Here is a 62,717-nt window from a genome sequence, read left to right as displayed (position 1 = left end):
ACAATTCCCAAGGCATTAGATATCCCATGGAACACAGTGAAGACCGTCATCATCAGGTGGAGAAAATATGGCGCATTAGTGACGTCGCCAACAGGGACATCGCCAACAGGGACGCCGCCAACAGGGACGCCGCCAACAGGGACGCCGCCAACAGGGACGCCGCCAACAGGGACGTCGCCAACAGGGACGTCGCCAACAGGGACGTCGCCAACAGGGACGTCGCCAACAGGGACGCCGCCAACAGGGACACCGCCAACAGGGACACCGCCAACAGGGACACCGCCAACAGGGACACCGCCAAGAACTGGCCGTCCCTCCAAAATGGATGAAAAGACGAGAAGAGTACTGGTCTGGTAGGCGGCCAAGAGGCCTACAGCAACATGAGAGGAGCTGCAGGAATATCGGGCAAGTCCTGGCTGCGTGGTCCATGTGACACCAATCTCCGTGTTCTTCATATGTCTGGTCTATGGGGTGGAGTGGAAGACGGAAGACTTTTCTTACGAAGACACACATCCAAGCCCGGCTACATTCTGCAGAAACCCATCTGAAGTCTCCCAGAAGCATGAGGGAGATGTGTTCTGGTCCGATGGACCCAAGGTTGGACCTTTTGTCCATAATTTCAAAAGATATGTCTGGTGCAAAAACAACACTGCACATCACCAGAAGAACCCCATACCCACCGTGAAGCATGGTGGGGGCAGCATCATGCTTTGGGGCTGTTTTTCTTCAGCTGGAACTGGGGCCTCAGTCAAGATGGAGGGAATTATGAACAGGTCCAAATACAAGTCAATATCGGCACAAAACCTTCAGGCTTCACGAAGAGGAACTTCACCTTCCAGCATGACCACCACCCAAAGCATCCATCCAAACCCACAAAGAAACGGCTTCACCAGAAGAAGATGGAAGATTCTGGAATGGCCCAGCCAGAGCCCCGACCTGAACCCGATGGACAATCTGTGGGGTGATCTGAAGAGGGCTGTGCGCAGGAGATGACACGCAATCTGACAGATTTGGAGGGCTCTTGCAAGGAAGAGCGGGCAAATCTTGCCAGGTCATGATCTCTCATGCTGCTAGACTCCTCCCCAAAAAGAATGAGTGCTGGAATCACATCAAAAGGGGCTTCAACAAAGGATGAGTGTAAGGGTGTGAACACTTATGCAACCAGATTATTTTATTTTTACTTTCTTCCACCTAAAAGATTTCAGTTTGTTGTTCTCCTGAGTTGTACAGTTTATGGGTCACACTAGAGGAGGAAAAAGTTCTGAAATGATCTATCTTTGTCTCATTATTATACATCACAGAAACCGGACATTTTATCAGGGGTGTGAAGACTTTTTATACCCACTGTATATATCTGGTCATTATTGTGCCTCCGCACCTGTGGATTACAGATCACTTGTGCACCCGGCTGCAAAACCTTTGCTCACTTATGTATGACCTGCCTACCTTAGGGACACAAGGACTGTTTCTGGCTCTGCATGGAGTATGTACAGTGAAGGAAATGTGTATTCGCTCCCCCTGATGCTGAATGTTCGCCCCTCACACAGAAATGATCGGTCTAACAATGGAATGTTCGCCCCTCACACAGAAATGATCGGTCTAACAATGGAATGTTCCCCCCCTCACACAGAAATGATCGGTCTAACAATGGAATGTCCCCCCCCCCACACACAGAAATGATCGGTCTAACAATGGAATGTTCGCCCCTCACACAGAAATGATCGGTCTAACAATGGAATGTCCCCCCCCCCACACACAGAAATGATCGGTCTAACAATGGAATGTTCGCCCCTCACACAGAAATGATCGGTCTAACAATGGAATGTTCGCCCCCCACACAGAAATGATCGGTCTAACAATGGAATGTTCGCCCCTCACACAGAAATGATCGGTCTAACAATGGAATGTCCCCCCCACACAGAAATGATCGGTCTAACAATGGAATGTTCGCCCCTCACACAGAAATGATCGGTCTAACAATGGAATGTTCGGTGTAACACTGAGAGACAGAATACAACAACAAATTCAGCAGAAATGCGTCTAACAAATGATGACGGATCTGCATGTTCATGAGGGAAAGAAGGATTTGATCCCCTTCCCTTCCTGGAGACACAAAAATGGAAGGGAAACGGGACTGTGTGTGTGACGGGAGTCACTTTGGGTGGGGGGCCCATGGAACGCGGCTCACTTTGGGTGGGGGGCCCATGGAACGCGGCTCACTTTGGGTGGGGGGCCCATGGAACGCGGCTCACTTTGGGTGGGGGGCCCATGGAACGCGGCTCACTTTGGGTGGGGGGCCCATGGAACGCGGCTCACTTTGGGTGGGGGGCCCATGGAACGCGGCTCACTTTGGGTGGGGGGCCCATGGAACGCGGCTCACTTTGGGTGGGGGGCCCATGGAACGCGGCTCACTTTGGGTGGGGGGCCCATGGAACGCGGCTCACTTTGGGTGGGGGGCCCATGGAACGCGGCTCACTTTGGGTGGGGGGCCCATGGAACACGGCTCACTTTGGGTGGGGGGCCCATGGAACACGGCTCACTTTGGGTGGGGGACCCATGGAACACGGCTCACTTTGGGTGGGGGGCCCATGGAACACAGCTCACTTTGGAGAGGTGGGGAGACCCTGTCTCAGCTCCCCATATCCCTCTTATGTGCAAGTCACCCTGTGCCTGTTAGGGGGTACAGGGTGATCTGTCCTGATATTTGGGGGGGGGGGGGGGTTGTTCATTGTTTAATGCCATGTGGCTGCATCCCATTGTTCTATTGTGTGTCTTGCTTGGGAGCAAACTATTATGGGATGTGTTTGTGTATTGGCTTGGTGGGGGGTGTCTCCAGCAGCCCTCCCTCCTGATGGGACTCTCTGTTGGTGTATCTCTTACTAAATGTAGATTGTCCCGCCCTGTGTCATTATGCAGGGAGGGGGGATTGCCCCGCCCTGTGTCATTATGCAGGGAGGGGGGATTGCCCCGCCCTGTGTCATTATGCAGCTCGGACGGGGAAGCGGTAATGGACGTGCCCGAGCGCAGTCTGGGGTCGGTTCCGTTACAGTGTACTTACCGTAAAGTCCTTTTCTTGGGGTTATTAGGGAGACGGGATGAGATATTCGGAGACAACCAGATTATCCTTCCCTTATACAAGAGAACCGGGCACTAGGAAAACAAAAAAGTGGCAGTCAGGCAAGATAACTCCTCCCACTCCCAGCATACCCCAGTTTTATGATAAAGCAACAGGAGACTGGCTAATAATCAAGAGGGGAGGGGCCTGTGCCCCATAATGAACTCCATAGTTGGCCATACTTCTCTTCTGGACCTCAGGAGTGCACTTCCTTGTGCTGTCCTGTGACCCAGAATCAGCTGACAGCAGGCTAAAGTCCGCTGACATCACAGAACCACATTGGGCTCTGGAAGGAAGGATGATGACAATAATGTCGGGATCCACCCAGATGCCTGACTGGCAGCAGGATCAGCCTCTCAGAGCACCAATGTGAACCTGAATCAGCCGTTGCCCGCCCCCCTCCACAGCCTGACAGTCACAGCTCTCTGCTCAGAGCAGACAGAGAACTGAGCGATCAGTGGTCATGTGATCGCTCACTTCTCAGGCTTAGTGTTGGTGACAACCCCAGCAGGGAGGGGATTTGTGATTACTATTCCCACACGTCTCCTTTACAACCGTCTTGTTAATCCTTCATTAGGGACAGAGGATCAGATCCTTAGAGACAACGAAGACATCCAAAAGTAGTTCACCCCAGGGGCGGACTGACCATTCCAGCACTCGGGCACTGCCCCAGGGCCCGGGGTCAGTAGGGGGCCCATGAGATGCCCCTGGTCCCTTTTTTATAGTCTTTTTTGAGTGTGGGCAAGGACACAGGGGCCCCATGATCCCCTATTGCCCGGGGGCCCCATGAGTTGTCAGTCCGCCCCTGAGTTCAGCCAATGGGAGGTGAGGAGCAAACAAAATACAAACAGGCCCAAAGGGAATGTAACCGACCAGAAATACTGCCAGAGGGCGGCACGGGCGAGCAAAATCACATACAGTATATATACACACACACGTGATTCTGCATCTCCGGGTAGGGGGTGCGCGTGCCCTACCCCCGCCACCATTTGTGGCTGTCAATCACAGGGTCCCGGATGGTGAATATTCCCCGGTGCTATCCAATGATCTCCGACGGGGAGGGGAGCGTTTTGTTTACTAAGAGTCTTCCTCCCTGTCAGCTCGGGCGCACTGCACAGCACAGCCATCCAGATCAGTGTGAGTACAGTGAAGCACAGACCCCACTCCCCAGTAACAGACCCCGCCCACTAGTAAAACACTCCCAGCACACAGTTAACCCTTTGATCGCCCCTCATGTTAACTCCTTCCTGCCCAGTGCCATTAGTACAGTGTTGGTGCTTTTATTTCTAGCACCGATCACTGTATTGGTGTCACTGGGGATGTCAGTGACACCAAGTCAGTCCCCCCCCCCCCCCCCCAGTGTCAGAATGCCCTCTGCAGTCCCGCTATAAGTCGCTGATCGCCGTCATGACTAGTAATATAAAAAAATTTCCCCGTTATCTATCCCGCCATTTGTAAATGCTACAACCTTCACATAAACTATTCATTTACACGTATCGGGAATATTATTTTTAGCAGAATACATTTTGGCCGAAATTTAAGAATTTGATTTTTTTTTTTTTTACTGTAATAGGAAAAAGTCAAAAATATTGTTCTTTATTCAAAATCATCGGTCTTTTTTGTTCATAGCGCAAAAAAAAAACAAAAAAAAAAAAAAACGCAGAGGTGATCAAATACCACCGAAAGAAAGCTCCATTTTTGGGGAAAAAAAAGAACGTAAATGTAATTTGGGTGCAGCGTTGCATGACTGCGCAATTGTCAGTTAAAGTAATGCAGCGCCGTATTGTAAAAAAATTACCTGGTCAGAAAAGGGGTGGGGGGGAACCTCTGGAGGGGGAGGGGTTAATTAGCACAGCGTTAGTAGGCTTTAGGTATTTCCTGTCCCTGCTAGCTTAGTCAAAAACCCCAGATTTCAGGGCTGATACCGTATAAAGGGGAGATTCTTCGGAGTCGATACATAATGGGGGGGGGGCGGTGCCGATGTAATACCACCCCCCACTGCAGAATATCATCCCTGGGAGAAATACGACTTGACATAAAATTCATTATAGTGACTTGTTTGTAGCACTGATCTCTGTATTGGTGTCACTGGAGAGGTCAGTGACACCAAGTCAGTCCCCCCCCCCCCTCAGTGTCAGAATGTCCTCTGCAGTCCCGCCATAAGTCGCTGATCGCCGCCATTACTAACAAAAAAAAAATAAAATCCCCGTATCTATCCCGCCATTTGCAGACGCTATCACTTTCACGTAAACGATTCATTTACACGCATCGGGAATATTACTTTAAGCAGAATACATTTTGGCCGAAATTTACGACGAAATATGATTTTTTTTTTACTGGACATGTTTAACTTCTTGCCGACCGCGCATAGCCGAATGACGGCTTCACCGCGGCCGGCCAGTTCTGAGTGGACGTCATATGACGGGGGCGCGCACCCGGCGATCTCCGTGATCGCTGTGTCCTAAGGACACAGCTGATCACGTGATGTGGTGAAAGGCCGATCCCACCGGCCTTTTACCACGTGATCAGCGGTGTCCAATGACACGCTGATCACAGGGAAATGCAAGTGCCGGTTCTCGGCTGCACTTTCCTCACGCTGTCAGATCGTGAGGAAAGTACTGCCGAGAACCGGCAGTTGTCAGAGCGGGGATCGGCACCGATCATCAGGGCACTGATAATCAGTGCCCTGATGATCGGTGCCCAGCAGTGACACCCTCAAGTTCCGCCCACCTGTGCCCAGCAGTGTGCCCACTAGCTCCGCCCACCTGTGCCCAGCAGTGTGCCCACTAGCTCCGCCCACCTGTGCCCAGCAGTGCGCCCACTAGCCCCGCCCACCCGTGCCCAGCAGTGCCCCCACCTGTGCCCAGCAGTGCCCCCACCTGTGCCACTCTGCAGTGCCACCTACCTGTGCCCAGAAGTGCCACCTACATGTGCCCAGCAGTGCCACCCACCTGTGCCCACCCACCTGTGCCCACCAGTGCCACCCAGCAGTGCAGCCCAGCAGTGCTGCCAGTCAGTGCCCAGGGGTTGTGCCAGTCAGTGCCCAGAAGTGATGCCAGTCAGTGCCGTCTATCAGTACCCATCATCAGTGTCACCTATCAGTGCTGCATATCAGTGCCGCCTATCAGTGCCACCTCATTAGTACTGCCCTATCAGTGCCCATCAGTGCCGCCTATCAGTGCCCATCAGTGCCGCCTCATCAACGCAAATCAGTGAAGGAGAAAAAATACCTGTTTGAAAAATTTTATAAAAGAAACAAATAAATTTTTTTTTTTTTTTCAAATTTTTTGCACTTTTTTTAATTTATAGCGCAAAAAGTAAAGCGCCCAGCGGGGATTAAATACCACCAAAAGAAAGCTCTATTTGTGAGAAAAAAATGATCAAAATTTCATATGGGTACAATGTTGCATGACCGCGCAATTGTCAAAGTGCGACAGCGCTGAAAGCTGAAAATTGGCCTGGTAAGGAAGGGGGTAGAAGTGCCCGGGGGGCAGGAAGGGGGTAGAAGTGCCTGGGGGGCGAGGGGTTAATAGGAAAAAGTCAAAAATATTGTTTTTCCAAAATCATCGTTTTTTTTTTTGTTTATAGCACACAAAAAAAAATGCAGAGGGGATCAAATACCACCGAAAGAAAGCTCAATATGTGGGGAAAAAGGACGTAATTTAGTTTGGGTGCAGCGTTGCACGACTGCGCAATTGTCAGTTAACCTCCCTGGCGGTCTGATTCTTTCCGATTTTTTGTGCTGAAAGCGGTACATTTTTTTGCATGGAAATATGTCGTTTTTTATTGTCGGCTGTAATTTTTAGGAATAACTCCCTGAAATCTGTCCCACAAGAGTCTAGTAAACATCCCGGGGAGGAGAAAATCTGAAACACGAAATCATAAATTATAATTTAATAAATAATCATAAAAAATAATAATATAATAATAATAATATAATAATAAATTTCATTCAATAATATAATCACCAAAAACACTGAAATGTGAAATATAGCGCCAAGTTGGCCCATCGCTGAGCTCAGTCGCAGAATCGTTTTCAGTGTCTGATGAGGAATTTCCCCCACCAATCATTATCACTCAATTCTGCAAGTGGTTCTGATTTACTATCGCTGTTCTCTAGCCGGTCTAAAACCGCGTCTGACCTAAAGGGACGCTTTTTGGACGCCGTGGACGTTTCTCAGTTTCCAGGCAGAAAGGGCGGTAAAAGTGCAGGGCAGGGCGCCGGACAAAGCACTCGGGACAACATGTATGTGAAATGGTTTGATACAGGAAATGACAGCAAAAATGACATTTTTAAAAAATTTCAAATTTCCAGCCAATTCCGGCGCCCCATACGTCCCGACGTCGCAGGGACTGGAACACGGAACACGGATGCCGGCATCGGCCGGAGGAGATGGACGGGGACGCTGCAGGGGGGACATCGTGGGAGAAGGACAAGGTAAGCGCTGCAGGGACCCCCTGAGCAGCACCGCATGGTAAGCCCGAGTGTAGCTGGGGGGGGGGGGGGGGGGTTACCGCTCTTGGTACGGACATTTTACCCCGAGCTACACTCAGGAATACCACCAGGGGGGGGTTAAGTAAAACAAAAACTGGGCTGGTCAGGAGGGGATCCTCTGGAGGGGGAGGGGGGTATACATATATATACTAAACTCTCTGTTTGGTTATCAGCCAAGTAATGGACATCCAGAAGTTTCAGTTTCGGTGCAACACTAGCATTAAGGTAAAAATACCCCACTTACTGCCCCCCCCCTCCAAAATACTTCCCCGAATTCTCTCCCAATCCAGCCCTGTGCCCATCTGCTCGCTCAATGACCCCTCCCCTCACATATGCAATGACCCCTCCCCTCACATACAACTCCTCCATACACAATGACCCCCCCGATACATGCAATGACCCCCTCCCCTCACATACGACTCCTCCATACATAATGACCCCCCCCCCCCCCGGTACATGCAATGACCCCCTCCCCTCACATACGACTCCTCCATACACAATGACCCCCCCCCCCCCGATACATGCAATGACCCCCTCCCCTCACACATGACTCCTCCATACACCATGACCCCCTCCCCTCACATATGACCCCCCCCCCGATACATGCAATGACCCCCTCCCCTCACATATGACTCCTCCATACACCATGACCCCCCCCGATACATGCAATGACCCCCTCCCCTCACACATGACTCCTCCATACACCATGACCCCCTCCCCTCACATATGACCCCCCCCCGATACATGCAATGACCCCCTCCCCTCACACATGACTCCTCCATACACAATGACCCCCCCCCCCGATACATGCAATGACTCCTCCATACACCATGACCCCCCCCCCCGATACATGCAATGACTCCTCCCCTCACACATGACTCCTCCATACACCATGACCCCCCCCCCCCCCCCCGATACATGCAATGACTCCTCCCCTCACACATGACTCCTCCATACACCATGACCCCCTCCCCTCACATATGACCCCCCCCCCGATACATGCAATGACTCCTCCCCTCACACATGACTCCTCCATACACCATGACCCCCTCCCCTCACATATGACCCCCCCCCCGATACATGCAATGACTCCTCCCCTCACATATGACTCCTCCATACACAATAACTCCCCCGATACATACAATAACCCCCTCCCCTCACACATGACTCCTCCATACACAATGACCCCCTCCCCTCACATATGACTCCTCCATACACAATAACCCCCCCCCCGATACATACAATGACCCCCTCCCCTCACATATGACTCCTCCATACACAATAACCCCCCCCCCCCCGATACATACAATGACCCCCTCCCCTCACATATGACTCCTCCATACACAATGACCCCCCCCCCGATACATACAATGACCCCCTCCCCTCACATATGACTCCTCCATACACCATGACCCCCCCCCCCCCGATACATGCAATGACCCCCTCCCCTCACACATGACTCCTCCATACACAATGACCCCCCTCCCCTCACATATGACTCCTCCATACACAATGACCCCCCCCCTCACATATGACTCCTCCATACACAATGACCCCCCCCCTCACATATGGACTCCTCCATACACAATGACCCCCTCCCCTCACATATGACTCCTCCATACACCATGACCCCCCCCGATACATACAATGACCCCCTCCCCTCACATATGACTCCTCCATACACCATGACTCCTCCCCTCACATGACTCCTCCATACACAATGACCCCCCCATACATGCAATGACTCCTCCCCTCACATATGACCCCCCCATACATGCAATGACTCCTCCCCTCACATACGACTCCTCCATACACAATGACTCCTCCCCATACATGCAATGACCACTCCCCTATGACTCCTCCCCCACATACAGAAATGCTGATGATTATGGCGGATATGGGTGTCGCCAGCCGTGTGCTCATCGCTCTCCAATATAAAGGAGACAATACAGATCAATACAAGAGGGAGAGGAGGGCCTGATCCTGGGAGCTTACAATCTGATAGATGACTCCTCCCCCATCACCATAGTAACATGTCCTCACTCCTCTCCCTGGCCCAGAGCCGTACAGGAAGAAGGGTGTGACGTCCAACGCGGGGCGGAGTTATTTTACACTTCGCTCCACCCCCTACATAGAGACATTCCCACCAAATATCCCTTCAAACATTTTTTGGCGCCAAGCCAACATTTACCATCAAAAACAAGGGCTCCCAGCCCCGCCCACTCAGTGACAAGTGACGTCACAAGCCTGATGTGGGCGGAGCCAATTTAGTGAGTGAGAGGGAGGAGCTTTCTCATTACTATTTGGAGGTTGAGGTAAGTAGACGTGTTTTATGGAGCTCCGCCCGGAGTGATTTTTATTTCATTATTGATAGGCTGTCACTCCCCGTATATACCCCGCCCCCCTAATAAACCATTCTATATACCCCGCCCCCCAATAAACCATTCTATATCTACCCCGCCCCTTCCCGTATACAATGACTCCTCCCCCCATCACCATGGTAACATTACCTCAGTCCTGATCCAGTGCTGTACAGGAGGGGTCCTTTTATAGGTTCCTGCCTGACGGCTGTGGGCGGAGACTGCCGGTAAAGCCGCCTTAGACCTGCGCATGCGCAGTTGTCTAAGCGGATACCGACTTTCCTGGGTTACTCATGTTTCTGACACACCGAATACTTTACAAACCAGACAGGAATATGAGAGTCCAGACCATCGGAGGCGGGGTAATTTTACACTTCGCTCCTCCCCCTACATAGAGACATTCCCGCCAAATATCCCTTCAAACAATTTTTGGCGCCAAGCCAACATTTACCATCAAAAACAAAGGGCTCCAAGCCCCGCCCACTCAGTGACGTCACAAGCCTGATGTGGGCGGAGCCAATTTAGTGAGTGAGAGGGAGGAGCTTTCTCATTACGATTTGGAGGTTGAGGTAAGTAGGCGTGTTTTATGGAGCTCCGCCCGGAGTGATTTTTATTTCATTATTGATAGGCTGTGACTCCCCGTATATACCCCGCCCCCCTAATAAACCATTCTATATACCCCGCCCCCCTAATAAACCATTCTATATACCCCGCCCCCCCAATAAACCATTCTATATCTACCCCGCCCCTTCCCGTATACAATGACTCCTCCCCCCATCACCATGGTAACATTACCTCAGTCCTGATCCAGTGCTGTACAGGAGGGGTCCTTTTATAGGTTCCTGCCTGACGGCTGTGGGCGGAGACTGCCGGTATAGCCGCCTTAGACCTGCGCATGCGCAGTTGTCTAAGCGGATACCGACTTTCCTGGGTTACTCATGTTTCTGACACACCGAATACTTTACAAACCAGACAGGAATATGAGAGTCCAGACCATATATTCCGTGTGACGTACATCGGAGGCGGGGTAATTTTACACTTCGCTCCTCCCCCTACATAGAGACATTCCCGCCAAATATCCCTTCAAACAATTTTTGGCGCCAAGCCAACATTTACCATCAAAAACAAAGGGCTCCAAGCCCCGCCCACTCAGTGACGTCACAAGCCTGATGTGGGCGGAGCCAATTTAGTGAGTGAGAGGGAGGAGCTTTCTCATTACGATTTGGAGGTTGAGGTAAGTAGGCGTGTTTTATGGAGCTCCGCCCGGAGTGATTTTTATTTCATTATTGATAGGCTGTGACTCCCCGTATATACCCCGCCCCCCTAATAAACCATTCTATATACCCCGCCCCCCTAATAAACCATTCTATATACCCAGCCCCCGTAATAAACCATTCTATATACCCCATTCTATATACACCCCGCCCCCACCCTGCATACTCCATTCTATATCCTCCTCCCCCCCATCACCATGGTAACATTACCTCAGTCCGGCCCAGCGCTGTACAGGAGGGGTCCTTTTATAGGTTCCTACCTGATGGCTATGGGCGGAGACTGCCGGTACAGCCACCTTAAACCCGCGCATGCGCAGTTGCCTAAGCGGATACCGATTTTCCTGGGTTACTCATGTTCCCGACACACCGGCTGTGCGCGGGAACACCGAATACCTCCTAGTCCCGGGTCTGGGGCCTTTACAAACCGGACAGGAACGTGGGAAAATGTGAGCTCACACCATATATTACGTGTGATGTACAGCGGGGGGCGGGGTTATTATTTTACACTTCGCTCCTCCCCCTACATAGACATTCCCGCCAAATATCCCTTCAAGCATTTCTTGGCGCCAAGCCAACATTTACCATCAAAAACAAGCACGCTAAGCCACGCCCCCTCAGTGGCCTGTGACGTCACATGGCCTGATGTGGGCGGAGCCAATTTAGTGAGTGAGAGGGAGGAGCTTTCTCATTACTATTTGGAGGTTGAGGTAAGTAGGCGTGTTTTATGGAGCTCCGCCCGGAGTGATTTTTATTTCATTATTGATAGGCTGTCCCTCCCCGTATATACCCCGCCCCCCTAATAAACCATTCTATATACCCCGCCCCCCGAATAAACCATTCTATATACCCCGCCCCCCCGAATAAACCATTCTATATACCCCGCCCCCCCGAATAAACCATTCTATATACCCCGCCCCCCCAAATAAACCATTCTATATACCCCGCCCCCCCCAAATAAACCATTCTATATATCCCGCCCCCCCAAATAAACCATTCTATATATCCCGCCCCCCCCAAATAAACCATTCTATATACCCCGCCCCCCCGAATAAACCATTCTATATACCCCGCCCCCCGAATAAACCATTCTATATACCCCGCCCCCCCAAATAAACCATTCTATATATCCCGCCCCCCCAAATAAACCATTCTATATACCCCGCCCCCCCGAATAAACCATTCTATATACCCCGCCCCCCGAATAAACCATTCTATATACCCCGCCCCCCCAAATAAACCATTCTATATACCCCGCCCCCCGAATAAACCATTCTATATACCCCGCCCCCCCCAAATAAACCATTCTATATACCCCGCCCCCCGAATAAACCATTCTATATACCCCGCCCCCCCAAATAAACCATTCTATATATCCCGCCCCCCCCAAATAAACCATTCTATATACCCCGCCCCCCGAATAAACCATTCTATATATCCCGCCCCCCCAAATAAACCATTCTATATACCCCGCCCCCCGAATAAACCATTCTATATCTACCCCGCCCCCCCGAATAAACCATTCTATATATCCCGCCCCCCCCCAAATAAACCATTCTATATATCCCGCCCCCCCCAAATAAACCATTCTATATATCCCGCCCCCCCAAATAAACCATTCTATATACCCCGCCCCCCCGAATAAACCATTCTATATATCCCGCCCCCCCCAAATAAACCATTCTATATATCCCACCCCCCCAAATAAACCATTCTATATACTCCATTCTATGTACACCCCTCCCCCTATACCCCATTCTATGTACACCCCTCCCCCTATACCCCATTCTATGTATACCCCTCCCCCTATACGCCATTCTGTGTACACCCCTCCCCCTATACCCCATTCTGTGTACACCCCTCCCCCTATACGCCATTCTGTGTACACCCCTCCCCCTATACCCCATTCTGTGTACACCCCTCCCCGTATACCCCATTCTGTGTACACCCCTCCCCCTATACGCCATTCTGTGTACACCCCTCCCCCTATACCCCATTCTGTGTACACCCCTCCCCGTATACCCCATTCTGTGTACACCCCTCCCCGTATACCCCATTCTGTGTACACCCCTCCCCCTATACGCCATTCTGTGTACACCCCTCCCCGTATACCCCATTCTATATACACCCCTCCCCCTATACGCCATTCTATGTACACCCCTCCCCGTATACCCCATTCTATATACACTCCGCCCCGTATACCCCATTCTGTGTACACCCCTCCCCGTATACCCCATTCTATATACACCCGCCCCGTCTCTGTATAAACCATTCTATATACCCCGCCCCCCAATAAACCATTCTATATACCCCGCCCCCCCGAATAAACCATTCTATATACCCCGCCCCCCGAATAAACCATTCTATATACCCCGCCCCCCGAATAAACCATTCTATATCTACCCCGCCCCCCCGAATAAACCATTCTATATCTACCCCGCCCCCCCGAATAAACCATTCTATATACCCCGCCCCCCCGAATAAACCATTCTATATACCCCGCCCCCCGAATAAACCATTCTATATACCCCGCCCCCCGAATAAACCATTCTATATCTACCCCGCCCCCCCGAATAAACCATTCTATATCTACCCCGCCCCCCCGATTAAACCATTCTATATATCCCGCCCCCCCCAAATAAACCATTCTATATATCCCGCCCCCCCAAATAAACCATTCTATATATCCCGCCCCCCCAAATAAACCATTCTATATACTCCATTCTATGTACACCCCTCCCCCTATACGCCATTCTGTGTACACCCCTCCCCGTATACCCCATTCTGTGTACACCCCTCCCCGTATACCCCATTCTGTGTACACCCCTCCCCGTATACGCCATTCTGTGTACACCCCTCCCCCTATACGCCATTCTGTGTACACCCCTCCCCGTATACCCCATTCTATATACACCCCTCCCCCTATACGCCATTCTATGTACACCCCTCCCCCTATACGCCATTCTATGTACACCCCTCCCCGTATACCCCATTCTATATACACCCCGCCCCGTATACCCCATTCTATGTACACCCCTCCCCCTATACGCCATTCTGTGTACACCCCTCCCCATATACGCCATTCTATGTACACCCCTCCCCCTATACGCCATTCTGTGTACACCCCTCCCCGTATACGCCATTCTGTGTACACCCCTCCCCCTATACGCCATTCTATGTACACCCCTCCCCCTATACCCCATTCTATGTACACCCCTCCCCCTATACCCCATTCTATATACACCCCTCCTCGTACACTCCATTCTATATACACTCCGCCCCCACCCTGTATACCCCATTCTATGTACACCCCGCCTCCCCCGAATAAACCATTCTATTTACACCCCTCCCCCACCCCGTATACGCCATTCTATATACACCCCGCCCCGTATACGCCATTCTATATACACCCCGCCCCGTATACGCCATTCTATATACACCCCGCCCCCACCCCGTATACCCCATTCTATATACACTGCCCCCTCCCGGTATACGCCATTCTATATACACCCCTCCCCGTATACGTCATACTACATACCCTGCCCTCTCCCTGTATACGCCTACTACATACCTCGCACCTCCCCGTATACACCATTCTATACACCGTCCCCTCCCCGTATACACCATTCTATACACCGTCCCCTCCCCGTATACACCATTCTATACACCGTCCCCTCCCCGTATACACCATTCTATACACCGTCCCCGTATACACCATTCTATATACCGTCATCTCCCAGGAGATGTGTATACTGGGAGGGGACAGTATATAGAATGGTGTATACCAGAAGAGGATGGTATATAGAATGGTGTATACCGGGAGGGGATGGTATACATGGGGAGGGGCGGTATATAGAATGGTATATACCGGGAGGGGACGGTGTATAGAATGGTGTATACGGGGAGGGGACGGTATATAGAATGGTGTATACCGGGAGGGGACGGTATATAGAATGGTGTATACCGGGAGGGGACGGTATATAGAATGTTGTATACGGGGAGGGGACGGTATATAGAATGGTGTATACGGGGATGGGATGGTATATAGAATGGTATACATGGGGAGGGGACGGTATATAGAATGGTGTATACGGGGAGGGTATATAGAATGGTGTATACGGGGATGGGATGGTATATAGAATGGTATACATGGGGAGGGGACGGTATATAGAATGGTGTATACGGGGAGGGTATATAGAATGGTGTATACGGGGATGGGACGGTATATAGAATGGTGTATACGGGGATGGGACGGTATATAGAATGGTGTATACGGGGTGGGGACGGTATATAGAATGGTATACATGGGGAGGGGCGGTATATAGAATGGTGTATACGGGGAGGGGACGGTGTATAGAATGGTATACATGGGGAGGGGCGGTATATAGAATGGTGTATACGGGGATGGGACGGTATATAGAATGGTGTATACGGGGATGGGACGGTATATAGAATGGTGTATACGGGGATGGGACGGTATATAGAATGGTGTATACGGGGTGGGGACGGTATATAGAATGGTATACATGGGGAGGGGCGGTATATAGAATGGTGTATACGGGGAGGGGACGGTGTATAGAATGGTGTATACGGGGAGGGGACGGTGTATAGAATGGTGTATACGGGGAGGGGACGGTGTATAGAATGGTGTATACGGGGAGGGGACGGTATATAGAATGGTGTATACGGGGATGGGATGGTATATAGAATGGTATACATGGGGAGGGGCGGTATATAGAATGGTGTATACGGGGAGGGTATATAGAATGGTGTATACGGGGAGGGGACGGTATATAGAATGGTGTATACGGGGAGGGGACGGTATATAGAATGGTGTATACGGGGAGGGGACGGTATATAGAATGGTGTATACAGGGAGGGGGCGGTATATAGAATGGTGTATACGGGGAGGGGATGGTATATAGAATGGTATACATGGGGAGGGGCGGTATATAGAATGGTGTATACGGGGAGGGGATCATTACCTGTCCTGTTGGTGGATATCAGTGATTTTTGTTGGGAGGGGACTCCCTGACGCTGTAAATAGCGACGTATTTTATACTGTGTGGCCACACCCCTATAGTTACATCCGGGTATCCTACCCGTCTAATGACACTCCCACCCACGTCAGTCGTAGTTCTTAGTCGATATTTTTGTGTGATATTTTAGGTCGGATCATTCTAACGTTTATTTCCTCTTTTCTGATACAGAGGTGGTTATTATGAGCGATTATTACAATTCTACGGAGATTCGTCGAGAGCAGCGGAGGAAGGAGGAGAGAGGAGAGATTTTACACAAAACAACAAGCGTGAACGCAGAAATGCAAACGAGAAGACCAGAGGAGCACAGCCAGTGCGAGGTATCGGTGGTGGAGGGACGACAGGCCTGGCTAATGGAGCAGGATCGGAAAACGGAGGAGAGGAAGGCTTTTCTTGTGGAAGTTACAGCAAGAAGAGTGAAGATGGACAAGTTCCTCAAGGAGCTCAAGGAGGAGAGGGAGCGAGAGGAGGAGAAGGAGAGAGAGGAGGAGAGGTTAAGTAAGGTCCAGAAAATAGAAAAAGAGTTGGAGGAAGAGCGCATGAAGAGACGGGCCTGGCTAATGGAGCAGGATCGGAAAACGGAGGAGAGGAAGGCTTTTCTTGTGGAAGTTACAGCAAGAAGAGTGAAGATGGACAAGTTCCTCAAGGAGCTCAAGGAGGAGAGGGAGCGAGAGGAGGAGAAGGAGAGAGAGGAGGAGAGGTTAAGTAAGGTCCAGAAAATAGAGGAAGAGCGCATGAAGAGACGGGCATGGCTAATGGAGATGGAGCAAAAAAAGGAGCAGAGCAGAGCTTTTCTAGTGAAAGCAAGAGCAACAAAAGCAGAGATCGATAATTTCATCAAGGAGGAGAGGGAGAGAGAAGACAGGAGGAGAGAAGAGGAGAGGGAGAGAGAAGACAGGAGGAGAGAGGAGGAGAGGGAGGGAGAAGACAGGAGGAGAGAGGAGGAGATGGAGAGAGAAGACAGGAGGAGAGAGGAGGAGAGGGAGAGAGAAGCAGAAATGAAGAAGAAAGAGGAGGAGCAGAAAAGACAGGAGAGACAGGAATATCTCAGCAAAGTTCGGGCAATGAAATTAGAGTTGGAGAGCCAAGGAGTGAAGGGGAGTGAAATTTTAAAGATAATGCTGGCAATGAAAACCGAACGTAAACTAAAACAGGAGAGGAAGAAAGAAGAAGAAATGAAGAAAGAAAAGGAGAGAAGGATGAAGAAGAAGGAATGGTTAAAGAGAGGATATGAATTGAAAGCAGAGAGGGAGAGGCAAAGAGCAGAGGAACAGAAGAAAGAGGAGGAGCGCGAGAGAGCAGAAAGGGAGCATAAAAAAGTGGAGAAAAAGGAGGAGTGCAATGAAGAGCAGAAGACAGAATCTACAAGCAGAGAACAGGCAATGCATGTAGTGCAGGACAGCGAGAGAGTAGAGGAGAAGGAGTGCAATAAAGAGCAAGAGGAGACAGAATCTGCAAGCAGAGAACAGGCAATGAATGCAGAACAGGACAGCCAGAGAGTAGAGGAAAAGGAGTGCAATAAAGAGCAAGAGACAGAATCTGCAAGTAGAGAACAGGCAATGAATGCAGAACAGGACTGTAAAATAGAGGAGGAAAAGGAGATGGAGAGGAAAAGAGAAGAGGAGCAGAAAAGACAGGAGAGACAGGAATATCTCAGCAAAGCTCGGGCAATGAAATTAGAGTTGGAGAGCCAAGGAGTGAAGGGGAGTGAAATTTTAAAAATAATGCTGGCAATGAAAACCGAACGTGAGAATAAACCAAAACAGAAGAAAGAGGAGGAGCGCGAGAGAGCAGAAAGGGAGCATAAAAAAGTGGAGAAAAAGGAGGAGTGCAATGAAGAGCAGAAGACAGAATCTACAAGCAGAGAACAGGCAATGCATGTAGTGCAGGACAGCGAGAGAGTAGAGGAAAAGGAGACGGAGTGCAATAAAGTGCAAGAGGAGACAGAATCTGCAAGCAGAGAACAGGCAATGAATGCAGAACAGGACAGCGAGAGAGTAGAGGAAAAGGAGTGCAATAAAGAGCAAGAGACAGAATCTGCAAGTAGAGAACAGGCAATGAATGCAGAACAGGACAGTAAAATAGAGGAGGAAAAGGAGATGGAGAGGAAAAGAGAAGAGGAGCAGAAAAGACAGGAGAGACAGGAATATCTCAGCAAAGCTCGGGCAATGAAATTAGAGTTGGAGAGCCAAGGAGTGAAGGGGAGTGAAATTTTAAAAATAATGCTGGCAATGAAAACCGAACGTGAGAATAAACTAAAACAGAAGAAAGAGGAGGAGCGCGAGAGAGCAGAAAGGGAGCATAAAAAAGTGGAGAAAAAGGAGGAGTGCAATGAAGAGCAGAAGACAGAATCTACAAGCAGAGAACAGGCAATGCATGTAGTGCAGGACAGCGAGAGAGTAGAGGAGAAGGAGTGCAATAAAGAGCAAGAGGAGACAGAATCTGCAAGCAGAGAACAGGCAATGAATGCAGAACAGGACAGCCAGAGAGTAGAGGAAAAGGAGTGCAATAAAGAGCAAGAGGAGACAGAATCTGCAAGCAGAGAACAGGCAATGAATGCAGAACAGGACAGCGAGAGAGTAGAGGAAAAGGAGTGCAATAAAGAGCAAGAGACAGAATCTGCAAGTAGAGAACAGGCAATGAATGCAGAACAGGACAGTAAAATAGAGGAGGAAAAGGAGATGGAGAGGAAAAGAGAAGAGGAGCAGAAAAGACAGGAGAGACAGGAATATCTCAGCAAAGCTCGGGCAATGAAATTAGAGTTGGAGAGCCAAGGAGTGAAGGGGAGTGAAATTTTAAAAATAATGCTGGCAATGAAAATCGAACGTGAGAATAAACTAAAACAGAAGAAAGAGGAGGAGCGCGAGAGAGCAGAAAGGGAGCATAAAAAAGTGGAGAAAAAGGAGGAGTGCAATGAAGAGCAGAAGACAGAATCTACAAGCAGAGAACAGGCAATGCATGTAGTGCAGGACAGCGAGAGAGTAGAGGAAAAGGAGAAGGAGTGCAATAAAGAGCAAGAGGAGACAGAATCTGCAAGCAGAGAACAGGCAATGAATGCAGAACAGGACAGCCAGAGAGTAGAGGAAAAGGAGTGCAATAAAGAGCAAGAGACAGAATCTGCAAGTAGAGAACAGGCAATGAATGCAGAACAGGACAGTAAAATAGAGGAGGAAAAGGAGATGGAGAGGAAAAGAGAAGAGGAACAGAAAAGACAGGAGAGACAGGAATATCTCAGCAAAGTTCGGGCAATGAAATTAGAGTTGGAGAGCCAAGGAGTGAAGGGGAGTGAAATTTTAAAAATAATGCTGGCAATGAAAACCGAACGTGAAAATAAACTAAAACAGAAGAGGAAGAAAGAAGAAGAAATGAAGAAAGAAAAGGAGAGAAGAATGAAGAAGAGGGAATGGTTTAAAACAGGATATAAAATGAAAGCAGAGAGGGAGAGGCAAAGAGAAGAGGAACAGAAGAAAGAGGAGGAACGTGGGAGAGCAGAAAGGGAGCATAAAAAAGTGGAGGAAAAGGAGGAGTGCAATGAAGAGCAGAAGACAAAATCTACAAGCAGAGAACAGTCAATGAATATAGAGTGGGACAGTGAAAGAGAAGAGGGAAAGGAGAGGGTGATGGAGTGCAAAAAAGAGCAGAAGGATAGGGAATCTGCAAGCAGAGAACAGGCAGTGACTGCAAAGCAGAACAGTGAAAGAGTAGAGGAAAAGGAGAAGGAGTGCGATGAGGAGCAAGAGGTGACATAATCTACAAATTCCACAACTTACTGATACCATCTGCAGTAACAAAGGATCTGGTGCAGGAAAACAACGGAAGTGCCCAGAAGTACCCAACAGAGGTATGTACATAGAGGAAGCGGTGTCTGCAAACCATCTGTAACAATGTAGCAGAGACTGATTGCCACCCGCAGTGCTGTACCTGTGCTGGGTGAGAGGAGAGGATTACAGCACTTTGCCCAGGTAAGTCATTTGTATCTGTCCAGTAATGGTGTTCCGTGTGCCGGGATCCCATTCCAATGCTGAGCGCTGCCTTGCTAGGATGACGCCTACTCATGGCCGCTGGGGTCACGGGTCTGGGAGGGAAGTCCTGAGCATGTGCGTGTGTCTCGGTAACAGAGAACTGAGCTGTCAGTCCAGCAGTTCTCTCCCTTAGGATTTAGTTTACCATTGTTCCCTGTCCTTTCATAGGGTTCATGTGCACAGCAGCATAGCATAGGATAGATTAGAATAGCATAGATTAGGATAGGATAGATTAGAATAGCATAGATTAGGATAGGGTAGATTAGAATAGCATAGATTGGGATAGGATAGCATAGATTAGGATAGGATAGCATAGATTAGGATAGGATATCATAGATTAGGATAGGATAGATTAGAATAGCATAGCATAGATTGGGATAGGATAGAATAGATTAGGATAGCATAGATTGGGATAGGATAGAATATACTATCCTAATCTATGCTATTTTATCCTAATCTAGATTAGGATAGGATAGACTAGATTAGGATAGGATAGCATAGATTGGGATAGAATAGATTAGGATAGGATAGAATATACTATCCTAATCTATGCTATTTTATCCTAATCTAGATTAGGATAGGATAGACTAGATTAGGATAGGATAGCATAGATTGGGATAGAATAGAATATACTATCCTAATCTATGCTATCCTAATCTAGATTAGGATAGGATAGCATAGATTAGGATAGCATAGATTAGGATAGGATAGCATAGATTAGGATAGCATAGATTAGGATAGGATAGAATAGATTAGGATAGAATATACTATCCTAATCTATGCTATTTTATCCTAATTTGGATAGGATAGCATAGACTAGACTAGATTAGGATAGCATAGATTGGGATAGAATATAATATACTATCCTAATCTATGATATCCTAATCTATGCTACTTTATCCTAATCTAGATTAGGATAGGATAGCATAGATTAGGATAGGATAGCATAGATTGGGATAGAATAGATTGGGATAGGATAGCATAGATTGGGATAGGATAGAATAGATTAGGATAGGATAGCATAGATTAGGATAGGATAGCATAGATTGGGATAGAATAGATTGGGATAGGATAGCATAGATTGGGATAGGATAGATTGGGATAGGATAGCATAGATTGGGATAGAATAGATTGGGATAGGATAGCATAGATTGGGATAGGATAGCATAGATTAGGATAGGATAGCATAGATTGGGATAGGATAGCATAGATTGGGATAGAATAGATTGGGATAGGATAGCATAGATTAGGATAGGATAGCATAGATTGGGATAGGATAGCATAGATTAGGATAGGATAGCATAGATTAGGATAGGATAGCATAGATTAGGATAGGAGAGCATAGATTGGGATAGAATAGAATATACTATCCTCATCTATACTATCCTAATCTATGCTCTCCTATCCTAATCTAGACTAGGATAGGATAGAATAGTGTTTTCCACAGCTGTGTGCATGAGCCCTTAACGTGTAACTGAAGTCAATAGCTATAGAATTGTGAGCAGGCAATCTCTTTATTGTAGAAGGGACTTGTTGTGTCTCATCTACAATAAAAGCCAACTTACCTGCCTGTTCACAATCATCGTTAGGCTGGGTTAGGGTTCGGTAGGGGAGCTGAAGGACATCGCATCGCTGGAGTGGAGGTAAGTATCGTCGGAGAATCCGGATGACGTCCTCGGGGGATCTCGCAGACATCGCATCGCTGGAGTGGAGGTAAGTATCGTCGGAGAATCCGGATGACGTCCTCGGGGGATCTCGCAGACATCGCATCGCTGGAGCGATCACGGGAGGTGAGTATTCGGAGGTAAGTATTTGTAGACTTCAGTTACACTATATGACAGGACAATGAACTTTGGTAAACTGAATCCTGAGGGAGAGAACGGCTGGACTGACAGCTCAGTTCTCTGTCACCAAGACACGCCCACATGCGCAGGACTTCCTTCCAGGTCCGTGACCGCACCGGCTACAAGTGGGCGGCATCCTGGCTAGGCAACGCTCAGCACTGGAACGGCGTCCTGGACATGGAGCACCATTACTGGACAGGTATGAATGACTTACCTGGGGAAGTGCTGTAGTCCTCTGCTTCCACCCAGCACAGGTAACAACGCTGTGGGGGGCAGTTAGTCCCTGCTACACTGTTGCAGATGGACCGCAGACACTGTCACCTCGGTGTACCTACCTTTATTGGGTACTTCTGGATACTTTTTCTGATTGGGGGGGTATGGGGTGGTGGGGTGCTGGGAGGAGGGACGCAGTTTCCCATCTTCGCCCTGGGCTTTGGGTAGCCTTGTCCCGGCACTGACTGCACCATATCCTTTTTTCATGCAAATTGTATCACTAAATTGTGGATTTTAAGGTATTTTCTGACATTGCAGATTTTATAATTTTACCATTTACTCTATCTGTATCTTCCATTGGTGGATTAGAGCAGCTCAACTAGGGTGCCCAGGCACTGCCTTGAGGTTTCTTCAGGGGTGCCTTGAGGTTTCTTCAGGGGCGCCTTGAGGTTTCTTCAGGGGCGCCTTGAGGTTTCTTCAGGGGCGCCTTGAGGTTTCTTCAGGGGCGTCTTGAGGTTTCTTCAGGGGCGTCTTGAGGTTTCTTCAGGGGCGCCTTGAGGTTTCTTCAGGGACGTCTTGAGGTTTCTTCAGGGGTGCCTTGAGGTTTCTTCAGGGGCGTCTTGAGGTTTCTTCAGGGACGTCTTGAGGTTTCTTCAGGGGTGCCTTGAGGTTTCTTCAGGGGTGTCTTGAGGTTTCTTCAGGGGCGTCTTGAGGTTTCTTCAGGGGCGTCTTGAGGTTTCTTCAGGGGTGCCTTGGCAAAACATCTAAAAATTGCCCAAAACTTGTATAAAAGGCAGCGGGTGGAACAAGCCGGCCTTTTAGTTACACAAAGCCCCCGGTTTTCATTTTGCACCGTAACGATCTTCTAGCTGCCTGTATCCTGACAACCAATGACATCATCAGGTGATAAAAAGGATGACAGCTGCCTGCACAGCATCCTAGTTTGACCCTCCCCCACCCCTTTCCATCAATGTTGGGGTCACATTATTACATTAGCTTAGTGATGTAGGGATGTGGAAATGTTTTAAAAAAATACTCGGGAGTGCCCCCCTTTACTCAGAGCTCAGCTGGGTTCCCCCCTTTAGTCAGAGCTCAGCGGGGTTCCCCCCTTTAGTCAGAGCTCAGCTGGGTTCCCCCCTTTAGCCAGAGTTCCCCCCTTTAGTCAGAGCTCAGCGGGGTTCCCCCCTTTAGTCAGAGCTCAGCTGGGTTCCCCCCTTTAGCCAGAGTTCCCCCCTTTAGTCAGAGCTCAGCGGGGTTCCCCCCTTTAGTCAGAGCTCAGCTGGGTTCCCCCCTTTAGTCAGAGTTCCCCCCTTTAGTCAGAGCTCAGCGGGGTTCCCCCCTTTAGTCAGAGCTCAGCTGGGTTCCCCCCTTTAGTCAGAGTTCCCCCCTTTAGTCAGAGCTCAGCGGGGTTCCCCCCTTTAGTCAGAGCTCAGCTGGGTTCCCCCCTTTAGTCAGAGCTCAGCTGGGTTCCCCCCTTTAGTCAGAGTTCCCCCCTTTAGTCCGAGCTCAGCTGGTTTCCCCCCTTTAGTCAGAGTTCCCCCCTTTAGTCAGAGCTCAGCGGAGTGACCCCCTTTAGTCAGCTCAGCGGGGTTCCCCCCTTTAATCAGAGCTCAGCGGAGTGCCCCCCTTTAATCAGAGCTCAGCGGAGTGCCCCCCTTTAATCAGAACTCAGCGGAGTGCCCCCCTTTAGTCAGACATCAGCGGAGTGCCCCCCTTTAGTCAGAGCTCAGCGGAGTGCCCCCCTTTAGTCAGAGCTCAGCGGAGTGCCCCCCTTTAGTCAGAGCTCAGCGGGGTTCCCCCCTTTAGTCAGAGCTCAGCGGGGTGCCCCCCTTTAGTCAGAGCTCAGCGGAGTGCTCCCCTTTAATCAGAGCTCAGCGGAGTGCCCCCCTTTAGTCAGAGCTCAGCGGAGTGCCCCCCTTTAGTCAGAGCTCAGCGGAGTGCCCCCCTTTAGTCAGAGCTCAGCGGAGTGCCCCTCCTTTAGTCAGAGCTCAGCGGGGTTCCCCCCTTTAGTCAGAGCTCAGCCTTTGTTCCCCCACAGTGAGCATATATATCTGCTAGCTCATTTTAGTGACACCATGCAGTTCATGGTGTCACTCTGCCCCCCCTGTTAGCAAACATTAGGTGACTGATAAAACACGAAGGAGGAGCTTTCCTGCGATGTCACCTACCTGCCAATGTTTATGAATAGATGAAGAGGCTGCCGGTATTTGGCCGATGTGCAATCATTGAATTTGCCAGCGATGAGCTGGATGCATGAAGCCTTCAGACTGCGTACGTTTGTTTCATTCAAATGAATGGCCACACCTTTATGCGCATGCACGTTTAGGCACGTCTGTGCGCGTAGAAACTGCAGATCTGTGTGGCCCGGGACGCAGAGGCGTCCTACTTCTGCGCAGCTAAATGCAGCGCACATTTTTGAATGTCAATGGGCTCAGTGGTTTTTCTGCCCGTGTGAATGAGCCCTTCATATGGACGTGACTTTTCAGTGGACCGACCCGGAGCGGCATCTGCTCACTCATGTGATGTGGAGGAGCCTGCTTGGTGAGGGTCCCACACAACTGGACATGTAACTCGGCTGAGTTATCATGACCATCTGGACATGCATCTGGCTTTTCAGCGGAGAAGGGTGGACCGACCTGGAGCGGCATCTGCTCACTCATGTGATGCGGAGGAGCCTGCTTGGTGAGGGTCCCACACAACTGGACATGTAACTCGGCTGAGTTATCATGACCATCTGGACATGCATCTGGCTTTTCAGCGGAGAAGGGTGGACCGACCTGGAGCGGCATCTGCTCACTCATGTGATGCGGAGGAGCCTGCTTGGTAAGTGTTCCACACAACTGGACATGTAACTCGGCTGAGTTATCATGACCATCTGGACATGCATCTGGCTTTTCAGCGGAGAAGGGTGGACCGACCTGAAGCGGCATCTGCTCACTCATGTGATGTGGAGGAGCCTGCTTGGTAAGTGTTCCACACAACTGGACATGTAACTCGGCTGAGTTATCATGACCATCTGGACATGCATCTGGCTTTTCAGCGGAGAAGGGTGGACCGACCTGGAGCGGCATCTGCTCACTCATGTGATGTGGAGGAGCCTGCTTGGTAAGTGTTCCACACCGCTGGACATGTACCTTGGATGAGCCAATATATACCCCGGCGTGTGGCTTCAGAGATCTATGTTATGAAAATGGCGGACGGGAACTCCCAGGATTGTTCCTGCAGAGCTCTATGAATGGTCATGGATAATCCATTATCCGTGAATGTGAAGAATCTGTTACCAAATGCTACAGGCTAGCCTTCAATGCCAATGTTCTTCAATGAGCCTTGGCCACCCAAGAGCCTGTTTCTGGTCCTTGGACCACTTTTGGTCGGTCTCGACCACCGCAGACCGAAAGGATCCCACTAGAGCTGCAGTTTTGGAGTCGTCTAGACATTACAATTTGGTCCTTATCAAAGTTGGGTCAAATCCTTAACCTTGCCCATTTTCCAATGTTTCCAACACACCAACTTCATGGACAACACGTTGATGATGATTAAAGTATAAAAACCAAAAAAAGTGATCTATCTAATTATAGGTGATGCTGGGCTCCTAATATAATAATATAGTATGGGCAGCACATTGGCCAAGTGGTTAGCACTTCTGCCTAGCAGGGCTCGGGTTGTTAGTTTGAACCCCAACCAAAGCACTACCTGCCTGGAGATTGCATGTTCTCCATGTGCCTGCGTGGGTTTCCTCCGGGTACTCCGGTTTCCTCCCACACTTCAAAGACATGCTGGTAGGTGAATTGGCCTTAGTATGTGTATTCATGAATGTATTAGATTGTAAGCTCCTTGAGGGCAAAGACTGAATATACAAAATGCGTAAATTGATTGCGCTTCATAAGTACTTCTAATAAATAACATATTCCACATTTTGTAGAGTAGAGTAGGGACTGGCCAGAGAGGGATTACTTTGACGCAGTTGGCCGGCTTAAACATGTATTGCAATACATGTGAACTAAAAATCCCCGTTTTTACGCAGTTTTCTAGAAAGGGTATATAGCAGTATACAGCCAGCGGGTTCTTTCAGGATTTTTAATTTTAGAGTCATTGCTGGAGACTGGAGGACACTTATACAAAACACCAAGAAGACATTTCTGCTACAGGAGGTGACACCAGCTTCTGAGGACCAGGGTGTACTTACCACACACTATACCATCCCATCTACCCCACCGTACACCATCCCATCTACCCCAAATGTACACCATCCCATCTACCCCACTGTACACCATCCCATCTACCCAACCGTACACCATCCCATCTACCCCAAATGTACACCATCCCATCTACCCCACCGTACACCATCCCATCTACCCCACCGTACACCATCCCATCTACCCCAAATGTACACCATCCCATCTACCCCACCGTACACCATCCCATCTACCCCACCGTACACCATCCCATCTACCCCAAATGTACACCATCCCATCTACCCCACCGTACACCAACCCATCTACCCCACCGTACACCATCCCATCTACCCCACCGTACACCATCCCATCTACCCCACCGTACACCATCCCATCTACCCCAAATGTACACCATCCCATCTACCCCACCGTACACCATCCCATCTACCCCAAATGTACACCATCCCATCTACCCCACCGTACACCATCCCATCTACCCCACCGTACACCATCCCATCTACCCCAAATGTACACCATCCCATCTACCCCACCGTACACCATCCCATCTACCCCACTGTACACCATCCCATCTACCCCACCGTACACCATCCCATCTACCCCAAATGTACACCATCCCATCTACCCCACCGTACACCATCCCATCTACCCCACCGTACACCATCCCATCTACCCCACCGTACACCATCCCATCTACCCCAAATGTACACCATCCCATCTACCCCACCGTACACCATCCCATCTACCCCACCGTACACCATCCCATCTACCCCACCGTACACCATCCCATCTACCCCACCGTACACCATCCCATCTACCCCACCGTACACCATCCCATCTACCCCAAATGTACACCATCCCATCTACCCCACCGTACACCATCCCATCTACCCCACCGTACACCATCCCATCTACCCCACCGTACACCATCCCATCTACCCCACCGTACACCATCCCATCTACCCCAAATGTACACCATCCCATCTACCCAACCGTACACCATCCCATCTACCCCACCGTACACCATCCCATCTACCCCACCGTACACCATCCCATCTACTCCACCGTATACCATCCCATCTACCCCACCGTACCCCATCCCATCTACCCCACCGTACACCATCCCATCTACCCCAAATGTACACCATCCCATCTACCCCACCATACACCATCCCATCTACCCCACCGTACACCATCCCATCTACCCCACCGTACACCATCCCATCTACCCCACTGTATACCATTCCATCTACCCCACCGTACACCATCCCATCCACCCCACCACACACCATCCCATCTACCCCACCGTACACCATCCCATCCACCCCACCACACACCATCCCATCTACCCCACAGTACACCATCCCATCTACCCCACCGTACACCATCCCATCTATCCCACAGTACACCAACCCATCTACCCCACAGTACACAATGAATGTACCCCACCGTCCACCATTCCATCTACCCCTTAGTACACCATCCCATCTACCCCAAATGTACACCATCCCATCTACTCCACCACACACCATCCCATCTACCCCACCGTACACCATCCCATCCACCCCACCACACACCATCCCATCCACCCCACCACACAGCATTCCATCTACCCCACAGTACACCATCCCATCTACCCTACCGTACACCATCCCATCCAACCCACAGTATACCATCCCTTCTAACCCACAGTACACCATCCCTTTTAACTCACTGTACACAGTCCCATCAAGCCCACCGTACACCATCCCATCTACCCCACTGTACACCATCCCATCCAACCCACAGTATATCATCCCATCTACCCCACAGTACACCGTTACATCTCCCCCATAGTATACCATCCCATCTACCCCACAGTACACCAGTCAACCCCACAGTACACAGTCAACCTCGACAACCCGGACACATCCTATCTCCTCCACTTAACCTCCTCCTTTGCACTTGCACAGTGCATACAATCCACCACCCACTCCAACGGTAATATCCTTGATCTCATCTTCTCCAACCGCTGCGCTCCCCACAACCTCACTAACACCCCCTTCCCTCTCTCTGACCACAACCTGATCACCTTCTCTATCTCCTTGTCCTCCAACGCCTACCCCTCCAAATGTCACAGTACTACCAGCCGTAACCTCCGCAACCTCAACCCTGCCCCCCTCCACTCTGCAGCTGATCAACTCCACGACAGCATCCTCCCCCTGTCCTGCCCCAACTTGGCTATGACCGCCTACAACAATGCGCTCTCAACAGCCCTTGACTCACTAGCGCCTTTAACCACACGCAACATCAGACCCCGACCGCTCCAGCCCTGGCAGACTGATCGCACCAAAACCCTCAAACGACGCAGTCGTGCCCTGGAGCGACTATGGCGCAAAACCAAATCCCAACAAGCCTTCACCTGCTTCAAATCTGCCTTCCACACCTACACCTCCTCCCTCCATGCAGCCAAACAAGCCTACTTCCTGACCCTCATCAAGGCCCTCTCCTCCAATCCTCGCCGACTCTTCTCCACCTTCAACTCTCTACTCTCGCCACCCCCACCTCCACCCAGCACCTCACCCACTGCCCTTGAGATTGCCAATCACTTCAAAAACAAGATTGACACAATTCGCAAGGACATCGCCGCACCTCACACGCCCTCTCAACCCGTCCCCTCTCACACAGCTACCCCATCATCCCCCCTCCCCCTCGACATAACCCGCAGGGACTTCGTCGCTGCTCAAACTCCCTCCAACCCCCTTCCCCCTCACTCAGATAGCCCCTCATCACCCCTCTCCCACAGCCCCACCACTGCTCTGACCTCCATTTCCACCCCACCCTACATTCCTCATACTGAAGCTCCCCCAACACTCCGCACCTTTGACTTTACTGCCATCGAGGAAGTCTCCAAGATCCTCTCTGATGCCACCTCACCACCTGCCCCCTCGACCCTATCCCCTCACAACTCCTACAACCTCCCTCCCCCTCCATCCAAATCTCCCTCACCCACATCTTTAATCTCTTCCTCTCCTCCAACACTTTCCCCTCCCCTCTGAAACATGCACACATCACCCCCATACTTAAAAAGCCCTCCCTGGACCCCAATGACCCGAACAACCTCAGACCCATCTCCCTGCTCCCATTTACATCTAAACTCCTCGAGCGCCTAGTCTACACTCGCCTAAGCTCTCACCTCAACGACAACAACCTCCTCGATCCCCTACAGTCCGGCTTCCATCCCCTACACTCCACCGAAACCTCCCTATGCTCCACCGAAACCGCCCTACGCTCCACCGAACCCATCCCACACCCCACCGAAACTGCCCTACACTCCACCGAAACTGCCCTACACTCCACCGAAACCGCCTTACTCAAACTCTCCAACGACCTGCTAACCGCCAAAGCTAATGGCCACTATTCAGTGCTCCTACTCCTTGACCTCCCTGCGGCCTTTGACACCGTCCACCACCCCCTCCTCCTCAAAAAACTACACTCCCTCGGCCTCAGAGATTCTGCTCTCTCCTGGCTCTCATCCTACCTGTCACAACGCTCTTTCAGCGTTACCTATAATGCTACCACCTCCCCCTCACTCCCCCTTTCTGTTGGGGTCCCTCAAGGCTCTGTCGGGGTCCCTCAAGGCTCTGTCCTCGGGCCCCTTGTCTTCTCCATCTACACCTCCTCCCTTGGCCAACTCATACACTCTCACGGCTTCAACTACCACCTATATGCCGACGACACACAAATCTATCCCTCAACCCCCCACCTCACCCCCTCGGTCTCCGCCCGAATCACACACCTACTGAGTGACATATCAGACTGGATGTCACTCCACTTCCTTAAACTGAACCTCTCCAAAACCGAGTTTCTTGTCTTCCCCCCCCCCCAGCCCGGACCCCACCCCCCATTGACTTCTCCATCACATCCAACAACGCCACCATCAAACCCACCCCGCAGGCCAGAGTACTTGGTGTCATTCTGGACTCCAACCTATCCTTCCAGCCCCAAGTCCAATCTTTAACAAACTCGTGCAGACTCCGCCTCCACAACATGCAGACTCCACCTCCGCAACATGCAGACCCCGCCTCCGCAACATGCAGACTCCGCCTCCGCAACATGCAGACTCCGCCTCCGCAACATGCAGACTCCGCCTCCGCAACATGCAGACTCCGCCTCCGCAACATCGCCAAAATCCGCACGTTCCTAACTCCAGAAACCACTAAAGAGCTCATCCACTCCCTCATCATATCACGACTCGACTACTGCAACTCCCTCCTCACTGGCCTGCCTCGCCGCTGGCTATCCCCGCTTCAGTCCATCCTGAATACGGCTGCCAGACTCATTCTCCTTTCCAACCGCTCCGTTTCCGCCACCCCCCTCTGCCAATCCCTCCACTGGCCTCCACTCAGTGTCCTCCACCCCCCTCTGCCTATCCCTCCACTGGCTTCCGATTGCGCAATGGATCAAAATCCTAACACTGACGTACAAAGCCGTCCACCATACTGCCCCGAACTACATCACTGACCTAATATCCAAGTACCGCCCAACACGCACACTCCGCTCCTCACAAGACCTCCTTCTCTCTAGTTCCCTGGTCTCCTCCTCCCATGCCCGCCTCCAGGACTTCTCCAGGGTGTCACCCATCCTCTGGAACTCCCTGCCCCAACCCATCAGATTATCACCTACTCTCCTCTCCTTTAGGCGCACCCTGAAAACCCACCTCTTCAGGGAAGCCTACCCCACCCCCTGCTAACCTGACGATCTCCTCCACTCTTCCCACCTCTCCATCCCCCACAGCTATCTCCTCCTGTACCACCATCCCCTCCCTCCTAGATTTTGCATTGTATTGTTATTGTTCTGTCACATGTTCTGTCCCCCTCTGTAATGTACAGCGCTGAGCGAACTATTGGCGCTTTATAAATACTGTATAATAATAATAATATTTTCGATTCTCTAATACAGGGTTTCTCAGCTAGGTTTCCTCCAGAGGTTGCCAGGGGTTCCTTGAGAAATTAGCAATTTTTGCCTCTCAGGTAAGTTCCCAGTGACACCGCTGATCTTTTTAGCAATCTGTAAGGGGGTATTTTTTCCCAATGACCACAAATGTGAGGAGCGTTCTTCCCTCTGACTATACACTAATGTATCATGAATTGTAGATAGTCATTTTTAGCCGGGGTTCCCTGAGGCCGGAAAGTCACGTCAAGGGTTCCTCTGCCTTGAAAAGGTTGAGAAAGGTTGCTCTAATAGCTAGTGGGGGCGAAATTGCAATCTTTTTCATAATGACAAAGGAAAAAAAAAAAACCTGAGAGGAACAGGATGAAAAATGTTTCTTAAATGAATGAAATTCTAACAGTGAATGTGGCTTTCCTTCAGGAAGTTCCAAAATCAAATGTTAAAAACAATGGACTGATAGAATAATTTGTCGCCAGGATCGCCTCAACCGAATGGTTTGCTGTCTCCCTGGTGCCAGGGTTCGGCATGTGGCCAGGGTTCGGCATGTGGCCAGGGTTCGGCATGTGGCCAGGGTTCGGCATGTGGTCAGGGTTCGGCATGTGGCCAGGGTTCTGCATGTAGTCAGGGTTCGGCATGTGGCCAGGGTTCGGCATGTGGTCAGGGTTCGGCATGTGGTGGACCGGGTTGATAAATGACTGGGATGGGCTGGGCATCCAGCCCATCCCAGTCCCTGTGGCCAGGGTTTGGCATGTGGTCAGGGTTCTGCATGTGGCCAGGGTTTGGCATGTGGTCAGGGTTCTACATGTGGCCAGGGTTCTGCATGTGGCCAGGGTTCTGCATGTGGCCAGGGTTCGGCATGTGGCCAGGGTTCGGCATGTGGCCAGGGTTCGGCATGTGGTCAGGGTTCGGCATGTGGCCAGGGTTCGGCATGTGGCCAGGGTTCGGCATGTGGCCAGGGTTCGGCATGTGGTCAGGGTTCGGCATGTGGTGGACCGGGTTGATAAATGACTGGGATGGGCTGGGCATCCAGCCCATCCCAGTCCCTGTGGCCAGGGTTCGGCATGTGGCCAGGGTTCGGCATGTGGTCAGGGTTCGGCATGTGGTCAGGGTTCGGCATGTGGACAGGGTTCGGCATGTGGTCAGGGTTCGGCATGTGGCCAGGGTTCGGCATGTGGCCAGGGTTCGGCATGTGGCCAGGGTTTGGCATGTGGTCAGGGTTTGGCATGTGGTCAGGGTTTGGCATGTGGCCAGGGTTTGGCATGTGGTTAGGGTTCGGCATGTGGTGGACCGGGTTGATAAATGACTGGGATGGGCTGGGCATCCAGCCCATCCCAGTCCCTGTGGCCAGGGTTCGGTATGTGGCCAGGGTTCTGCATGTGGCCAGGGTTCTGCATGTGGCTAGGGTTCGGCATGTGGCCAGGGTTCGGCATGTGGCCAGGGTTCGGCATGTGGCCAGGGTTCGGCATGTGGCCAGGGTTCTGCATGTGGCCAGGGTTCTGCATGTGGTCAGGGTTCGGCATGTGGTCAGGGTTCGGCATGTGGTCAGGGTTCGGCATGTGGCCAGGGTTCGGCATGTGGCCAGGGTTCGGCATGTGGCCAGGGTTCGGCATGTGGTCAGGGTTCGGCATGTGGTCAGGGTTCGGCATGTGGCCAGGGTTCGGCATGTGGTCAGGGTTTGGCATGTGGCCAGGGTTTGGCATGTGGCCAGGGTTTGGCATGTGGCCAGGGTTTGGCATGTGGTCAGGGTTCGGCATGTGGTGGACCGGGTTGATAAATGACTAGGATGGGCTGGGCATCCAGCCCATCCCAGTCCCTGTGGCCAGGGTTCGGTATGTGGCCAGGGTTCGGCATGTGGCCAGGGTTCGGCATGTGGTCAGGGTTCTGCATGTGGCCAGGGTTCTGCATGTGGTCAGGGTTCGGCATGTGGTCAGGGTTCGGCATGTGGTCAGGGTTCGGCATGTGGTCAGGGTTTGGCATGTGGCCAGGGTTTGGCATGTGGTCAGGGTTCGGCATGTGGTGGACCGGGTTGATAAATGACTGGGATGGGCTGGGCATCCAGCCCATCCCAATCACTGTGGCCAGGGTTCGGCATGTGGCCAGGGTTCGGCATGTGGCCAGGGTTCGGCATGTGGTCAGGGTTTGGCATGTGGCCAGGGTTCGGCATGTGGCCAGGGTTCGGCATGTGGTCAGGGTTCGGCATGTGGTCAGGGTTCGGCATGTGGCCAGGGTTCGGCATGTGGCCAGGGTTCGGCATGTGGTGGACCGGGTTGATAAATGACTGGGATGGGCTGGGCATCCAGCCCATCCCAGTCCCTGTGGCCAGGGTTCGGTATGTGGCCAGGGTTCGGCATGTGGCCAGGGTTCTGCATGTGGCCAGGGTTCTGCATGTGGCTAGGGTTCGGCATGTGGTCAGGGTTCGGCATGTGGTCAGGGTTCGGCATGTGGTCAGGGTTTGGCATGTGGCCAGGGTTTGGCATGTGGTCAGGGTTCGGCATGTGGCCAGGGTTCGGCATGTGGCCAGGGTTCGGCATGTGGCCAGGGTTCTGCATGTGGCCAGGGTTCGGCATGTGGCCAGGGTTCGGCATGTGGTCAGGGTTCGGCATGTGGCCAGGGTTCGGCATGTGGCCAGGGTTCGGCATGTGGCCAGGGTTCGGCATGTGGCCAGGGTTCTGCATGTGGCCAGGGTTCGGCATGTGGCCAGGGTTCGGCATGTGGCCAGGGTTCGGCATGTGGTCAGGGTTCGGCATGTGGTCAGGGTTCGGCATGTGGTGGACCGGGTTGATAAATGACTGGGATGGGCTGGGCATCCAGACCATCCCAGTCCCTGTGGCCAGGGTTTGGCATGTGGTCAGGGTTCTGCATGTGGCCAGGGTTTGGCATGTGGTCAGGGTTCTACATGTGGCCATGGTTCTGCATGTGGCCAGGGTTTGGCATGTGGCCAGGGTTCGGCATGTGGCCAGGGTTCGGCATGTGGCCAGGGTTCGGCATGTGGCCAGGTTTCGGCATGTGGCCAGGGTTTGGCATGTGGTCAGGGTTCGGCATGTGGTGGACCGGGTTGATAAATGACTGGGATGGGCTGGGCATCCAGCCCATCCCAGTCCCTGTGGCCAGGGTTCGGCATGTGGCCAGGGTTCGGCATGTGGTCAGGGTTCGGCATGTGGTCAGGGTTCGGCATGTGGTCAGGGTTCGGCATGTGGCCAGGGTTCGGCATGTGGTCAGGGTTCGGCATGTGGCCAGGGTTTGGCATGTGGTCAGGGTTCGGCATGTGGTGGACCGGGTTGATAAATGACTGGGATGGGCTGGGCATCCAGCCCATCCCAGTCCCTGTGGCCAGGGTTCGGTATGTGGCCAGGGTTCGGCATGTGGCCAGGGTTCGGCATGTGGCCAGGGTTCGGCATGTGGTCAGGGTTCTGCATGTGGCCAGGGTTCTGCATGTGGCTAGGGTTCTGCATGTGGTCAGGGTTCGGCATGTGGTCAGGGTTCGGCATGTGGTCAGGGTTTGGCATGTGGTCAGGGTTTGGCATGTGGCCAGGGTTTGGCATGTGGTCAGGGTTCGGCATGTGGTGGACCGGGTTGATAAATGACTGGGATGGGCTGGGCATCCAGCCCATCCCAATCACTGTGGCCAGGGTTCGGCATGTGGTCAGGGTTCGGCATGTGGTCAGGGTTCGGCATGTGGTCAGGGTTCGGCATGTGGTCAGGGTTCGGCATGTGGCCAGGGTTCGGCATGTGGTCAGGGTTCGGCATGTGGTGGACCGGGTTGATAAATGACTGGGATGGGCTGGGCATCCAGCCCATCCCAGTCCCTGTGGCCAGGGTTCGGCATGTGGTCAGGGTTCGGCATGTGGTCAGGGTTCGGCATGTGGCCAGGGTTCGGCATGTGGCCAGGGTTCTGCATGTGGCCAGGGTTCTGCATGTGGCTAGGGTTCGGCATGTGGTCAGGGTTCGGCATGTGGTCAGGGTTCGGCATGTGGCCAGGGTTCGGCATGTGGCCAGGGTTCGGCATGTGGTCAGGGTTCGGCATGTGGCCAGGGTTCGGCATGTGGCCAGGGTTCGGCATGTGGTCAGGGTTTGGCATGTGGCCAGGGTTTGGCATGTGGTCAGGGTTCGGCATGTGGTGGACCGGGTTGATAAATGACTGGGATGGGCTGGGCATGACCCAGCTGTCTTGGTCCATGTTGGAACCAATGACAGAATACATGGAAGGTGGAGGCTCCTTAACCACTTCCTGTCCGGACACTTCTACCCCTTCCAGTCCAGGGCAATTTTTAGCTTTCAGCGCTATCACACTTTGAATGACAATTGCGCGGTCATGCAACACTGTACCCATATGAATTTTTTACCATTTTTTTGAGACAGATAAAGCTTTATTTTGGTGGTATTTATTCACCGCTGGGATTTTTATTTTTTTTACTATGTAAATGAAAAAGTTCAAAAATTTTGAAAAGAAGTGTTTTTTTAAATAAAATTTTGCAAATAAATAATATTTCATCATAAATCTTAGCCAAAATTTATTCCGTTATTTTTTTAGTAAAAAAAAAAAATCCAAATTAGTTTATAACCAAAAATTATAATTTTTAAACATTTTTTTTTTACATTTTATTTTATTTTTTTATATTATTATTTTTTATTTTTATTTTTTTTTTTTACATACTGTCACCCTAGCAGTACACTGTCACCATGGTGACACTGTATTACTTGTGGGGGGTGATGAAGATTTTTTTTTTTTTTTTTTACACTGATTGCTTTTACAGCCATATATGATGTAAAAGCAATCATTTCTCCTTCTCTCTGTCTGCATTCTTGCAGTCATTGAGAAGTACTGTGAGAGCTGTGATTGGTCACAGCTTGTCACATGGTACAAGGCTGTTGTGAATAGCCTTGTACCATGTGACCTCTGTGATCATTCACAGATTTCACACGTAGTAAGCAATGATGTCACAAGTGACATCTTGCTTACTACTTTGCATGTGATCACTGATTGGCCAATCAGTGATCACATGATCGGGACCTCGTACAGAGGTCCCGTCCGACGATCGGTGTTTCACTGTGTCCGGAGGACACAGCGGGCACTGGATCGCGGTGGTGTGCGCTCCCAGGGAGCGCGCACAGCTAGAAAAGGCGGGTGTCGTTTAGGAACGTCAACCCGCCCCTGGAGTGCCACCATCCGAGCGTTTATAAACAGCAGGCGGACGGCAAGAGGTTAAGAGTCAATGTAAAGATCTCGGCTGCAAGTTGAAGGGAAGGACCTCCAAGGAGATATTCTCTGAAATATTACCTGTGCCATGCGCAACTCAGGAGAGACGGGGGGATCAGAGAACTCCATGCATGGCTGAAGGCCTGCTGGAAGAGGGAAGGATTTGGGTTCCAGAGCACTGCGCTGACTTTTCATTGGGGTGCAACTTGTATACTAGAGATGGTCTGCACCTAAATGGAAGGGGGTCTGCTGTGCTGGGGGAGGGGTTTATGGGCAGGCTGGAGGAGTATTTAAACTAGGGGGGGGGGGGAGAATTTGATTATAATGGGGCAGACAGATCAGACCGGGGTCAGTACTTATTGGGGGGTGGAATGGGGAAAGATGGGGGGAGGGCTATGGCAGATGGTAAGAAGGTTCCCATGTTACAAACAACCAGTGGAATTGGTACCATTTGTATGAAAATAAAAAATACACAAAATCCGTGTGAACAAGGTGTCGGTGAATGAACAAGGTGTCGGTGAATGGACAAGGTGTCGGTGAATGGACAAGGTGTCGGTGAATGGACAAGGTGTCGGTGAATGAACAAGGTGTCGGTGAATGGACAAGGTGTCGGTGAATGGACAAGGTGTCGGTGAATGGACAAGGTGTCGGTGAATGAACAAGGTGTCGGTGAATGGACAAGGTGTCGGTGAATGGACAAGGTGTCGGTGAATGGACAAGGTGTCGGTGAATGGACAAGGTGTCGGTGAATGGACAAGGTGTCGGTGAATGGAAGTGTTTGTTCCCCAATGCCAGAAGTCTGCCCAGCACAATAGGTGAGTTGGAAGGTTTGGTGAATGAAGAGAACTAGGAATGAATTGCTGAATGTTGGCTTCATTCTTGCCATGATTGGGCCAATTTTGCAAAAGCCTTGGACACCGTTCCCCACACATGGCTAATGTGTGACGTAAAGTCTATGGGCTGGAAAATCCGAATGTAAATGGATAGAAAACTGGCTAAAAGATCGTATTCAGAGAGTAGTGGGTAATGATTCATACTCTGAATGTTCTAGGGGTGTCAGTGGGGTACCCCAAGGTTCAGTGTTATTAATGGTGTACCCCAAGGTTCAGTGTGATCAGTGGTGTACCCCAAGGTTCAGTGTTATTAGTGGGGTACCCCAAGGTTCAGTGTGATCAGTGGTGTACCCCAAGGTTCAGTGTTACTAGTGGGGGACCCCAAGGTTCAGTGTTATTAGTGGGGTACCCCAGGGTTCAGTGTTATTAGTGGGGTAGCCCAAGGTTCTGTGTTGTTAGTGGGGTACCCCAAGGTTTAGTGTTATTAGTTAGGTACCCCAAGGTTCAGTGTTATTAGTGGGGTACCCCAAGGTTTAGTGTTATTAGTTAGGTACCCCAAGGTTCAGTGTTATTAGTGGGGTACCCCAAGGTTTAGTGTTATTAGTTAGGTACCCCAAGGTTCAGTGTTATTAGTGGGGTACCCCAGGGTTCAGTGTTATTAGTGGGGTACCCCAAGGTTCAGTGTTATTAGTGGGGTACCCCAGGGTTCAGTGTTATTAGTGGTGTACACCAAGGTTCAGTGTTATTAGTGGGGTACCCCAAGGTTCAGTGTTATTAGTGGGGTACCCAAAGGTTCAGTGTTATTTAGTGGGGTACCCCAGGGTTCAGTGTTATTTAGTGGGGTACCCCAGGGTTCAGTGTTATTAGTGGGGTACCCCAAGGTTCAGTGTTATTAGTGGGGTACCCCAAGGTTCAGTATTATTAGTGGGGTACCCCAGGGTTCAGTGTTATTAGTGGGGTACCCCAAGGTTCAGTGTTATTAGTGGGGTACCCCAAGGTTCAGTGTTATTAGTGGGGTACCCCAAGGTTCAGTATTATTAGTGGGGTACCCCAGGGTTCAGTGTTATTAGTGGGGTACCCCAAGGTTCAGTGTTATTAGTGGGGTACCCCAAGGTTCAGTGTCGGGACCCTTACTTTTTAATATATTTATAAACAATATGGGGTGTGAGATTATAAATCCCATTCCAGTCTCTGCAGATGACGCCAAGCTGTGCCGGGGAATAACGTCCTTACAGGATGTCTCCAACTTACAAGCCGACCTCAATGCTCTGTGTGATTGGGGGGCTATGGGGCCAATGAGGGCTAATGGTGATAAATGTAAGGTTCTGCACTTGGGGGCTCAGAATATGCATCATACATACTGGGGGGGGGGATATGATCTCCATGTATAATACATAAGGGGGGGATATGATCACCATGTATAATACATAAGGGGGGGATATGATCTCCATGTATAATACATAAGGGGGGATATGATCTCCATGTATAATACATAAGGGGGGATATGATCTCCATGTATAATACATAAGGGGGGGGATATGCTCTCCATGTATAATACATAAGGGGGATATGATCTCCATGTATAATACATAAGGGAGGATATGATCTCCATGTATAATACATAAGGGGGGATATGATCTCCATGTATAATACATAAGGGGGGGATATGATCTCCATGTATAATACATAAGGGGGGGATATGATCTCCATGTATAATACATAAGGGGGGATATGATCTCCATGTATAATACATAAGGGGGGGGATATGATCACCATGTATAATACATAAGGGGGGATATGATCTCCATGTATAATACATAAGGGGGGATATGATCTCCATGTATAATACATAAGGGGGGATATGATCTCCATGTATAATACATAAGGGGGATATGATCTCCATGTATAATACATAAGGGGGGGATATGATCTCCATGTATAATACATAAGGGGGGGATATGATCTCCATGTATAATACATAAGGGGGGATATGATCTCCGTGTATAATACATAAGGGGGGGATATGATCTCCGTGTATAATACATAAGGGGGGATATGATCACCATGTATAATACATAAGAGGGATGTGATCTCCATGTATAATACATAAGGGGGGATATGATCACCATGTATAATACATAGCGGGGATATGATCTCCATGTATAATACATAAGGGGGGATATGATCACCATGTATAATACATAGGGGGGATATGATCTCCATGTATAATACATAAGGGGGATATGATCACCATGTATAATACATAGCGGGGATATGATCTCCATGTATAATACATAAGGGGGGATATGATCACCATGTATAATACATAGGGGGGATATGATCTCCATGTATAATACATAAGGGGGATATGATCACCATGTATAATACATAAGGGGGGATATGATCTCCATGTACAATACATAAGGGGGGATATGATCTCCATGTATAATACATAAGGGGGATATGATCTCCATGTATAATACATAAGGGGGGGATATGATCTCCATGTATAATACATAAGGGGGATATGATCTCCATGTATAATACATAAGGGGGGATATGATCTCCATGTATAATACATAAGGGGGGATATGATCTCCATGTATAATACATAAGGGGGTTATGATCTCCATGTATAATACATAAGGGGGATATGATCTCCATGTATAATACATAAGGGGGGGATATGATCTCCATGTATAATACATAAGGGGGGATATGATCTCCATGTATAATACATAAGGGGGGATATGATCTCCATGTATAATACATAAGGGGGGGATATGATCTCCATGTATAATACATAAGGGGGATATGATCTCCATGTATAATACATAAGGGGGGTTATGATCTCCATGTATAATACATAAGGGGGATATGATCTCCATGTATAATACATAAGGGGGGGATATGATCTCCATGTATAATACATAAGGGGGGATATGATTCCATGTATAATACATAAGGGGGGATATGATCTCCATGTATAATACATAAGGGGGGGATATGATCTCCATGTATAATACATAAGGGGGATATGATCTCCATGTATAATACATAAGGGGGATATGATCTCCATGTATAATACATAAGGGGGGGATATGATCTCCATGTACAATACATAAGGGGGGGATATGATCTCCATGTATAATACATAAGGGGGGATATGATCTCCATGTATAATACATAAGGGGGGGTTATGATCTCCATGTATAATACATAAGGGGGGATATGATCTCCATGTATAATACATAAGGGGGGATATGATCTCCATGTATAATACATAAGGGGGATATGATCTCCATGTATAATACATAAGGGGGATATGATCTCCATGTATAATACATAAGGGGGGGATATGATCTCCATGTATAATACATAAGGGGGGATATGATCTCCATGTATAATACATAAGGGGGGATATGATCTCCATGTATAATACATAAGGGGGTTATGATCTCCATGTATAATACATAAGGGGGATATGATCTCCATGTATAATACATAAGGGGGGATATGATCTCCATGTATAATACATAAGGGGGGATATGATCTCCATGTATAATACATAAGGGGGATATGATCTCCATGTATAATACATAAGGGGGGGATATGATCTCCATGTATAATACATAAGGGGGGATATGATCTCCATGTATAATACATAAGGGGGGATATGATCTCCATGTATAATACATAAGGGGGGATATGATCTCCATGTATAATACATAAGGGGGATATGATCTCCATGTATAATACATAAGGGGGGATATGATCTCCATGTATAATACATAAGGGGGGGGGGATATGATCTCCATGTATAATACATAAGGGGGGATATGATCTCCATGTATAATACATAAGGGGGGATATGATCACCATGTATAATACATAAGGGGGGGATATGATCTCCATGTATAATACATAAGGGGGGGGGGATATGATCACCATGTATAATACATAAGGGGGGGATATGATCTCCATGTATAATACATAAGGGGGGATATGATCACCATGTATAATACATAAGGGGGGGATATGATCTCCATGTATAATACATAAGGGGGATATGATCTCCATGTATAATACATAAGGGGGGATATGATCTCCATGTATAATACATAAGGGGGATATGATCTCCATGTATAATACATAAGGGGGGGATATGATCTCCATGTATAATACATAAGGGGGGGATATGATCTCCATGTATAATACATAAGGGGGGGATATGATCTCCATGTATAATACATAAGGGGGGATATGATCTCCATGTATAATACATAAGGGGGGGGGATATGATCTCCATGTATAATACATAAGGGGGATATGATCTCCATGTATAATACATAAGGGGGGATATGATCTCCATGTATAATACATAAGGGGGGGATATGATCTCCATGTATAATACATAAGGGGGGATATGATCTCCATGTATAATACATAAGGGGGGGATATGATCTCCATGTATAAATACATCACTGGTTCATATAGTGAACTCGGTGTAGTTATCCCCCTGAGGTCATCACAGAGGACAAGGGGGCGCTCTTTACGTCTGGAGGAAAAGAAATGTAATTTACAAACACGGAAAGGTTTCTTCACAGTAAGAGCTGTGAGAATGTGGAATAGACTCCCTCCAGGGTTGGTTGTGGCCAGCTCAGTGGATTGCTGTAGGAAAGTCCTGGATTCTTTCTTGGATACACAGAATATAACTGGATATAACATTTATAGAGAAAGTTGATCCTGGGAATATCCGATTGCCTCTCGGGGGATCAGGAAGGAATTTTTTTCCCCAGCAGGAGCAAATTGGATCGTACTTTGCTGGGATTGTTTGCCTTCGTCTGGATCAACTGTGGGTGTAGGATTATAAAAAAAAAATTTCTATGGTTGAACTGGATGGGCTTTTGTCTTTTTTTCAGCCAAGCTAACTATGGAACAGATGTCCACACATGCTCTTTAGTTTTACGTTATTCAATTAAAGGTTCCAAGCAAGAACTGGTGTAAACATTGCCTTAGTCTTCTTCCAATAGGAGCCATCCCCTGGATTGCAGGTTTGTGCCCGGGGAATGTGAAGAACCCTGGACACTGGTGCAACAGGCTGGATATGCCACAAAGTCTAGGTGAAGCCAGGTCAGGTTGCCTTTAGGGAGTCTACAAAAGAAAGAGTTAACAGCGAGCCCTCCGTGGTGGGGGGAACCCTGGGGGCCCCATGCTTAAGGACTCTCATGGGCCTGGAGGCACCACCTGAGCCAGTCTCAAAGGGGTTATCAAGCCTATGTGCTCCCCTGAAAAAATGTCACCAGCACACTAAAGAGTCCTCAAAATGGGTCCAAAGGTTTATTTTTCTGGTCAGATGGTAACACAAAGCAACATTTCAAAGCCACAAGTGTCTTGCCAGACAAAGAGGCCCTGCGTGGCTCCGAAATGTTGCCTTGAGTTTACCATGTGAGCAAAGAAATAAAGCCATGGGCCCATTTTGAGGACTTCGTGGTGTGTTGTTGACATTTCTTCACGTACTGTGTAGTGAGGAGCACGTAGGACACCATGAAGGAATTCTTGGTGTGTTGGTGACATCTCTTCACGTACTGTGTAGCGAGGAGCACGTAGGACACCATGGAGGAATTCTTGGTGTGTTGGTGGCATTTCTTCACGTACTGTGTAGCGAGGAGCACGTAGGACACCATGGAGGAATTCTTGGTGTGTTGGTGACATCTCTTCACGTACTGTGTAGCGAGGAGCACGTAGGACACCATCAAGGGATTCTTGGTGTGTTGGTGACATCTCTTCACGTACTGTGGAGCGAGGAGCACGTAGGACACCATCGAGGGATTCTTGGTGTGTTGGTGACATCTCTTCACGTACTGTGTAGCGAGGAGCACATAGGACACCATCAAGGGATTCTTGGTGTGTTGGTGACATCTCTTCACGTACTGTGGAGCGAGGAGCACGTAGGACACCATCGAGGGATTCTTGGTGTGTTGGTGACATCTCTTCACGTACTGTGTAGCGAGGAGCACGTAGGACACCATCGAGGGATTCTTGGTGTGTTGGTGACATCTCTTCACGTACTGTGGAGCGAGGAGCACGTAGGACACCATCGAGGGATTCTTGGTGTGTTGGTGACATCTCTTCACGTACTGTGTAGTGAGGAGCACGTAGGACACCATGGAGGAATTCTTGGTGTGTTGGTGACATTTCTTCACGTACTGTGTAGCGAGGAGCACATAGGACACCATGGAGGAATTCTTGGTGTGTTGGTGACATTTCTTCACGTACTGTGTAGCGAGGAGCACGTAGGACACCATGGAGGAATTCTTGGTGTGTTGGTGGCATTTCTTCGCTTGGATTGTCCATATTCTCAGCCTGTGGCCACTACAGCACCCAGCAATACCAAATAGCATAGGAACACATGCATCGGGAACACTGCCATTCCCTACGCTCTACATGTAGATGCACTGGTGGGTTCTGTGTACAGGGGTCCAGGTTGGGCTGTAGCTCTGACCCAGTGGGGCCCCCCATATACGTAGCTGCTGAAATATAGAATATTATGTGTGTGCTGCTTCCTTTTTATGCATGTCTACCTACACATTGCTAATATGTTTTTTTTTTTGGATATCTTTGCGTGTTGCACAATCTGTTTTCCAGTTTCTAGGTCAAGTAGAACCTCCTGCAGCATGTTTGTTTTTGCGTCTGATAATCCCCCGCGTTATCAATCTCTCGGCTATTAAATTGTCCTATTCACCGACAGCAAAAGTAGATCTAAATGTTGATTCTTTCTTTGATTCTTTTTTTCTCTTTTTCAGCTCTTATTTCTCCCCTTGACCCACAAAGAATAGGACCAGCACAAGCTCCATTGTACCGGCGCCATTTCCAGCTCTCGAAGCGAAGTCTAATCTTGTGCGATTGTGTTCGTTCCTCGCTACTTTCTGTGCCGGGAACTTCTATTGTGTAGTAAATAGCTGTGGCTTACATTCAGATGACTCCACGGCGTTGAATAATGGGTTGAGTGGTTGAATAAATGCCTGTTGGAGCTCCCTGGAAAAAAAGAAGTCCTACTTTGTGCTACAGTATCCAAAAAAAACAAACAACTTAATAAACTGAAAAAGTATTGAGGTAGTCATGGAGGGCCGCGGTGTACCACTAGGGATGAGCGGGGAAGCATGTGTTAGTGTAGCTGTCGGCAGGAGCGTATATACAACTGTGCTCAAAAGTCTCCCTCCCCCGGCAGAAATTGTGAAATGTTGGCATTGATATTGAAAATACGACGGATCTGCCAAAAAATGTTCTTTTATTGAAGGATGGGGATCATATGAAGCCATTTATGATCACATCGTTGTTTGGCTCCTTTTTAAATCATAATGATAACAGAAATCACCCAAATGGCCCGGATCAGAAGTCTCCACCCCCGGATCAGAAGTCTCCACCCCCGGATCAGAAGTCTCCGCCCCTGGATCAAACGTTTCCATCCCCTGGATCAGAAGTCTTTGCCCCCGGATCAGAAGTCTCCACCCCTGGATCAAACGTTTCCATCCCCTGGATCAGAAGTCTCCACCCCCGGATCTGAAGTCTCCACCCCCTGATCAGAAGTCTCCGCTCCTGGATCAGAAGTCTCCGCCCCCGGATCAGAAGTCTCCGCCCCCGGATCAGAAGTCTCCGCCCCCGGATCAGAAGTCTCCGCCCCCGGATCAGAAGTCTCCGCCCCCGGATCAAACGTTTCCCTCCCCCGGATCAGAAGTCTCCTCCCCCGGATCAGAAGTCTCCTCCCCCGGATCAGTCTCCACCCCCAGGGTCAGAAGTCTCCACCCCCTGGAATGTTCGGCCTTGGTACAGACACACAAGGTGACACACACGGGTTACAATGCCAATTAGAGGTTAATGTCCAACATCTGTGGCTTCTTACATCACAATCAGTGTCAGTGTATAAATAGTCAGTGAGTTTGTTCACTCTTACGTGGAAGCACTGACTAGGCTAGATACTGAGCCATGGGGAGCAGAAAAGAACTGTCAAAAGTCCTGCGTAACAAGGTATTGGAACTTTATCAAGAAGGAAAAGGACATAAGAAGATGTCCAAAGCCTTAAATATGTCAAACAGTGCTGTTACATCACCTATTAAGAAGTGGAAGTTCAAGGATCTTTTGATAGCAAGCCAAGGTCAGGGAGACCAAGAAAGATGGCAGCCACAGATGGAGGACGTTAGAGATGACCCAGCACTTTGTGACTGTAAAGCACTTGTACATTGACCTGCTAAAGTCTTTGCTCAGCCACATGGTCACCCTCTTGGGCAACAGGCCTGAGAAGATTCAGCAGCTGAGCCGAAGATAAGAACCTGAAAGACCAGCTGAAGATGTCAGTGGCTGGCAGGGAGGACACAGGTGGGCATCAGTTCCGGGACAGGTTCATCCAGGACCCACTGTTCATGCATGTTGTAGAATGGGTGTACCGCACTGCATTCATTCTCTGCCCCTTTACTCTGCTGCTCCCAGGGCAGATGTCCCTCTTGTCCATCCCTTGTCCTGGACTTGGTGGGCAGAGGCCTGTAGTGTCAGTGGCATGCTTACTGGCTACTGCTGAAAGGGGCAATGCTCCAGGTCTGAACTACTGATATACTATATCTAATATACTAGTAATACCCCTGCACCCTGTTCCCTCGCAAATGCTACGGCCACCCTCTGGCTCTGTCCTTCACTCTTCAACTCATATCTTCAATCTCTCCCTTTCTACTGGCATCTTCCCCAACTCTCTAAAACATGCGCTAGTCACCCCCATACTCAACAAGGCCTCACTGGACCCCACCAATCTTAGCAACCTAAGACCCATCTCCTTCTCACTGGACCCCACCAATCTTAGCAACCTAAGACCCATCTCCTTCTCACTGGACCCCACCAATCTTAGCAACCTAAGACCCATCTCCTTCTCACTGGACCCCACCAATCTTAGCAACCTAAGACCCATCTCCTCACTGGACCCCACCAATCTTAGCAACCTAAGACCCATCTCCTTCTCACTGGACCCCACCAATCTTAGCAACCTAAGACCCATCTCCTTCTCACTGGACCCCACCAATCTTAGCAACCTAAGACCCATCTCCTCACTGGACCCCACCAATCTTAGCAACCTAAGACCCATCTCCTCACTGGACCCCACCAATCTTAGCAACCTAAGACCCATCTCCTTCTCACTGGACCCCACCAATCTTAGCAACCTAAGACCCATCTCCTTCTCACTGGACCCCACCAATCTTAGCAACCTAAGACCCATCTCCTTCTCACTGGACCCCACCAATCTTAGCAACCTAAGACCCATCTCCTCACTGGACCCCACCAATCTTAGCAACCTAAGACCCAGCTCCTTACTGCCTTTTGCCTCCAAACTCCTTGAATGTCTAGTCTACAACCGGCTGAGCTGCCACCTCATTGAGAATAACCTTCTAGATCCCCTTCAGTCTGGATTCTCCCACAACACTCCACAGAAACTATGGAAAAAATCCTCCTGCGCTCATAACGAGTTGTATAAAACCTGCTAATAGCTGCTGCCACTTCTACCATAAAGTGTGGACTCAAATGAAAAAATAGTGAAGCGCTATATCAATAATATACTCCTAATACATATTAACTACCTGCCAACCGCAGATAGCCGAATGACGGCTGCACTGCGGCCGGCCAGTTCTGAGTGGACGTCATATGATGACCCCCCAGAACGCGCTCTCCTGCGCGCCCCAGGGGGCGCGCACCCGGCGATCTCCGTGATCGGTGTCCTATGGACACAGCTGATCACGTCATGTGGTAAAAGGCCAATCACAGCGGCCTTTTACCACGTGATCAGCGGTGTACAATGACACGCTGATCAGAGGGAAAGGCAAGTGCCGGTTCTCGGCTGCACTTTCCTCACGCTGTCAGATCGTGAGGAAAGTACTGCCGAGAACCGGCAGTTGTCAGAGCGGGGATCGGCACCGATCATCAGGGTCACTGATCACCAGTGCCCTGATGATCGGTGCCCAGCAGTGCCACCCGCAAGTTCCGCCCACCTGTGCCCAGCAGTGCGCCCACTAGCTCTGCCCACCTGTGCCCAGCAGATCACCCACCTGTGCCCAGCAGTGCACCCACCTGTGCCACTCTGCAGTGTCACACACCTGTGCCCAGAAGTGCCACCTACCTGTGCCCAGCAGTGCCACCCACCTGTGCCCACCAGTGCCACCCACCTGTGCCCACCCACCAGTGCTGCCCACCAGTGCCACCCACCAGTGCAGCCCAGCAGTGCTGCCAGTCAGTGCCACCAGTCAGTGCCCAGGGGTTGTGCCAGTCAGTGCTGCCAGTCAGTGCCCAGCAGTGATGCCAGTCAGTGCCGTCTATCAGTACCCATCATCAGTGTCACCTATCAGTGCCGCCTATCAGTGCTGCATATTAGTGCCGCCTATCCGTGCCACCTCATTAGTGCTGTCTATCAGTGCCGCCTATCCGTGCCACCTCATTAGTACTGCCTATCAGTGCCCATCAGTGCTGCCTATCAGTGCCGCCTATCAGTGCTGCCTCATCAACGCACATCAGTAAAGGAGAAAAAATACCTGTTTGAAAAATTTTATAATAGAAAGAAAGAAACTTTTTTTTTTTTCAAATTTTTTGCAATTTTTTTATTTATAGCGCAAAAAGTAAAGTGCCCAGCGGGGAGTAAATACCACCAAAAGAAAGCTCTATTTGTGAGAAAAAAATGATCAAAATTTCATATGGGTACAATGTTGCATGACCGCGCAATTGTCAATCAAAGTGCGACAGCGCTGAAAGCTGAAAATTGGCCTGGTAAGGAAGGGGGTAGAAGTGCCCGGTAGGCAGGAAGGGGGTAGAAGTGCCCTGTAGGCAGGAAGGGAGTAGAAGTGTCCGGTAGGCAGGAAGGGGGTGGAAGTGCCCTGTAGGCAGGAAGGGGGTAGAAGTGTCCTGTAGGCAGGAAGGGGGTAGAAGTGTCCTGTAGGCAGGAAGGGGGTGGAAGTGCCCGGTGGGCAGGAAGGGGGTAGAAGTGTCCTGTAGGCAGGAAGGGGGTGGAAGTGCCCTGTAGGCAGGAAGGGGGTAGAAGTGCCCGGTAGGCAGGAAGGGGGTAGAAGTGCCCTGTAGGCAGGAAGGGGGTAGAAGTGCCCTGTAGGCAGGAAGGGGGTAGAAGTGCCCGGTAGGCAGGAAGGGGGTAGAAGTGTCCTGTAGGCAGGAAGGGGGTAGAAGTGCCCGGTAGGCAGGAAGGGGGTAGAAGTGCCCGGTAGGCAGGAAGGGGGTAGAAGTGCCCTGTAGGCAGGAAGGGGGTAGAAGTGCCCGGTAGGCAGGAAGGGGGTAGAAGTGCCCGGTAGGCAGGAAGGGGGTAGAAGTGCCCTGTAGGCAGGAAGGGGGTAGAAGTGTCCTGTAGACAGGAAGGGGGTAGAAGTGCCCTGTAGGCAGGAAGGGGGTAGAAGTGTCCTGTAGGCAGGAAGGGGGTAGAAGTGCCCGGTAGGCAGGAAGGGGGTAGAAGCGCCCGGTAGGCAGGAAGGGGGTAGAAGTGCCCGATAGGCAGGAAGGGGGTAGAAGTGCCCGGTAGGCAGGAAGGGGGTAAAAATGCCCAGTAGGCAGGAAGGGGGTAGAAGTGCCCGATAGGCAGGAAGGGGGTAGAAGTGCCCGGTAGGCAGGAAGGGGGTAGAAGTGCCCGGTAGGCAGGAAGGGGGTAGAAGTGCCCGGTAGGCAGGAAGGGGGTAGAAGTGCCCGGTAGGCAGGAAGGGGGTAGAAGTGCCCGGTAGGCAGGAAGGGGGTATAAGTGCCCTGTAGGCAGGAAGGGGGTAGAAGTGCCCGGTAGGCAGGAAGGGGGTAGAAGTGCCCGGTAGGCAGGAAGGGGGTAGAAGTGCCCGGTAGGCAAGGGGTTAAATAAATAACAACATATTAGTGTTCAGTGTGAGATAAATTGATAATAAATAGTGAACCAATTTCTACAATAAACACTCAGATGTGATGGAGGTTATGCTCAATATTATAAATAATAATCCATACAAACAAGAAACGTCAGTGAATGGAGATTATACTCAATAATATGAATTGTAATCCATAAAATATAAATAAACAAAATTCATTCGTGAAATATCAAGCTATAAAGTCCATGCAAAAAACGTGACGGTGCCACGTGATCTTCACTCTAGTGGAGTAACAAACACCAACCCTCAAATGGCAGCAATGGCCGCTCACCTCCACACCCTGACCCACACAGGGCCAAAGGGCTAAACTGACAATATCGGGTCCTCTGGATTCCACGTCTCATCACAGGGACCCTAGGATATAATACACAATTCCTCCTCTATAAACCGCACCTTGCGTCACGTCCCTCGTGACTTCCTCAGGGTCCCTGAGGAAGTCACGAGGGATGTGACGCAACGCGTCGGTACCTCATTTCCGGTGTGAGTTGACGCATTTCCGGTTGCAGCGGCCATTTTAGTACACCCAGTTACCATGCAGTACACCCATAGGAAGAGGTGACAGGCGTTTTTTGAACTGGATACACATGTGAGTGCAATATGAATTGCTTTGTTCGGTTATATTTAATAAAATACTGCACAATGGAAGGCTTTTTGCTTTGTATCTCATATATATTATCCTGAGCGGAGGTGGAGTGGACAAGGTGCGGCCTATAGAGGAGGAATTGTGTCAATCCCTCCAATTGTGTCTCTGCCAATCCCTCCACTGGCCTCCACTCAGTGTACTCCACCCCCCTCTGCCAATCCCTCCACTGGCCTCCATTCAGTATCCTCCACCCCCCTCTGCCAATCCCTCCACTGGCCTCCACCCCTCTCTGCCAATCCCTCCACTGGCCTCCACTCAGTGTCCTCCACCCCTCTCTGCCAGTCCCTCCACTGGCCTCTACTCAGTGTCCCCCACCCCTCTCTACCAATCCCTCCACTGGCCTCCATTCAGTGTCCTCCACCCCTCTCTGCCAATCCCTCTACTGGCCTCCACTCAGTGTACTCCACCCCTCTCTGCCAATCCCTCCACTGGCCTCCACTCAGTGTCCTCCATCCCTCTCTGCCAATCCCTCCACTGGCCTCCATTCAGTGTCCTCCACCCCTCTCTGCCAATCCCTCCACTGGCCTCCATTCAGTGTCCTCCATCCCTCTCTGCCAATCCCTCCACTGGCTTCCACTCGCCCAACGAATAAAATTCAAAATACTAACAACAACTTACAAAGCCATCCACAACTCTACCCCCGGCTACATCACCAACCTGGTCTCAAAATATCAACCAAACCGCTCTCTTCGATCCTCCCAAGACCTTCTGCTCTCTAGTTCCCCTGTCACCTCCTCCCATGCTTGCCTCCAGGACTTCTCCCGAGCTTCTCCCATCCTATGGAACTCCCTACCCCAATCTGTCCGGCTATCTCCTAATCTATCCACCTTTAGACGATCCCTGAAAACCTTTCTCTTTAAAGAAGCCTATCCTGCCCCCACCTAGTAAACTGCCATTTATTTCCTCCATCAGCTCCTCCCCCCACAGCTATTACCTTTTGTATCACTCAGCACCTCCTCCTAGATTGTAAGCTCCCAGGATCAGGGCCCTCTGTTTCCTCTTGTACCAAATTGTATTGTAGCTATAATGTCCGCCTTCATTTTGTACAGCGCTGCGCACACTGTTGGTGCCATATAAATCCTGTATAATAATATACATTACAGAAACCGAAGACCTGCAAGGAGACTCATAGTTGGCACACTGTGCAGACCGTAAACATGCATGAAGTCCCACAAGTATTTAGGGGCCCTATGGATCACAGCTAGGCCTGGAACGGGTACATGCAGACTGCAGGAAGTACTGACTAGACCAAGTTGGGTTGTCCTACACGTGTTCCCTCAAGTGACAGGTGTGCTGGGATTCTGGGGGCACCATGTTCCTCCAGGGCATGGCGCTCCCCAGGTACTCCTCCAGATCCTCTTCCAGATCAAGAAACCACCCAATATCCAGGCAGGAAGGGGTTGAAGAGTGGATGTGCTCCCCGCTGCACTGTGTCAGATAATAATCTGAAGCCTGGACTCTGAACAATCTCACCGAAGCCAAGTGAAGCCAATTTGGCGCTGCAGCTCCAGGACGGTGAAAAATGATGCAACGCGTCTTAAAGGATTATATTTATTTATTAGAGGAACAGCCAGGAGTCGGCTAAAGACCCCATTCTGAGAATCGCCGTAACTAATCACCAATAAACACTCCCTGGAACACGCGTGTGAACGGAACAGCTGCTGGTCAAGGTTAATTGAGTGAATATTGTTTTGTAATAAAAGCAAATACAGGGAAGATTAAATACGTCTGTGGCCCCACTTCTCTCGTATCGTTCATTTTCATCTCCACAAATGTAATTGCACTAAATTAAAGCACCAGCCTCAAGATTTACTGCGCCTGGAGAATCGGGACGTTCCATTCCATCTACAGGCTGCTCTAATTAGTCTATCTAGACCAGCAATGGGCAAACTACGGCCCGGCGGACCTTTTAATCCGACCCGCCGAGCTAGGCTCCCGCTAGGCTCCTCTCACAGTCCGCCCTGAAGACCGGTGTAGCATGAAAATCTGTCTCCTATGAGGATCTGTCCCCCTCGACGTATCTGCGCATGTGCCGGAGATCGCCGATCGGCTGCTAATGCCTGAAACTGGCACATGCGCAGATACGTCGAGGGGGACAGATCCTCATAGGAGACAGATTTTCATGCTACACCGGAACGGCGCGGGAACACGGCGAGAGGAACGCGCGGAGCAAAGGTAAGTGAATTGACACAGGGGGGACTTGGGGACTTAATATGGGGGATGAATTACTATATGGGGGATGAATTACTATGGGGGATGAATTACTATATGGGGGATGAATTAATATGGGGAATTAATTACTATATGGGGGATGAATTACTATGGGGGATGAATTACTATAGGGGGGATGAATTACTATATGGGGGATGAATTACTATAGGGGGGATGAATTACTATATGGGGGATGAATTACTATAGGGGGGATGAATTACTATATGGGGGATGAATTACTATAGGGGGGATGAATTACTATATGGGGGATGAATTACTATATGGGGGATGAATTACTATATGGGGGATGAATTACTATAGGGGGGATGAATTACTATATGGGGGATGAATTACTATGGGGGATGAATTACTATAGGGGGGATGAATTACTATATGGGGGATGAATTACTATAGGGGGGATGAATTACTATATGGGGGATGAATTACTATGGGGGATGAATTACTATAGGGGGGATGAATTTCTATGGGGGATGAATTACTATGGGGGATGAATTACTATGGGGGATGAATTACTATGGGGGATGAATTACTATAGGGGGGATGAATTACTATAGGGGGGATGAATTACTATGGGGGATGAATTACTATATGGGGGATGAATTACTATATGGGGGATGAATTACTATATGGGGGATGAATTACTATAGGGGGGATGAATTACTATATGGGGGATGAATTACTATGCTTACTATGGGGGAATATTACTATACTTACTATGGATGACACATACACATCATTCATCTACTCTTGGTCCGGCCCCCGGGTCCAATATATGAACCCATTGCGGCCCTCAAGTCAAAAAGTTTGCCCACCCCTGGTCTAAACCCAAGAACAGGAAAGGAATATAATGCAACCTCCCAGTCCTTGGATGTGGTGACCACATTCGTGTCCCAGGGCGACATTGCTTACTCTACTGGATCTATGGATGCCATGCCAGGCCAGGACGGCAGAACACCAATTCTCCATGTCAGAGTTACAGAAACCTACTGGGCTGGGCTCAAGGCTAAACCCTGGGAATGAGGCCAAACCTGCCCTTGTAGTGCCTATCCCCCCCCTCATACGCAGGGGTTAAATGCTCATTTAGTCAAGGTGTGCCGGGAACAAGTGTACTACTTACCTTCATACACTATATTGCCAAAAGTATTGGGCCGCCGGCCTTCCCACACACATGACCTTTAATGGCCCCCAGTCTTAGTACGTAGGGTTCAATATTGAGTTGGCCCCGCCCTTCCCACACACATAACCTTTAATGGCCCCCCAGTCTTAGTCCGTAGGGTTCAATATTGAGTTGGCCCCACCCTTTTCACACACATGACCTTTAATGGCCCCCCAGTCTTAGTCCGTAGGGTTCAATATTGAGTTGGCCCCACCCTTCCCACACACATGACTTTTAATGGCCCCCCAGTCTTAGTCCGTAGGGTTCAATATTGAGTTGGCCCCACCCTTCCCACACACATGACCTTTAATGGCCCCTCAGTCTTAGTCCATAGGGTTCAATATTGAGTTGGCCCCACCCTTCCCACACACATGATCTTTAATGGCCTCCCAGTCTTAGTCGGTAAGGTTCAATATTGAGTTGGCCCCGCCCTTCCCACACACATGACCTTTAATGGCCCCCCCAGTCTTAGTCCGTAGGGTTCAATATTGAGTTGGCCCGCCCTTCCCACACACATGACCTTTAATGGCCCCCCAGTCTTAGTCCGTAGGGTTCAATATTGAGTTGGCCCCGCCCTTCCCACACACATGACCTTTAATGGCCCCCCAGTCTTAGTCCGTAGGGTTCAATATTGAGTTGACCCCACCCTTCCCACACACATGACCTTTAATGGCCCCCCAGTCTTAGTCCGTAGGGTTCAACATTGAGTTGGCCCCGCCCTTCCCACACACATGACCTTTATTGGCCCCCCAGTCTTAGTCCGTAGGGTTCAATATTGAGTTGGCCCCGCCCTTTCCACACACATGACCTTTAATGGCCCCCCAGTCTTAGTCGGTAGGGTTCAATATTGAGTTGGCCCCGCCCTTTCCACACACATGACCTTTAATGGCCCCCCAGTCTTAGTCGGTAGGGTTCAATATTGAGTTGGCCCCGCCCTTTCCACATACATGACCTTTAATAGCCTCCCAGTCTTAGTCCGTAGGGTTCAATATTGAGTTGGCCCCGCCCTTCCACACACATGACCTTTAATGGCCCCCCAGTCTTAGTCCGTAGAGTTCAATATTGAGTTGGCCCCGCCCTTTCCACACACATGACCTTTAATGGCCCCCCAGTCTTAGTCTGTAGGGTTCAATATTGAGTTGGCCCCGCCCTTTCTACATACATGACCTTTAATGGCCTCCCAGTCTTAGTCCGTAGGGTTCAATATTGAGTTGGCCCCGCCCTTCCACACACATGACCTTTAATGGCCCCCCAGTCTTAGTCCGTAGGGTTCAATATTGAGTTGGCCCCGCCCTTTCCACATACATGACCTTTAATGGCCTCCCAGTCTTAGTCCGTAGGGTCCAATATTGAGTTGGCCCCGCCCTTTGCAGCTATAACAGCTCCAACTCTTCTGGAAAGGCCGTCCACAAGGTTTAGGAGGGTGTCTATGGGAAGGTTGGACCATTCTTCCAGAAGCACATTTGTCAGGTCAGGCACTGAAGTCGGGGGAGGGGGCACTGATGTCGGGGGAGGAGGCCTGGCTCGCAGTCTCCACTCTAATTCATCCCAAAGGTGTTCTATGGGGTTGAGGTCAGGACTCTGTGCAGGACAGTCAAGTTCCTCCACCCCAAACTGGCTCCTCCATGTCTTTATGGTCCTTGCTTTGTGCACTGGTGCGCAGTCATGTTGGAACAGGAAGGGGCCATCCCCAAACTCCTCCCACAAAGTTGGGAGCATGAAATTGTCCAAAATGTCACCTTAAGAGTTCCCTTCACTGGAACTAGGGGGCCAAGCCCAACCCCTGAAAAACAACCCCCCACCATAATCCCCCCTCCACCAAACTTTACACTTGGCACAATGCAGTCAGGCAAGTACCGCCTACTGCATATGGGTAGCACAGAGTTTAAATTGGCTCCAGCATGGGAGGTAGGAACCTTACGGACTCATGTAAATGTACAATATATAAAGCTGTGTGCAAATTGTTGATGGGTAAATGGGTTGTGGGTGGTCCCCTGGCATCAATGCAAAACCCATTCGAAGCAGGTCAACTGCAGGTTAGAAGGGTGAAATTTGCAAACCAGGAGGAGGTCAAATGCAGGCCAGGAGGTGGTAAACTGCAGGCCCATAAGGAGGCCACCTGCAGGTAAGGAGGAGGTCATCTGCAGACCAGGAGGGGGTCAACTGCTAGCAGGAGGTCAATTGCAGGTAAGAAGGAGGTCACCTGCAAGCCAGGAGGAGGTCAAGTGCAGGGCAAGAGGTCATCTGCAGGCCAAGAGGAGGTAAACTGCAGGAGAAAAGGAGGTCAACTGCAAGTCAGAAGATCAACTGCAGTCCAGGAGGAAGTCAACTGCAGTCCAGGAGGAAGTCAACTGCAGTCCAGGAGGGGGTCTACTGCAGTCCAGGAGGGGGTCTACTGCAAACCAGGAAGAGGTCAAGTGCACAGCAAGAGTGGGTCATCTGCAGGCCAGGAGGAGGTCATCTGCAGGTCAGAAGTAGGTCAACTGCAGGTTAGATACACGTGTCAATTCTGAATGATTTCAGGAGTGTACCCCAACCAGTCATCGGCACAAGCCCAAAGCCGGCCCTAATACTGACGAGTGTTGCATTCCACGCAATACATGCACTACGCAGGCAGCTGAACTCCGGGCGGCACCTAAGCAAATGCTTGAAATAGATATACAGGGGCTGTTTTACCTGTCCAAAAACTTGCACAACCAGGCCCTCAACCATGGCCTAGCCTGCTGATTGGACGATGAAGAAACAGCCACACACTCAGAAGATCATCCTTTTACAAACTCTACTCTCTCCTCCAATAATAAATATTGTCAGCACTTGTGGAACACAGAGGAGTCTGATTGGCTGCTTGCACAGAGTTCCCCCTCTGAGCCCTGCTGTATAGGTGGTAAAGGGAGGATGCTATCCCATCCAATTGGGGAACCAGCAATACTTGTATTAGAAATACAGCGAATACGTAACTGCGTTTATATCCACGTGAATTTCAGCGGCAGATCAGAGGTAGCGCAGGCCGAACAGATCTTTGCTAACAACCCGGATGATGAAACCCTCAGTTGTCGGAGAGCTCATTTCGTACAGATCTCACAATGTATGCATCCAATCTAGGCTCTGTGAGGTGGCAATATTTCAGATCCACGGATCCTTTGTACAATTATTATATAAAATATACTAGAAAAGTACAGAATTATAACAAGTAGAGGCCAGGCAGGGCGATTAGCAGGAGCTACGCCCACTCTACTAGAGCAGCATTTCTGAGGGGCATTCTGGAGTGCCATTTGGGTTCCCCTGGGTGCCGCTAACACGAGACGCACTTTGTTCTGGATCAACCCACTGCCAGCACCATAACAACCAATGAAGCTCCAGGGCCAGATCACATGGTGTCCTGCCAGCACCATAAAAACCAATGAATCTCAGAGGCCAGATTGTATGGTGTCCCGCCAACACCTTAACAACCAATGAAGCTCCAGGGCCAGATCACATGGTGTCCTGCCAGCACCATAACAACCAATAAAGCTCTAGTTCCAGATCATATAGTGTCCCGCCAACACCTTAACAACCAATGAAGCTCCAGGGCCAGATCATATAGTGTCCCGCCAACACCATAACAACCAATGAACCTCCAGGGCCAGATCATATAGTGTCCCACAAGCACCATAACAACCAATGAACCTCCAGGGCCAGATCATATAGTGTCCCACAAGCACCATAACAACCAATGAACCTCCAGGGCCAGATCATATAGTGTCCCACAAGCACCATAACAACCAATGAAGCTCCAGGGCCAGATCGTATGGTGTCCCGCCAGCACCATAACAACCAATAAAGCTCTAGTTCCAGATCGTATGGTGTCCCGCCAACACCTTAACAACCAATGAAGCTCCAGGGCCAGATCGTATGGTGACCCACAAGCACCATAACAACCAATAAAGCTCTAGTTCCAGATCATATAGTGTCCCGCCAACACCTTAACAACCAATGAAGCTCCAGGGCCAGATCGTATGGTGACCCACAAGCACCATAACAACCAATGAAGCTCCAGGGCCAGATCGTATGGTGTCCCGCCAACACCTTAACAACCAATGAAGCTCCAGGGCCAGATCGTATGGTGACCCGCAAGCACCATAACAACCAATAAATCTCTAGGGCCAGATCGTATGGTGTCCTGCCAGCACCTTAACAACCAATGAAGCTCCAGGGCCAGATCACATGGTGTCCCACCAGCACCATAACAACCAAGGAAGCTCCAGGGCCAGATCACATGGTGTCCTGCCAGCACCTTAACAACCAATGAAGCTCCAGGGCCAGATCACATGGTGTCCCACCAGCACCATAACAACCAAGGAAGCTCCAGGGCCAGATCACATGGTGTCCTGTCAGCACCATAACAAACAAGGAAGCTCCAGGGCCAAACTGTACAGTGTCTTCCCAGCATCATTGCAACACATGATGCAGATTAAGGGCAAACAGTATTCAGAGCTGCCCCCAGCACTCAGAAGATGATGGAGAGCACCTCTGTTCAGACCTGCCCCACCTCCACTCTCTGCCTCGCTGCTTTGATGTGATGAAAGGAAGGGTGAAGTGACACTGATGTGATGAGGGGGGACTCTAACTTGATGGTGGGTTTCTTGTTCATGGTCAAGGGTGCCTCAAGGTCATTTTCCATTGATATGTCAAGGGTGCCTCAAGGTCATTTCCCATTGACATGTCAAGGGTGCCCCAAGGTCATTTTCCATTCATATGTCAAGGGTGCCCCAAGGTCATTTTCCATTCATATGTCAAGGGTGCCTCAAGGTCATTTTCCACTGATATGTCAAGGGTGCCTCAAGGTCATTTTCCACTGATATGTCAAGGGTGCCTCAAGGTCATTTTCCACTGATATGTCAAGGTTGCCTCAGGGTCATTTTCCATTCATATGTCAAGGGTGTCTCAAGGTCATTTTCCATTGATATGTCAAGGGTGCCTCAAGGTCATTTCCCATTGACATGTCAAGGGCGCCCCAAGGTCATTTTCCATTCATATGTCAAGGGTGCCTCAAGGTCATTTTCCATTGATATGTCAAGGGCGCCCCAAGGTCATTTTCCATTGATATGTCAAGGGTGTCTCAAGGTCATTTTCCATTGATATGTCAAGGGTGCCTCAAGGTCATTTTCCATTGATATGTCAAGGGTGCCTCAAGGTTATTTTCCATTGATATGTCAGGGGTGCCTCAAGGTCATTTTCCATTGATATGTCAGGGGTGCCTCAAGGTCATTTTCCATTGATATGTCAGGGGTGCCTCAAGGTCATTTTCCATTGATATGTCAGGGGTGCCTCAAGGTCATTTTCCATTGATATGTCAGGGGTGCCTCAAGGTCATTTTCCACTGACATGTCAAGGGTGCCTCAAGGTCATTTTCCACTGATATGTCAAGGGTGCCTCAAGGTCATTTTCCATTGATATGTCAAGGGTGCCTCAAGGTCATTTTCCACTGACATGTCAAGGGTGCCCCAAGGTCATTTTCCACTGACATGTCAAGGGTGTCTCAAGGTCATTTTCCATTGATATGTCAGGGGTGCCTCAAGGTCATTTTCCACTGATATGTCAAGGGTGCCTCAAGATTTTGTATACTTTTGAAGGGTGCCATGAAGGGTTGATAAACGCTGTATTAGTAGATCCATGGCCCCTTCACACACGCATGCGACTCCCTGTACAACGTCCATTACTTCCATGTATACTTTAGAGCAACCCTGTACTCTGCCTGCTGGGACAATGCAACGTGAATACACCCAAATACCCAGCATGCTTAGCCTTCAGCCAATACTTCCGGGTGTGAGGCATAGGGGGGCTGGCTGTGAGGGTAACTGTGGGGCTGGGCAGGGCACCCCTCCACCATCGGACACCTACCAAGGAGATGGCTGCTTTGATGGATGCCAGACGGTTTTTTCCTCTTGCTTGAGGCAAGTTTCTCACATTGAAAGCGCAGAAAGAGCCAAAATGTTCCAGGAAAGTGTTGGGGGGCGGAGCACAGTGCTGCTTGTCCGCCATCTCCTTGTTAGCAGTACCATCAGGCGGCTGTAGGGGGAAGAGGGGAGCCCAGTCTGAGGTCACACCACCGAGCAGAGGCGTAGCTAGGATATTTTGTGCCCGGGGACGAACAATAAAATTGGTGCCCCAGCCCCCCTCCCCGTTTAATCACATCAGTGACACCAATGACGGGACACTAGTCCTCCCACTGACACCAATGACGGGGCACTATTCCTCCCACTGACACCAATGACGGGGCACTATTCCTCCCACTGACACCAATGACGGGGCACTATTCCTCCCACTGACACCAATGACGGGGCACTATTCCTCCCACTGACACCAATGACGGGGCACTATTCCTCCCACTGACACCAATGATGGGGCGCTATTCCTCCCACTGACACCAATGATGGGGCGCTATTCCTCCCACTGACACCAATGATGGGGCACTATTCCTCCCACTGACACCAATGATGGGGCGCTATTCCTCCCACTGACACCAATGTTGGGGCGCTCTTCCTCCCAATGACACCAATGATGGGGCGCTATTCCTCCCACTGACACCAATGATGGGGCACTATTCCTCCCACTGACACCAATGATGGAGCGCTATTCCTCCCACTGACACCAATGATGGGGCGCTATTCCTCCCACTGACACCAATGATGTGACGCTATTCCTCCCACTGACACCAATGATGTGACACTATTCCTCCCACTGACACCAATGATGGGGCACTATTCCTCCCACTGACACCAATGATGGGGCACTATTCCTCCCACTGACACCAATGACGGGGCACTATTCCTCCCACTGACACCAATGACGGGGCACTATTCCCCCCACTGACACCAATGATGGGGCACTATTCCTCCCACTGACACCAATGACGGGGCACTATTCCTCCCACTGACACCAATGACGGGGCGCTATTCCTCCCACTAACACCAATGATGGGGCGTTATTCCTTCCACTGACACCAATGACGGGGCGCTATTCCTCCCACTGACACCAATGACGGGGCGCTATTCCTCCCACTGACACCAATGACGGGGCGCTAATCCTCCCACTGACACCAATGACGGGGCGCTATTCCTCCCACTGACACCAATGACGAGGCGCTATTCCTCCCACTGACACCAATGACGGGGCGCTATTCCTCCCACTGACACCAATGATGGGGCACTATTCCTCCCACTGACACCAATGATGGGGCACTATTCCTCCCACTGACACCAACGACGGGGCACTATTCCTCCCACTGACACCAATGATGGGGCACTATTCCTCCCACTGACACCAATGATGGGGCGCTATTCCTCCCACTGACACCAACGTTGGGGCGCTATTCCTCCCACTGACACCAATGATGGGGCGCTATTCCTCCCACTGACACCAATGTTGGGGCGCTATTCCTCCCACTGACACCAATGATGGGGCGCTATTCCTCCCACTGACACCAATGATGGGGCGCTATTCCTCCCACTGACACCAATGAAGTGATGCTATTCCTCCCACTGACACCAATGATGGAGCACTATTCCTCCCACTGACACCAATGATGGGGCACTATTCCTCCCACTGACACCAATGATGGGGCACTATTCCTCCCACTGACACCAATGATGGGGCACTATTCCTCCCACTGACACCAATGATGGAGCGCTATTCCTCCCACTGACACCAATGATGGGGCGCTATTCCTCCCACTGACACCAATGATGTGACGCTATTCCTCCCACTGACACCAATGATGTGACACTATTCCTCCCACTGACACCAATGATGGGGCACTATTCCTCCCACTGACACCAATGATGGGGCACTATTCCTCCCACTGACACCAATGACGGGGCACTATTCCTCCCACTGACACCAATGACGGGGCACTATTCCCCCCACTGACACCAATGATGGGGCACTATTCCTCCCACTGACACCAATGACGGGGCACTATTCCTCCCACTGACACCAATGACGGGGCGCTATTCCTCCCACTAACACCAATGATGGGGCGTTATTCCTTCCACTGACACCAATGACGGGGCGCTATTCCTCCCACTGACACCAATGACGGGGCGCTATTCCTCCCACTGACACCAATGACGGGGCGCTAATCCTCCCACTGACACCAATGACGGGGCGCTATTCCTCCCACTGACACCAATGACGAGGCGCTATTCCTCCCACTGACACCAATGACGGGGCGCTATTCCTCCCACTGACACCAATGATGGGGCGCTATTCCTCCCACTGACACCAATGATGGGGCGCTATTCCTCCCACTGACACCAACGACGGGGCACTATTCCTCCCACTGACACCAATGATGGGGCACTATTCCTCCCACTGACACCAACGACGGGGCACTATTCCTCCCACTGACACCAATGATGGGGCGCTATTCCTCCCACTGACACCAACGTTGGGGCGCTATTCCTCCCACTGACACCAATGATGGGGCGCTATTCCTCCCACTGACACCAATGTTGGGGCGCTATTCCTCCCACTGACACCAATGATGGGGCGCTATTCCTCCCACTGACACCAATGATGGGGCGCTATTCCTCCCACTGACACCAATGAAGTGATGCTATTCCTCCCACTGACACCAATGATGGAGCACTATTCCTCCCACTGACACCAATGATGGGGCACTATTCCTCCCACTGACACCAATGATGGGGCACTATTCCTCCCACTGACACCAATGATGGGGCACTATTCCTCCCACTGACACCAATGATGGGGCGCTATTCCTTCCACTGACACCAATGATGGGGCGCTATTCCTCCCACTGACACCAATGATGGGGCGCTATTCCTCCCACTGACACCAATGATGGGGCGCTATTCCTCCCACTGACACCAATGACGGGGCGCTATTCCTCCCACTGACACCAATGACGGGGCGCTATTCCTCCCACTGACACCAATGATGGGGCACTATTCCTCCCACTGACACCAATGTCGGGGCACTATTCCTCCCACTGACACCAATGATGGGGCACTATTCCTCCCACTGACACCAATGATGGGACACTATTCCTCCCACTGACACCAATGATGGGGCACTATTCCTCCCACTGACACCAATGATGGGGCACTATTCCTCCCACTGACACCAATGATGGGGCACTATTCCTCTCACTGACACCAATGATGGGGCACTATTCCTCCCACTGACACCAATGATGGGGCACTATTCCTCCCACTGACACCAATGATGGGGCACTATTCCTCCCACTGACA

At 50.2% G+C, this 62,717-nt stretch overlaps 1 protein-coding gene across 1 annotated transcript; it reads left to right on the top strand.

Moving 5' to 3' along the window:
• The first annotated feature begins 16,405 nt into the window (after positions 1-16,405).
• LOC149428800 (uncharacterized) lies at positions 16,406-20,151 on the top strand. Its single transcript, XM_089666985.1, has one exon. It carries the CDS (start codon positions 16,463-16,465, stop codon positions 20,027-20,029), a length of 3,567 nt encoding a protein of 1,188 aa, XP_089523111.1. The 5' UTR covers positions 16,406-16,462; the 3' UTR covers positions 20,030-20,151.
• The last annotated feature ends 42,566 nt before the right edge of the window (positions 20,152-62,717 follow it).

This window comes from Staurois parvus, unplaced genomic scaffold (assembly GCF_062004578.1).
Source record: "Staurois parvus isolate SC_StPar_1 unplaced genomic scaffold, SC_StPar_1.0 ptg002954l, whole genome shotgun sequence".
NCBI lineage: Eukaryota > Metazoa > Chordata > Amphibia > Anura > Ranidae > Staurois > Staurois parvus.
This window is presented reverse-complemented; position numbering and strand designations above follow the sequence as displayed.

Bases quoted from the DNA above. Each gene is read 5' to 3' on its own strand.
- LOC149428800 (XM_089666985.1), top strand. From the start codon at position 16,463: ATGAGCGATTATTACAATTCTACGGAGATTCGTCGAGAGCAGCGGAGG.